The sequence below is a fragment of the Nuphar pumila genome, chromosome 8 (assembly GCF_984573655.1).
Source record: "Nuphar pumila chromosome 8, dmNupPumi1.hap1.1, whole genome shotgun sequence".
Lineage (NCBI taxonomy): Eukaryota > Viridiplantae > Streptophyta > Magnoliopsida > Nymphaeales > Nymphaeaceae > Nuphar > Nuphar pumila.
This window is the reverse complement of record NC_143256.1, coordinates 128014256-128086344: the sequence shown is the minus strand read 5'-3', so window position 1 is coordinate 128086344 and position 72089 is coordinate 128014256. Positions and strand designations below refer to the sequence as shown.

Here is a 72089-nt window from a genome sequence, read left to right as displayed (position 1 = left end):
CGGTGATTAGAGAGATGCTATCGTGCTCTGGGAGTACCTACTCCCACATACTAAAAATCGTGATTGTAGGTTATATAATCTCAATTAAACCTTATGGATGTACTCAACACAGTTTATTTGATAGGAATCATGCTTTAGATCATATTTTTGGACCTAAAAATAGGATTTTTTAAGTAATGAAATTTCGATACATTGTGAGCCACTGATTTTTAAAGGTCTTAAAAAACATACATGTATGCTATAATCATGATCCAAAACTTGTTTTCTATGTATAGATCATATCTATAGGGTCTGATCAACTAAAAGAGTTTAAGAAATTTGACAATCTAAAGCTTCTATTAGGTGGGAGTAGATACTCAGAGAGCACTGTATCATTATATATATATATATATATATATATATATATATATATATATATATATATATATATATATATATATATATATATATATATATAAGCAGTAGAGCATTCACCGGAAATTTTTCATATTTAAAGTGGACGTTATTTCCAAAAGTGCTACCGTTTCTCTTTCACTTGTCCATTTTAAACACATGCTCCATTGGTTCAATCCACTAAATCTGGAAGCTCGAAAATTCGTCCCCATTTTTCCCTTCTTGATTTTTTGATTCAAGAAATGCCTATGAACTTGTAAAGGCAGGTGCAAATCTCTATTTAGATTCGAAATGAGTCGTGTTGGATCAACTAAAGATGCCTTCAAGTCGTAAACATTTTCCACAATTAATATTAAGCTGAGTGATGGATAAGATTATATAAAGATGTGAACTTTTGAAGTGATGCCCACAAAAAGGTCAGTGACTCGAGGTAAAATGTTCAACAGTCTACCGTACAACACCACAAAGGTTTGGGATGCTCTTCATGATCTCAATGCAAATAAACAAGTGTTTTTCATTTCAAAAAAGGACTTATTTGGAAGGTCATAAAACTTATAACCCCTGGACCTTTCAGAATACCCAACAAAATAGTATCTAACTGTTCTGAAATTCAATTTTTTTTCATATGGAATGTAAGGCCTAGCCTCAACTGGACATTCCCAAATATGAAAATGTTTCATACTAGGCTTTCGGCCTGTCCACAATTCATATCGGGTCTTGGTTACTGCTTTAGAGAGTACTCTGTTCAAAACATAAGTTGCAGTCTTTAATGCTTCTCCCCATAGAGACTCTAATAAGATAGAATGAGAAATCATACTCCTTACCATATCCTTAAGAGTTTTGTTACGTCTTTCAACAATATCATTTATCCTAGGGGTGCCTGACATGGTATACTAAAGGATGATCCCACATTCCTTTAGGAATTTAACAAAAGGCCCTGGGTGTTGTTTACCTGATCCATCATATCTGTCATAGTACTCACCACCATGGTCAGATCTGGCGGCCTTAATTTTTTTGCCAAGTTGATTTTCAACTTCAGCCTTAAACGATTTGAACACATCTAGGGATTAAGACTTTTCATGAATTAAATATAGGTACCCATAACGAGAATAGTCGTCTATGAATGTAATAAAATATTTTTGACCATTCAAAGAAGCCATAGGAAAGGATCCAAAAATATCTATATGGATTAGTTCTAAGATGTCTGTTCTTCTTTCGACACCTAATTTCATTATGTTTATTCATTTTCCTTTTATACACTCAACACAAACCTAAAAGTCTGTGAAATCAAGGCAATCAAGAATCTCATTTGACACAAGCATTTTAATTCTTTGATTAAAAATATGACCTAAGCGCATATGATATAACAAAGTAGAATTCTCATTTGTCAATTTTCATTTTGTACCATGAGAACTTAATTGCAAGGTTTTATTAAATGAGGCAATAGTATTAAGCAAATAAAGGTTATCAACCATAGATAAAGAACCGGTCTCAATAAGATTTGAATCAAGAAATAATTTAAATTCATTATTTCTAAATAAACAAGAATAACTGTATTTGTCCAAAATGAAAATAGAAACCAAATTTTGCCTAAAAGATGGCACAATAAATGTTTCTTTCAAATCCAAATAATTTTTAGTGTTTAATAACAACCTAAATGTTCATATTGCCTTAACTTCAACTATTTTGCCATCGCTCACATAGATGAATCTTTCAGCATCAATTGGCGGTCAGCAACTTAGACAACCCTGCATAGACACACTTACGTGAGTGGTAGCACCAAAATCCATCCACCAAGTGTGTTCAGACACATAACTTAAATTAACTTCAGAACAAATCAAAGTAAGGAGTGTACATTTCTTCTCACGTCAGGCATGATACTTGGTACAATCCTTCTTCATGTGACCCTCCTCTTTGCAAAAGAAACAACTAGACTTTGGGTCCTTGTGTCTTTTTTGTTTCTTCTGCGATTGAGAATCAACTGCAGCTTCCTTAGTCCTTTTCTTTTTCTTAAACATGTCCTTAGAGGTTACTGCCAAATGAGCACTCTCAGTCTTCTCTTACTTCATCCTATCTTCTTCTTGCACACAGTATGAAATGATCTCATTAAGAGTGTAAACACCCCAAATTTTCCACCTCCACTCGCAAACCCTTTCCCCTTTGCCACTGGGACCCGCTCTCTAAATCCTTCAAGGAACTAGTTGGTCGACATCTGAGCTAGGGCTATTCAGAGCTCGAATTTCACCCCAAATTCAAATATTTCAAAATTCAATCTCACTTTTGGCTCAATTTCAATAACCAATCTTTGCTCTCGAATAGGAATATTCAATTTTGTGTTCCTGTCAGGGGTTTAGGACTTCAAGTCTCTCATTTTGGGTCTGCATTTTGCATATCATTTCATGTCATCTCATATCATTTCATATCATTTCCTGTCATTTTATCATATTTCATGTCATTGCATATCATTTCGAGATCCAGCACTGTAGTTTTTCAAAATCTTTAAATCCAAATTCGAGTTTGAAAACTTTTCTTTCAAAATTGATTTCAAAAACTTAGGTTTTAGATCGATATTTGCCATTTGACAACCCCTAGGATCTTATATTTATTTATTTCAAAATATTTTTCTTAGAAAAGCAATCTGGATTCATTTTAAACTCAATTTTTAACTGATCTCAACTCTCAGATGAGACTCATCTAGGTGGTGTTGCTTCTGGATCACTTCGTTCATTCAAAATTTTCAAATTTCAAAGTTTTAGTTGAACTAGGACTCTGTCGTTTTACCTTTTAAACCTTTTTCAAAATTTTATTTTGATTTTAAATGAGAAGTATCATTGTCTCTTGTCCATTCTCTTCATTTTAACCAAAATCTTAGAGTTTCAGTCATATTAGGACTCTATCACAGAGTTTCAGTTGGATTAGGACTTTATCTTTTATTCCTACTTTCACATGTTTTCATTAAGATCCTTTAAAATTTTTCAAAAGAAACCAAAATTTTAGAGTTTCAGTCAGACTAAGACTTTGTCAGAGAGTTTCAGTCTAATCAGGACTCTACCTTTCACTTCTGTTTTTACTTGTTTTCAAGAAAATCTTTCAAAATCTTCCAAAAGAAGTCAAAATGCTAGAGTTTTAGTCGAATCAGGACTCTTTTCCAAAGTTTTCGTTAGATCAGGACTCTAACCCTGACTTTATTTTTTGACAAAATCTTTCAAAAACTTATTTATCTATCTTTCAAACAATCAAATTTCAAAAATTCAGGACTTCGTTGTAGAGTTTCAAAATTTTAGGACTCTGTCCTAGAGTTTCAGTCGGTTCAGAACTCTACTCTAATTTTATTTTTACTTTTATTTTACTGGTTTTTTTAAAATAGACCCATATTTCAAGAGTTTCAAAATTTTAGGACTCTGCCCCAGAGTTCCAGTTGGTTCAGGACTCTACTCTGATTTCATTGTTTACTCACATTTACTTGTTTTGCAAAAACAAACCCCATTCTCAGAGTTTTAAAATTTTAGGACTCTATTCTAGAGTTCGAGTTGATTAAGACTCTAACCCCAATTTTATCTTTTTGTTCATTTTCACTAATCTCTGAGAAGATATTTCAAAATCTCTTCATTTGTCCTTCAAAATACTAAAATTTAAGAGTTTCAGAATTTTAGGACTCTAGTCAGAATTCCAGTTAGTTTAGGACTCTGTTTTTAAAACCCATGATTTTCATCTAGTGATTTCAACTCTGTTTCAAAACCCTTTCAGTCTTTATTTTAACTTTTTCAAAATCCTAATATGGGGCCCACACAGTTGGAACCACATCGAGAAGAGGTTTGATCTAGTCAGAACTCTGGTTGATTCAAAACTTTCAATTTTAAATTCATTTTATTCCATCCCCTTTTGAAAAACCTTATTTCCAATCCCTTTATTTTCAAGTTTTAAAATCATTTTCTAAAAATTGAATGGGGCCCACTTAGGTGGCGCCACATAGGAGGAATTTTTAATCCATTTTGATCTTTTAGTTAGTTTAGGACTTCGATTTTGACCTTTGATTTCATCCTTTATTTTTAACATTTTTAACCCTTGTTTTTAAAACCGTTTTTAAAACCAAATGGGGCCCACATAGGTGGAGCCACATTTGGAAGTCTTTCAAATCATTTAGAAGTTTTAATTAGGCTTAATAAACAAAGTTTTAGTTGAATTAAATGTTTGAAAAGTCAACCCAATTAGGAAAAATCCCCCCCCCCCATGTGAGTTATCTTAACCAATTAAGAAGAATTTCGAAAAATTGAAACTCTTTAATTAAGAGTTTCAAAAAATTATAAATAGGGGCACCTAGGGGGTTGACCCTCATTGTTCACTTTCTTCTTCATGCTCCCTCTCTCTCCTCCAACAGCCTCTCCTTCTTTCATTGTTGCATCCCCAAGGTAAGTCATCTTCTTCTTCTTCTTTTTATTTGTTTTATTTATTTTTCTTGCATTTTCACCATGGTCGACCCTCTATGCATGATTTTTTTTTATTTTTTTCGTTCAAGCTCCATGCTCCACGACCCAAGGACATGATTCACTGATCATTCGTGTTTATTTTCATATTTTGATCCATCGAAATTGTTGATGTCAGGCGTATTACATTAAAACGCCCGAAAAAGATCGAGATTCGACATTTTTATAGGTTGAATCCATTTTTTAATGGCTAAATCAAATTTCAACCATGTTTTCCCTGATTTTTTTATTTTATTCATCATATTAATGATTATTTTAATTGCTTAATCATCAAAACTTGATTTGTTGCATTATTTGCATTTTTTAATGGTTTTTACATGCTCAAATTATGGTTTATTCATGTGCTTTATTAATAATATGCAATTTTTATTTTGGGAACGCAAAAATAGTGTTATTTTATGTGTATTTTTTTGTCAATAAATTTTGATTTTTTTCGGGTTAAACCATGCATGTGTCAGTGATTTGCCATAAAAAATTTGGATTATCTTGAGTTTTATAACCCTGCTAAAAAAATCATAAATCGAACTCTGATTCTTGTACCGTGAAAACGCTATGTAGAATCGGGTATGGCTTGTCGAGACAATATCTCTCTCATCAAAGACCCGATCAATAATCCATAAAAAGCAGTGGGTCCGTCAAGATGTCTAGTATATTCGGTGAAATTTTCAAATTTTTCTATGGTCGTTTGATATTTTTTCTTTGTTAGAAATCAGAATCTATTTCTGTCAAACCGTTATGCATTATTCGAACCCTAGGCCAACTTGTCTGAATCGTATTTCCCTAACCAGAGATTTGATTGACAATCTATAAAAAGTCACATATTCAGCAGCATATATAGTTTTATCAGTGTGGTTTTTGTAATTTTTGAACTTTGTTTGTTATTTTTAATTGAATCAAAATCAGAACTATTTTTTCTGGAACCATTATGTGTTTGCCGGAATCAAGCGTATATTGCCGAAATGATATCTCCCTAACCGGAGATGATTTTTTCGATCTGTAAAAATGATTATTTTTGTTATGATGTCTAGTTTCTTTATATAAAATTTTACTATTTTTCATTATTTTTTTGATGCCTATTTTGGGTCTGACATTGTAATAGGTATGTACCCACAGGCAAAATTTGTATATTTTTATATTTTTTATTCAATTTTTATATCAAAATAATGCCAAAAATAAATTTTTTTATTTCATTTTAATTTTAGGGTTATCATAAATATCCATGTCAATTTTTGCAGATTTTGGAATTCATCTAATGCATTTTTTAGTTAAATCATAAAAACATGATGCCCACGGAGTCCTAATTCGACTAAAACACGGACAAAAATTGATATTTTTATTATATTCTGAATTTTTGATGAAACTTTTTATATTTTTAGGGTTTGATCATGTTCATAATCATGCTAGGGTGCTCCACACCCGATTTGGTGTTGATTTGAATCAGTTTGATCTCTAAATTAAAAGTTTTACAAAAAACTTTTCTGAAAATCCTGATTTCAAAGCCATAGTCTTGTTTTCAATTGTATTTTAGTCATTTTCCCTAAAATTCCAAATTTCAAAGTTGTTTGTTTGTGTTATTTATTCAATTTTGCATCATTTTTTATTATGTTTATTTCAGGTGAACATGGAAAAAGGCTTATATGTGGATAAATCCATCAATTTCCAGATATTGTTGGATTAATCCAGAAAAGCTTACATTTATCCACTAATGAGTTTGGTAATTTTGTAGGGTTATTCAAGAGTGTATTTTCTTTTATTTTTTTCCCTTTTGATATAAATTGTAAATATAAACATTGGAATAAGAATTTAATTTTCTGCTTAGAATAGGGTTGCATTGCATATAGTTTATTATTTTAACAATATGGTTTATGTGATGAATGATGATTCATGCATATTCAAATTCATAATGGTCTACATGAATGGCATGTGCACTCGCTTTTAAAGAGTTAATAAACTCGATTGAGTTCATATTTATGGCCATAGTCAGAATATGAACAATATCCAGAATTATCATCTTCTTTTAAGTCACAAACAACCTACACTCTTAGGCATTTTCAGAAATCATAGCATATTTTTCAAACTTTTCTAAGTATTTTTCTTTTTTTTAAATCAAATAAACTATATTCGTTTCATACTAGGCTTTCGGCCTGTCCACAATTCATATCGGGTCTTGGTTACTGCTTTAGAGAGTACTCTGTTCAAAACATAAGTTGCAGTCTTTAATGCTTCTCCCCATAGAGACTCTAATAAGATAGAATGAGAAATCATACTCCTTACCATATCCTTAAGAGTTTTGTTACGTCTTTCAACAATATCATTTATCCTAGGGGTGCCTGACATGGTATACTAAAGGATGATCCCACATTCCTTTAGGAATTTAACAAAAGGCCCTGGGTGTTGTTTACCTGATCCATCATATCTGTCATAGTACTCACCACCATGGTCAGATCTGGCGGCCTTAATTTTTTTGCCAAGTTGGTTTTCAACTTCAGCCTTAAACGATTTGAACACATCTAGGGATTAAGACTTTTCATGAATTAAATATAGGTACCCATAACGAGAATAGTCGTCTATGAATGTAATAAAATATTTTTGACCATTCAAAGAAGCCATAGGAAAGGATCCAAAAATATCTATATGGATTAGTTCTAAGATGTCTGTTCTTCTTTCGACACCTAATTTCATTATGTTTATTCATTTTCCTTTTATACACTCAACACAAACCTAAAAGTCTGTGAAATCAAGGCAATCAAGAATCTCATTTGACACAAGCATTTTAATTCTTTGATTAAAAATATGACCTAAGCGCATATGATATAACAAAGTAGAATTCTCATTTGTCAATTTTCATTTTGTACCATGAGAACTTAATTGCAAGGTTTTATTAAATGAGGCAATAGTATTAAGCAAATAAAGGTTATCAACCATAGATAAAGAACCGGTCTCAATAAGATTTGAATCAAGAAATAATTTAAATTCATTATTTCTAAATAAACAAGAATAACTGTATTTGTCCAAAATGAAAATAGAAACCAAATTTTGCCTAAAAGATGGCACAATAAATGTTTCTTTCAAATCCAAATAATTTTTAGTGTTTAATAACAACCTAAATGTTCATATTGCCTTAACTTCAACTATTTTGCCATCGCTCACATAGATGAATCTTTCAGCATCAATTGGCGGTCAGCAACTTAGACAACCCTGCATAGACACACTTACGTGAGTGGTAGCACCAAAATCCATCCACCAAGTGTGTTCAGACACATAACTTAAATTAACTTCAGAACAAATCAAAGTAAGGAGTGTACATTTCTTCTCACGTCAGGCATGATACTTGGTACAATCCTTCTTCATGTGACCCTCCTCTTTGCAAAAGAAACAACTAGACTTTGGGTCCTTGTGTCTTTTTTGTTTCTTCTGCGATTGAGAATCAACTGCAGCTTCCTTAGTCCTTTTCTTTTTCTTAAACATGTCCTTAGAGGTTACTGCCAAATGAGCACTCTCAGTCTTCTCTTACTTCATCCTATCTTCTTCTTGCACACAGTATGAAATGATCTCATTAAGAGTGTAAACACCCCAAATTTTCCACCTCCACTCGCAAACCCTTTCCCCTTTGCCACTGGGACCCGCTCTCTAAATCCTTCAAGGAACTAGTTGGTCGACATCTGAGCTAGGGCTATTCAGAGCTCGAATTTCACCCCAAATTCAAATATTTCAAAATTCAATCTCACTTTTGGCTCAATTTCAATAACCAATCTTTGCTCTCGAATAGGAATATTCAATTTTGTGTTCCTGTCAGGGGTTTAGGACTTCAAGTCTCTCATTTTGGGTCTGCATTTTGCATATCATTTCATGTCATCTCATATCATTTCATATCATTTCCTGTCATTTTATCATATTTCATGTCATTGCATATCATTTCGAGATCCAGCACTATAGTTTTTCAAAATCTTTAAATCCAAATTCGAGTTTTAAAACTTTTCTTTCAAAATTGATTTCAAAAACTTAGGTTTTAGATCGATATTTGCCATTTGACAACCCCTAGGATCTTATATTTATTTATTTCAAAATATTTTTCTTAGAAAAGCAATCTGGATTCATTTTAAACTCAATTTTTAACTGATCTCAACTCTCAGATGAGACTCATCTAGGTGGTGTTGCTTTTGGATCACTTCGTTCATTCAAAATTTTCAAATTTCAAAGTTTTAGTTGAACTAGGACTCTGTCGTTTTACCTTTTAAACCTTTTTCAAAATTTTATTTTGATTTTAAATGAGAAGTATCATTGTCCCTTGTCCATTCTCTTCATTTTAGCCAAAATCTTAGAGTTTCAGTCATACTAGGACTCTATCACAGAGTTTCAGTTGGATTAGGACTTTATCTTTTATTCCTACTTTCACATGTTTTCATTAAGATCCTTTAAAATTTTTCAAAAGAAACCAAAATTTTAGAGTTTCAGTCAGACTAAGACTTTGTCAGAGAGTTTCAGTCTAATCAGGACTCTACCTTTCACTTCTGTTTTTACTTGTTTTCAAGAAAATCTTTCAAAATCTTCCAAAAGAAGTCAAAATGCTAGAGTTTTAGTCGAATCAGGACTCTTTTCCAAAGTTTTCGTTAGATCAGGACTCTAACCCTGACTTTATTTTTTGACAAAATCTTTCAAAAACTTATTTATCTATCTTTCAAACAATCAAATTTCAAAAATTCAGGACTTCGTTGTAGAGTTTCAAAATTTTAGGACTCTGTCCTAGAGTTTCAGTCGGTTCAGAACTCTACTCTAATTTTATTTTTACTTTTATTTTACTGGTTTTTTGAAAATAGACCCATATTTCAAGAGTTTCAAAATTTTAGGACTCTGCCCCAGAGTTCCAGTTGGTTCAGGACTCTACTCTGATTTCATTGTTTACTCACATTTACTTGTTTTGCAAAAACAAACCCCATTCTCAGAGTTTTAAAATTTTAGGACTCTATTCTAGAGTTCGAGTTGATTAAGACTCTAACCCCAATTTTATCTTTTTGTTCATTTTCACTAATCTCTGAGAAGATATTTCAAAATCTCTTCATTTGTCCTTCAAAATACTAAAATTTAAGAGTTTCAGAATTTTAGGACTCTAGTCAGAATTCCAGTTAGTTTAGGACTCTGTTTTTAAAACCCATGATTTTCATCTAGTGATTTCAACTCTGTTTCAAAACCCTTTCAGTCTTTATTTTAACTTTTTCAAAATCCTAATATGGGGCCCACACAGTTGGAACCACATCGAGAAGAGGTTTGATCTAGTCAGAACTCTGGTTGATTCAAAACTTTCAATTTTAAATTCATTTTATTCCATCCCCTTTTGAAAAACCTTATTTCCAATCCCTTTATTTTCAAGTTTTAAAATCATTTTCTAAAAATTGAATGGGGCCCACTTAGGTGGCGCCACATAGGAGGAATTTTTAATCCATTTTGATCTTTTAGTTAGTTTAGGACTTCGATTTTGACCTTTGATTTCATCCTTTATTTTTAACATTTTTAACCCTTGTTTTTAAAACCGTTTTTAAAACCAAATGGGGCCCACATAGGTGGAGCCACATTTGGAAGTCTTTCAAATCATTTAGAAGTTTTAATTAGGCTTAATAAACAAAGTTTTAGTTGAATTAAATGTTTGAAAAGTCAACCCAATTAGGAAAAATCCCCCCCCCCCCATGTGAGTTATCTTAACCAATTAAGAAGAATTTCGAAAAATTGAAACTCTTTAATTAAGAGTTTCAAAAAATTATAAATAGGGGCACCTAGGGGGTTGACCCTCATTGTTCACTTTCTTCTTCATGCTCCCTCTCTCTCCTCCAACAGCCTCTCCTTCTTTCATTGTTGCATCCCCAAGGTAAGTCATCTTCTTCTTCTTCTTTTTATTTGTTTTATTTATTTTTCTTGCATTTTCACCATGGTCGACCCTCTATGCATGATTTTTTTTTATTTTTTTCGTTCAAGCTCCATGCTCCACGACCCAAGGACATGATTCACTGATCATTCGTGTTTATTTTCATATTTTGATCCATCGAAATTGTTGATGTCAGGCGTATTACATTAAAACGCCCGAAAAAGATCGAGATTCGACATTTTTATAGGTTGAATCCATTTTTTAATGGCTAAATCAAATTTCAACCATGTTTTCCCTGATTTTTTTATTTTATTCATCATATTAATGTTTATTTTAATTGCTTAATCATCAAAACTTGATTTGTTGCATTATTTGCATTTTTTAATGGTTTTTACATGCTCAAATTATGGTTTATTCATGTGCTTTATTAATAATATGCAATTTTTATTTTGGGAACGCAAAAATAGTGTTATTTTATGTGTATTTTTTTGTCAATAAATTTTGATTTTTTTCGGGTTAAACCATGCATGTGTCAGTGATTTGCCATAAAAAATTTGGATTATCTTGAGTTTTATAACCCTGCTAAAAAAATCATAAATCGAACTCTGATTCTTGTACCGTGAAAACGCTATGTAGAATCGGGTATGGCTTGTCGAGACAATATCTCTCTCATCAAAGACCCGATCAATAATCCATAAAAAGCAGTGGGTCCGTCAAGATGTCTAGTATATTCGGTGAAATTTTCAAATTTTTCTATGGTCGTTTGATATTTTTCCTTTGTTAGAAATCAGAATCTATTTCTGTCAAACCGTTATGCATTATTCGAACCCTAGGCCAACTTGTCTGAATCGTATTTCCCTAACCAGAGATTTGATTGACAATCTATAAAAAGTCACATATTCAGCAGCATATATAGTTTTATCAGTGTGGTTTTTGTAATTTTTGAACTTTGTTTGTTATTTTTAATTGAATCAAAATCAGAACTATTTTTTCTGGAACCATTATGTGTTTGCCGGAATCAAGCGTATATTGCCGAAATGATATCTCCCTAACCGGAGATGATTTTTTCGATCTGTAAAAATGATTATTTTTGTTATGATGTCTAGTTTCTTTATATAAAATTTTACTATTTTTCATTATTTTTTTGATGCCTATTTTGGGTCTGACATTGTAATAGGTATGTACCCACAGGCAAAATTTGTATATTTTTATATTTTTTATTCAATTTTTATATCAAAATAATGCCAAAAATAAATTTTTTTATTTCATTTTAATTTTAGGGTTATCATAAATATCCATGTCAATTTTTGCAGATTTTGGAATTCATCTAATGCATTTTTTAGTTAAATCATAAAAACATGATGCCCACGGAGTCCTAATTCGACTAAAACACGGACAAAAATTGATATTTTTATTATATTCTGAATTTTTGATGAAACTTTTTATATTTTTAGGGTTTGATCATGTTCATAATCATGCTAGGGTGCTCCACACCCGATTTGGTGTTGATTTGAATCAGTTTGATCTCTAAATTAAAAGTTTTACAAAAAACTTTTCTGAAAATCCTGATTTCAAAGCCATAGTCTTGTTTTCAATTGTATTTTAGTCATTTTCCCTAAAATTCCAAATTTCAAAGTTGTTTGTTTGTGTTATTTATTCAATTTTGCATCATTTTTTATTATGTTTATTTCAGGTGAACATGGAAAAAGGCTTATATGTGGATAAATCCATCAATTTCCAGATATTGTTGGATTAATCCAGAAAAGCTTACATTTATCCACTAATGAGTTTGGTAATTTTGTAGGGTTATTCAAGAGTGTATTTTCTTTTATTTTTTTCCCTTTTGATATAAATTGTAAATATAAACATTGGAATAAGAATTTAATTTTCTGCTTAGAATAGGGTTGCATTGCATATAGTTTATTATTTTAACAATATGGTTTATGTGATGAATGATGATTCATGCATATTCAAATTCATAATGGTCTACATGAATGGCATGTGCACTCGCTTTTAAAGAGTTAATAAACTCGATTGAGTTCATATTTATGGCCATAGTCAGAATATGAACAATATCCAGAATTATCATCTTCTTTTAAGTCACAAACAACCTACACTCTTAGGCATTTTCAGAAATCATAGCATATTTTTCAAACTTTTCTAAGTATTTTTCTTTTTTTTAAATCAAATAAACTATATTCGTTTCATACTAGGCTTTCGGCCTGTCCACAATTCATATCGGGTCTTGGTTACTGCTTTAGAGAGTACTCTGTTCAAAACATAAGTTGCAGTCTTTAATGCTTCTCCCCATAGAGACTCTAATAAGATAGAATGAGAAATCATACTCCTTACCATATCCTTAAGAGTTTTGTTACGTCTTTCAACAATATCATTTATCCTAGGGGTGCCTGACATGGTATACTAAAGGATGATCCCACATTCCTTTAGGAATTTAACAAAAGGCCCTGGGTGTTGTTTACCTGATCCATCATATCTGTCATAGTACTCACCACCATGGTCAGATCTGGCGGCCTTAATTTTTTTGCCAAGTTGGTTTTCAACTTCAGCCTTAAACGATTTGAACACATCTAGGGATTAAGACTTTTCATGAATTAAATATAGGTACCCATAACGAGAATAGTCGTCTATGAATGTAATAAAATATTTTTGACCATTCAAAGAAGCCATAGGAAAGGATCCAAAAATATCTATATGGATTAGTTCTAAGATGTCTGTTCTTCTTTCGACACCTAATTTCATTATGTTTATTCATTTTCCTTTTATACACTCAACACAAACCTAAAAGTCTGTGAAATCAAGGCAATCAAGAATCTCATTTGACACAAGCATTTTAATTCTTTGATTAAAAATATGACCTAAGCGCATATGATATAACAAAGTAGAATTCTCATTTGTCAATTTTCATTTTGTACCATGAGAACTTAATTGCAAGGTTTTATTAAATGAGGCAATAGTATTAAGCAAATAAAGGTTATCAACCATAGATAAAGAACCGGTCTCAATAAGATTTGAATCAAGAAATAATTTAAATTCATTATTTCTAAATAAACAAGAATAACTGTATTTGTCCAAAATGAAAATAGAAACCAAATTTTGCCTAAAAGATGGCACAATAAATGTTTCTTTCAAATCCAAATAATTTTTAGTGTTTAATAACAACCTAAATGTTCATATTGCCTTAACTTCAACTATTTTGCCATCGCTCACATAGATGAATCTTTCAGCATCAATTGGCGGTCAGCAACTTAGACAACCCTGCATAGACACACTTACGTGAGTGGTAGCACCAAAATCCATCCACCAAGTGTGTTCAGACACATAACTTAAATTAACTTCAGAACAAATCAAAGTAAGGAGTGTACATTTCTTCTCACGTCAGGCATGATACTTGGTACAATCCTTCTTCATGTGACCCTCCTCTTTGCAAAAGAAACAACTAGACTTTGGGTCCTTGTGTCTTTTTTGTTTCTTCTGCGATTGAGAATCAACTGCAGCTTCCTTAGTCCTTTTCTTTTTCTTAAACATGTCCTTAGAGGTTACTGCCAAATGAGCACTCTCAGTCTTCTCTTACTTCATCCTATCTTCTTCTTGCACACAGTATGAAATGATCTCATTAAGAGTGTAAACACCCCAAATTTTCCACCTCCACTCGCAAACCCTTTCCCCTTTGCCACTGGGACCCGCTCTCTAAATCCTTCAAGGAACTAGTTGGTCGACATCTGAGCTAGGGCTATTCAGAGCTCGAATTTCACCCCAAATTCAAATATTTCAAAATTCAATCTCACTTTTGGCTCAATTTCAATAACCAATCTTTGCTCTCGAATAGGAATATTCAATTTTGTGTTCCTGTCAGGGGTTTAGGACTTCAAGTCTCTCATTTTGGGTCTGCATTTTGCATATCATTTCATGTCATCTCATATCATTTCATATCATTTCCTGTCATTTTATCATATTTCATGTCATTGCATATCATTTCGAGATCCAGCACTATAGTTTTTCAAAATCTTTAAATCCAAATTCGAGTTTTAAAACTTTTCTTTCAAAATTGATTTCAAAAACTTAGGTTTTAGATCGATATTTGCCATTTGACAACCCCTAGGATCTTATATTTATTTATTTCAAAATATTTTTCTTAGAAAAGCAATCTGGATTCATTTTAAACTCAATTTTTAACTGATCTCAACTCTCAGATGAGACTCATCTAGGTGGTGTTGCTTTTGGATCACTTCGTTCATTCAAAATTTTCAAATTTCAAAGTTTTAGTTGAACTAGGACTCTGTCGTTTTACCTTTTAAACCTTTTTCAAAATTTTATTTTGATTTTAAATGAGAAGTATCATTGTCCCTTGTCCATTCTCTTCATTTTAGCCAAAATCTTAGAGTTTCAGTCATACTAGGACTCTATCACAGAGTTTCAGTTGGATTAGGACTTTATCTTTTATTCCTACTTTCACATGTTTTCATTAAGATCCTTTAAAATTTTTCAAAAGAAACCAAAATTTTAGAGTTTCAGTCAGACTAAGACTTTGTCAGAGAGTTTCAGTCTAATCAGGACTCTACCTTTCACTTCTGTTTTTACTTGTTTTCAAGAAAATCTTTCAAAATCTTCCAAAAGAAGTCAAAATGCTAGAGTTTTAGTCGAATCAGGACTCTTTTCCAAAGTTTTCGTTAGATCAGGACTCTAACCCTGACTTTATTTTTTGACAAAATCTTTCAAAAACTTATTTATCTATCTTTCAAACAATCAAATTTCAAAAATTCAGGACTTCGTTGTAGAGTTTCAAAATTTTAGGACTCTGTCCTAGAGTTTCAGTCGGTTCAGAACTCTACTCTAATTTTATTTTTACTTTTATTTTACTGGTTTTTTGAAAATAGACCCATATTTCAAGAGTTTCAAAATTTTAGGACTCTGCCCCAGAGTTCCAGTTGGTTCAGGACTCTACTCTGATTTCATTGTTTACTCACATTTACTTGTTTTGCAAAAACAAACCCCATTCTCAGAGTTTTAAAATTTTAGGACTCTATTCTAGAGTTCGAGTTGATTAAGACTCTAACCCCAATTTTATCTTTTTGTTCATTTTCACTAATCTCTGAGAAGATATTTCAAAATCTCTTCATTTGTCCTTCAAAATACTAAAATTTAAGAGTTTCAGAATTTTAGGACTCTAGTCAGAATTCCAGTTAGTTTAGGACTCTGTTTTTAAAACCCATGATTTTCATCTAGTGATTTCAACTCTGTTTCAAAACCCTTTCAGTCTTTATTTTAACTTTTTCAAAATCCTAATATGGGGCCCACACAGTTGGAACCACATCGAGAAGAGGTTTGATCTAGTCAGAACTCTGGTTGATTCAAAACTTTCAATTTTAAATTCATTTTATTCCATCCCCTTTTGAAAAACCTTATTTCCAATCCCTTTATTTTCAAGTTTTAAAATCATTTTCTAAAAATTGAATGGGGCCCACTTAGGTGGCGCCACATAGGAGGAATTTTTAATCCATTTTGATCTTTTAGTTAGTTTAGGACTTCGATTTTGACCTTTGATTTCATCCTTTATTTTTAACATTTTTAACCCTTGTTTTTAAAACCGTTTTTAAAACCAAATGGGGCCCACATAGGTGGAGCCACATTTGGAAGTCTTTCAAATCATTTAGAAGTTTTAATTAGGCTTAATAAACAAAGTTTTAGTTGAATTAAATGTTTGAAAAGTCAACCCAATTAGGAAAAATCCCCCCCCCCCCCATGTGAGTTATCTTAACCAATTAAGAAGAATTTCGAAAAATTGAAACTCTTTAATTAAGAGTTTCAAAAAATTATAAATAGGGGCACCTAGGGGGTTGACCCTCATTGTTCACTTTCTTCTTCATGCTCCCTCTCTCTCCTCCAACAGCCTCTCCTTCTTTCATTGTTGCATCCCCAAGGTAAGTCATCTTCTTCTTCTTCTTTTTATTTGTTTTATTTATTTTTCTTGCATTTTCACCATGGTCGACCCTCTATGCATGATTTTTTTTTATTTTTTTCGTTCAAGCTCCATGCTCCACGACCCAAGGACATGATTCACTGATCATTCGTGTTTATTTTCATATTTTGATCCATCGAAATTGTTGATGTCAGGCGTATTACATTAAAACGCCCGAAAAAGATCGAGATTCGACATTTTTATAGGTTGAATCCATTTTTTAATGGCTAAATCAAATTTCAACCATGTTTTCCCTGATTTTTTTATTTTATTCATCATATTAATGATTATTTTAATTGCTTAATCATCAAAACTTGATTTGTTGCATTATTTGCATTTTTTAATGGTTTTTACATGCTCAAATTATGGTTTATTCATGTGCTTTATTAATAATATGCAATTTTTATTTTGGGAACGCAAAAATAGTGTTATTTTATGTGTATTTTTTTGTCAATAAATTTTGATTTTTTTCGGGTTAAACCATGCATGTGTCAGTGATTTGCCATAAAAAATTTGGATTATCTTGAGTTTTATAACCCTGCTAAAAAAATCATAAATCGAACTCTGATTCTTGTACCGTGAAAACGCTATGTAGAATCGGGTATGGCTTGTCGAGACAATATCTCTCTCATCAAAGACCCGATCAATAATCCATAAAAAGCAGTGGGTCCGTCAAGATGTCTAGTATATTCGGTGAAATTTTCAAATTTTTCTATGGTCGTTTGATATTTTTTCTTTGTTAGAAATCAGAATCTATTTCTGTCAAACCGTTATGCATTATTCGAACCCTAGGCCAACTTGTCTGAATCGTATTTCCCTAACCAGAGATTTGATTGACAATCTATAAAAAGTCACATATTCAGCAGCATATATAGTTTTATCAGTGTGGTTTTTGTAATTTTTGAACTTTGTTTGTTATTTTTAATTGAATCAAAATCAGAACTATTTTTTCTGGAACCATTATGTGTTTGCCGGAATCAAGCGTATATTGCCGAAATGATATCTCCCTAACCGGAGATGATTTTTTCGATCTGTAAAAATGATTATTTTTGTTATGATGTCTAGTTTCTTTATATAAAATTTTACTATTTTTCATTATTTTTTTGATGCCTATTTTGGGTCTGACATTGTAATAGGTATGTACCCACAGGCAAAATTTGTATATTTTTATATTTTTTATTCAATTTTTATATCAAAATAATGCCAAAAATAAATTTTTTTATTTCATTTTAATTTTAGGGTTATCATAAATATCCATGTCAATTTTTGCAGATTTTGGAATTCATCTAATGCATTTTTTAGTTAAATCATAAAAACATGATGCCCACGGAGTCCTAATTCGACTAAAACACGGACAAAAATTGATATTTTTATTATATTCTGAATTTTTGATGAAACTTTTTATATTTTTAGGGTTTGATCATGTTCATAATCATGCTAGGGTGCTCCACACCCGATTTGGTGTTGATTTGAATCAGTTTGATCTCTAAATTAAAAGTTTTACAAAAAACTTTTCTGAAAATCCTGATTTCAAAGCCATAGTCTTGTTTTCAATTGTATTTTAGTCATTTTCCCTAAAATTCCAAATTTCAAAGTTGTTTGTTTGTGTTATTTATTCAATTTTGCATCATTTTTTATTATGTTTATTTCAGGTGAACATGGAAAAAGGCTTATATGTGGATAAATCCATCAATTTCCAGATATTGTTGGATTAATCCAGAAAAGCTTACATTTATCCACTAATGAGTTTGGTAATTTTGTAGGGTTATTCAAGAGTGTATTTTCTTTTATTTTTTTCCCTTTTGATATAAATTGTAAATATAAACATTGGAATAAGAATTTAATTTTCTGCTTAGAATAGGGTTGCATTGCATATAGTTTATTATTTTAACAATATGGTTTATGTGATGAATGATGATTCATGCATATTCAAATTCATAATGGTCTACATGAATGGCATGTGCACTCGCTTTTAAAGAGTTAATAAACTCGATTGAGTTCATATTTATGGCCATAGTCAGAATATGAACAATATCCAGAATTATCATCTTCTTTTAAGTCACAAACAACCTACACTCTTAGGCATTTTCAGAAATCATAGCATATTTTTCAAACTTTTCTAAGTATTTTTCTTTTTTTTAAATCAAATAAACTATATTCGTTTCATACTAGGCTTTCGGCCTGTCCACAATTCATATCGGGTCTTGGTTACTGCTTTAGAGAGTACTCTGTTCAAAACATAAGTTGCAGTCTTTAATGCTTCTCCCCATAGAGACTCTAATAAGATAGAATGAGAAATCATACTCCTTACCATATCCTTAAGAGTTTTGTTACGTCTTTCAACAATATCATTTATCCTAGGGGTGCCTGACATGGTATACTAAAGGATGATCCCACATTCCTTTAGGAATTTAACAAAAGGCCCTGGGTGTTGTTTACCTGATCCATCATATCTGTCATAGTACTCACCACCATGGTCAGATCTGGCGGCCTTAATTTTTTTGCCAAGTTGGTTTTCAACTTCAGCCTTAAACGATTTGAACACATCTAGGGATTAAGACTTTTCATGAATTAAATATAGGTACCCATAACGAGAATAGTCGTCTATGAATGTAATAAAATATTTTTGACCATTCAAAGAAGCCATAGGAAAGGATCCAAAAATATCTATATGGATTAGTTCTAAGATGTCTGTTCTTCTTTCGACACCTAATTTCATTATGTTTATTCATTTTCCTTTTATACACTCAACACAAACCTAAAAGTCTGTGAAATCAAGGCAATCAAGAATCTCATTTGACACAAGCATTTTAATTCTTTGATTAAAAATATGACCTAAGCGCATATGATATAACAAAGTAGAATTCTCATTTGTCAATTTTCATTTTGTACCATGAGAACTTAATTGCAAGGTTTTATTAAATGAGGCAATAGTATTAAGCAAATAAAGGTTATCAACCATAGATAAAGAACCGGTCTCAATAAGATTTGAATCAAGAAATAATTTAAATTCATTATTTCTAAATAAACAAGAATAACTGTATTTGTCCAAAATGAAAATAGAAACCAAATTTTGCCTAAAAGATGGCACAATAAATGTTTCTTTCAAATCCAAATAATTTTTAGTGTTTAATAACAACCTAAATGTTCATATTGCCTTAACTTCAACTATTTTGCCATCGCTCACATAGATGAATCTTTCAGCATCAATTGGCGGTCAGCAACTTAGACAACCCTGCATAGACACACTTACGTGAGTGGTAGCACCAAAATCCATCCACCAAGTGTGTTCAGACACATAACTTAAATTAACTTCAGAACAAATCAAAGTAAGGAGTGTACATTTCTTCTCACGTCAGGCATGATACTTGGTACAATCCTTCTTCATGTGACCCTCCTCTTTGCAAAAGAAACAACTAGACTTTGGGTCCTTGTGTCTTTTTTGTTTCTTCTGCGATTGAGAATCAACTGCAGCTTCCTTAGTCCTTTTCTTTTTCTTAAACATGTCCTTAGAGGTTACTGCCAAATGAGCACTCTCAGTCTTCTCTTACTTCATCCTATCTTCTTCTTGCACACAGTATGAAATGATCTCATTAAGAGTGTAAACACCCCAAATTTTCCACCTCCACTCGCAAACCCTTTCCCCTTTGCCACTGGGACCCGCTCTCTAAATCCTTCAAGGAACTAGTTGGTCGACATCTGAGCTAGGGCTATTCAGAGCTCGAATTTCACCCCAAATTCAAATATTTCAAAATTCAATCTCACTTTTGGCTCAATTTCAATAACCAATCTTTGCTCTCGAATAGGAATATTCAATTTTGTGTTCCTGTCAGGGGTTTAGGACTTCAAGTCTCTCATTTTGGGTCTGCATTTTGCATATCATTTCATGTCATCTCATATCATTTCATATCATTTCCTGTCATTTTATCATATTTCATGTCATTGCATATCATTTCGAGATCCAGCACTATAGTTTTTCAAAATCTTTAAATCCAAATTCGAGTTTTAAAACTTTTCTTTCAAAATTGATTTCAAAAACTTAGGTTTTAGATCGATATTTGCCATTTGACAACCCCTAGGATCTTATATTTATTTATTTCAAAATATTTTTCTTAGAAAAGCAATCTGGATTCATTTTAAACTCAATTTTTAACTGATCTCAACTCTCAGATGAGACTCATCTAGGTGGTGTTGCTTTTGGATCACTTCGTTCATTCAAAATTTTCAAATTTCAAAGTTTTAGTTGAACTAGGACTCTGTCGTTTTACCTTTTAAACCTTTTTCAAAATTTTATTTTGATTTTAAATGAGAAGTATCATTGTCCCTTGTCCATTCTCTTCATTTTAGCCAAAATCTTAGAGTTTCAGTCATACTAGGACTCTATCACAGAGTTTCAGTTGGATTAGGACTTTATCTTTTATTCCTACTTTCACATGTTTTCATTAAGATCCTTTAAAATTTTTCAAAAGAAACCAAAATTTTAGAGTTTCAGTCAGACTAAGACTTTGTCAGAGAGTTTCAGTCTAATCAGGACTCTACCTTTCACTTCTGTTTTTACTTGTTTTCAAGAAAATCTTTCAAAATCTTCCAAAAGAAGTCAAAATGCTAGAGTTTTAGTCGAATCAGGACTCTTTTCCAAAGTTTTCGTTAGATCAGGACTCTAACCCTGACTTTATTTTTTGACAAAATCTTTCAAAAACTTATTTATCTATCTTTCAAACAATCAAATTTCAAAAATTCAGGACTTCGTTGTAGAGTTTCAAAATTTTAGGACTCTGTCCTAGAGTTTCAGTCGGTTCAGAACTCTACTCTAATTTTATTTTTACTTTTATTTTACTGGTTTTTTGAAAATAGACCCATATTTCAAGAGTTTCAAAATTTTAGGACTCTGCCCCAGAGTTCCAGTTGGTTCAGGACTCTACTCTGATTTCATTGTTTACTCACATTTACTTGTTTTGCAAAAACAAACCCCATTCTCAGAGTTTTAAAATTTTAGGACTCTATTCTAGAGTTCGAGTTGATTAAGACTCTAACCCCAATTTTATCTTTTTGTTCATTTTCACTAATCTCTGAGAAGATATTTCAAAATCTCTTCATTTGTCCTTCAAAATACTAAAATTTAAGAGTTTCAGAATTTTAGGACTCTAGTCAGAATTCCAGTTAGTTTAGGACTCTGTTTTTAAAACCCCTGATTTTCATCTAGTGATTTCAACTCTGTTTCAAAACCCTTTCAGTCTTTATTTTAACTTTTTCAAAATCCTAATATGGGGCCCACACAGTTGGAACCACATCGAGAAGAGGTTTGATCTAGTCAGAACTCTGGTTGATTCAAAACTTTCAATTTTAAATTCATTTTATTCCATCCCCTTTTGAAAAACCTTATTTCCAATCCCTTTATTTTCAAGTTTTAAAATCATTTTCTAAAAATTGAATGGGGCCCACTTAGGTGGCACCACATAGGAGGAATTTTTGATCTTTTAGTTAGTTTAGGACTTCGATTTTGACCTTTGATTTCATCCTTTATTTTTAACATTTTTAACCCTTGTTTTTAAAACCGTTTTTAAAACCAAATGGGGCCCACATAGGTGGAGCCACATTTGGAAGTCTTTCAAATCATTTAGAAGTTTTAATTAGGCTTAATAAACAAAGTTTTAGTTGAATTAAATGTTTGAAAAGTCAACCCAATTAGGAAAAATCCCCCCCCCCCCATGTGAGTTATCTTAACCAATTAAGAAGAATTTCGAAAAATTGAAACTCTTTAATTAAGAGTTTCAAAAAATTATAAATAGGGGCACCTAGGGGGTTGACCCTCATTGTTCACTTTCTTCTTCATGCTCCCTCTCTCTCCTCCAACAGCCTCTCCTTCTTTCATTGTTGCAGCCCCAAGGTAAGTCATCTTCTTCTTCTTCTTTTTATTTGTTTTATTTATTTTTCTTGCATTTTCACCATGGTCGACCCTCTATGCATGATTTTTTTTTATTTTTTTCGTTCAAGCTCCATGCTCCACGACCCAAGGACATGATTCACTGATCATTCGTGTTTATTTTCATATTTTGATCCATCGAAATTGTTGATGTCAGGCGTATTACATTAAAACGCCCGAAAAAGATCGAGATTCGACATTTTTATAGGTTGAATCCATTTTTTAATGGCTAAATCAAATTTCAACCATGTTTTCCCTGATTTTTTTATTTTATTCATCATATTAATGTTTATTTTAATTGCTTAATCATCAAAACTTGATTTGTTGCATTATTTGCATTTTTTAATGGTTTTTACATGCTCAAATTATGGTTTATTCATGTGCTTTATTAATAATATGCAATTTTTATTTTGGGAACGCAAAAATAGTGTTATTTTATGTGTATTTTTTTGTCAATAAATTTTGATTTTTTTCGGGTTAAACCATGCATGTGTCAGTGATTTGCCATAAAAAATTTGGATTATCTTGAGTTCTATAACCCTGCTAAAAAAATCATAAATCGAACTCTGATTCTTGTACCGTGAAAACGCTATGTAGAATCGGGTATGACTTGTCGAGACAATATCTCTCTCATCAAAGACCCGATCAATAATCCATAAAAAGCAGTGGGTCTGTCAAGATGTCTAGTATATTCGGTGAAATTTTCAAATTTTTCTATGGTCGTTTGATATTTTTCCTTTGTTAGAAATCAGAATCTATTTCTGTCAAACCGTTATGCATTATTCAAACCCTAGGCCAACTTGTCTGAATCGTATTTCCCTAACTAGAGATTTGATTGACAATCTATAAAACGTCACATATTCAGCAGCATATATAGTTTTATCAGTGTGGTTTTTGTAATTTTTGAACTTTGTTTGTTATTTTTAATTGAATCAAAATCAGAACTATTTTTTCTGGAACCATTATGTGTTTGCCGGAATCAAGCGTATATTGCCGAAATGATATCTCCCTAACCGGAGATGATTTTTTCGATCTGTAAAAATGATTATTTTTGTTATGATGTCTAGTTTCTTTATATAAAATTTTACTATTTTTCATTATTTTTTTGATGCCTATTTTGGGTCTGACATTGTAATAGGTATGTACCCACAGGCAAAATTTGTATATTTTTATATTTTTTATTCAATTTTTATATCAAAATAATGCCAAAAATAAATTTTTTTATTTCATTTTAATTTTAGGGTTATCATAAATATCCATGTCAATTTTTGCAGATTTTGGAATTCATCTAATGCATTTTTTAGTTAAATCATAAAAACATGATGCCCACGGAGTCCTAATTCGACTAAAACACGGACAAAAATTGATATTTTTATTATATTCTGAATTTTTGATGAAACTTTTTATATTTTTAGGGTTTGATCATGTTCATAATCATGCTAGGGTGCTCCACACCCGATTTGGTGTTGATTTGAATCAGTTTGATCTCTAAATTAAAAGTTTTACAAAAAACTTTTCTGAAAATCCTGATTTCAAAGCCATAGTCTTGTTTTCAATTGTATTTTAGTCATTTTCCCTAAAATTCCAAATTTCAAAGTTGTTTGTTTGTGTTATTTATTCAATTTTGCATCATTTTTTATTATGTTTATTTCAGGTGAACATGGAAAAAGGCTTATATGTGGATAAATCCATCAATTTCCAGATATTGTTGGATTAATCCAGAAAAGCTTACATTTATCCACTAATGAGTTTGGTAATTTTGTAGGGTTATTCAAGAGTGTATTTTCTTTTATTTTTTTCCCTTTTGATATAAATTGTAAATATAAACATTGGAATAAGAAGAATTATTGTAGGGTCATTCATTTTTCACCATTGTGAATTTTTGATATAAATTTTGTAGGGTCATTCATTTTTCCCTTTTGATATAAATTTTGTAGGGGCATTCATTTTTCACCATTGTGAATTTTTGAAATAAAAGAAGAATTATATGAAACAGATAATTTATGATATGTACATGCTCATACAGTCTATTCTAAGCTAGAAAGTAAAGATTCTCATTAATATCTAGCTATTACATCATTGAAATTGAAATTAAAATTAAAAAAATCTCTAATTTAGGATGAAAAGTAGCATTTTTTACACATTTCCTGCAAAAATCAAAGTTAGCACAAAGTAGAGATAGTGGAAGATATTGGAAAAATATCATATCAAAAGCCTATATTCACCTATATAAGCAGGATGTATATATGAAGGGTACATGTATATGCAGATGCATGAATGTTGCAGAAGGGCATATGCAATGAATGGGGTTGCATGATGGATATACAGGTGTACAAGTGGATTGTGCAGCAAGGAAGGATTTTAAGGTGTTGTATGGTATTACTGTAGGTATACTAGAAGCATAAAGATTTTAAACAATGGAGCTAATGACTCATTTGTGATTTTCATGTTGATCCAGGTAGAAAACTCATGGATGGAATTTCAGCACCTTAAACAACACATTTTAATATCAGTCAGTGAGATGGTTTTACATTGTGAATCAAAGCCTTTAATCAACCGATGAGTGGACTCTTTGGCAACAATGAATCAATGAACAAAAAAAAGAATCACAGATGAATAAGGAGTGCAAAGATAGCATACAGATGATATGCACACAATGTGGTGTTAATGAGTGTGTGAAGGAATGCCTAACAGATGTTAGGTGGTGAGGAAAGTGCAGAGTGCGTGTTGGACCTCCAATAAGGTGCTATTGTAGTTATTGGTGCTGGAAGTGCAAAATATACAACAGTCGTGAGGTGAAGTGCAAGTAGGTGAACAAGTGCAACTGTGAAGGGGGTAGAGAAAGAAAGTGCAACAGTGTGGGACTTCAAACCAGTAGGTGAGGGCACTTGACCATCTGGGATAGCTTTGTTTTGACAGAAAGATGACCAAGCAACTTTAGGCTGCGCTCATACTAATAAATAGAAGCTTTTGAAGTTGATATCTAGGTTGCTCAGGGCTCAAGAAGATTCCAAAGTATTGATTATTCACTCATATATGTGATAGACTAGATTAGGTTGCTCTCATTTAAGTTGAATCACGAAATTGTCCAACACTTTCCAATGCCCTGTCACCAAGAAAAAAAAAGTTCATATCTGAGCCATAAGAAAAGGAAGAGATCCAGCCACTGGCAGTTGCTACTGCGTTTCAGGTGGCGGACTGATGTGCTTTTCAAGAATAATAGCACTAATCATGTCTATTATAAAAGGGTTGAAATATTCTCTGCAGCCATATAGCATTAGAGAGGAAGGTATTGTCTGTTGCTTTCTAGCATGATTACAATTTAATTTTGTAAATGGATAGACATTAGACTTTGAATGCTCTAGTCCACAAGCTACCAAGACGGTATGAGTAGCAGCTAGATGTTAAAGAAATATACAGATGTGGTGAATGGTGCTACGATATGGTAGGTGGATGTTGGGGGAAGATATAGGTGCACAGGGGACTATAGCAAGTGGTGGCAGGTATGTGGGGCAGGGTTATGCATTGATGATGAAAGTAGCAGCAGGTGAAGGTCTCGCTGCTGTGTGTGTAACACAGTGGGTGCAGCTGTGAAGGGATGCCAAAGGTATAACAGGTATGTGACAAGTATGAGGTACAGGGAGGTAGTTTAGTGAAATGATACATGCTGGGAAAAGTGGAGTTGCAGAGTGGTAAAATGGAGATGGAAGGATATATTTCTGTGTAGCAGTGAGTGTTAGCTATTGTTGTGTGACACTGAGATGGGTAAAGAAGTGTCATGCAAATGATACTTGTGTTGTAATGGTGTAGTAAGAAGGGACAAAGATGTTGCAAGTAGTAGTGTATGCAAATGGTAATCTCAAGAGGTAAGTTGGGTTGTTAGTAGTGCAGGTGAAGCAATGTGGATGAATAGGCGCAACAAGGTGGATGTTGTAAGTAGGGGCTACAGAGGTTTAGCCACCGAAGTGGTAAGTAGCTGGGAATTGAAGTGGATGTTGTGAAAGAGTGCTTATAGGGAATATATACATGAAATGAGATTCTAGTTGCTATAGAGGTGAGATGCGACTGAGAGGTAGTGCAGAAATGAGTGAATGCAACAGTAGTGGAGTGCTTGTGGTGAGTGTACAGCATGCGGGAGGTGCTGAATGTAGATTGTGAAATGAAGAAGGCGATGTGAGTATAACAATGAACATGTACATATACAATGAATGGAGCTGAGTGTGAGTATGCACAGGTATAACACAGGGCTGTAGGAAATGAAAGTGTGGAAGTACGGGTGGGTATTGTGTTTGCAGCAAACATAAGTGGAGTTAGTGTGGTGGGGATATCTGCTAAGGATGTAGGAAATGATACTAACATGGGTGAGTTTAGTGAGTGCATACATAGCGTGTGTGCTTATTGTGAGAAGTAAGGGATGAAAATGAAAACCTCAACATAAGTACCATGAATGCAGGTTGAAATTCTGAAATGCTAATAATGGAAACATGAAATAGAATATGCAACAACAGGGTAAAATGCAAACATAACTGAATATGATATGTTGTCAGGAACTAGGCTTAAGAAATAAGTTGAGAAATACCTCATAAGTGTCGAGATTAAAATTAAAACAATTTTGGCAATGCCCAATTATTTACTTTACCCTCTACAGCAGCTAAGACTTCTGAATCACCAATCATGTTGAGATCATATCTCAAAATATTCACTTTGCTTAAAAAGAGGCAGAACTAGGCATCTTGACAGAACAAAAGTTAGCAGAATTATTCCAAAGATGGGGCAACCAGGGAATCCAACCAATTTGAAAGTGGATTTATCCTGATATTTCCAAAGCTTGAGTTCTACGATGAAGCACCTACATTTTCTCTCACTTTCTCTCATCATTCTTGGTTGGTTGGTTGGATGGGGATGGTAGTTCGATTGGAACACTTTTGTTCTAATTCACGAAATGGTAGCAAGTAAAATCAAAGAGAGTAAAAAAATTGTATGAAACTAGTTGACAAAATCGAGTAATATGGGATGTGCAATCGGGACTGAATTTGAATCCTACTTTGAAGACAGCGTATGCACATAGAAGATGGACCAGATCCAAAATATATATATATATATATAAAACAAAAAAAGAAAAGAAAAAAAGAATGATGTGATACAGGATGATAAATAAAAGGATGACAAAGGGAAAACGTGATATCTAAAAAAAAAAGAATGGAGACAGATCACTGAATCAAAGAATGCAGACGATGTGGTTGTAACTAAAAATTTACTGAATGAGGATGAGATCGGCCTCCTTCAGCCCAACCCTGCTGGTGTGTCGTTGTCCCGGATCAACCTGACCTCCGATCTTAGGAAACCGAGGGCGATAAAATGCATTATGCAAATCTATAACAATCAACTAAAAAAATGCTGATGCAAAACCAAATAGCAAATCACACGGAACAAAAAAAATTCAAAAATGACTTGCAGAGGAAAAGAAAAGAGTAGGAAAAGCAGATGTTGGAATCGAACATTCCATTATTGTAGCAATGGGTGGGTTGATCCTGCTATATGCAGGTCGATCTTACCGATCATGCTTTATAATGAACAAAAGTAAAACTAAAACGAAGAGGAATGTAATCAACAACAAGATGTACTGAAAATAAAGAAAATCTTCACAGAAAAGCAAGAAACGGAAGGAAAATGATTACTTACCGTGGCTTTCTGAACCGTATTCGACCTTCAGTCACTTAAAGGTGAGGCCCCAGGGGAAGAATAGAAGGGAAATTGAAGAGGTAAGAGGAAGGGAGAAATAGGAGGAGATAAAGGGGAAACGAGAGAAAGAGAAGAAGGAGCAGATCGTGAAATGGTGGGGTGAAGAAGCGGTGAGAATTCGACCCCTTGAAGGTTAGTTTTTATAAGCCGAGACCGTTGGAAAAAAATTCCAACGAGTCCCTCTTTTTCTGATATTTTTCAAAGAGGTGACTCTTCTTTTATAAGATTTTTTAAAAAGAGGGCTTAAGGCTATTTTCTAAAGAAATACTTTTCTTTATATATATATATATATATATATATATATATATATATATATATTCTAAAAAAAGAGAAAATTAAGAAAATACGAGGATGATACGAAGATTTAAAATAGGGGATTCAAAATGAGGTTTTTTGAAAGATTTTTATAAAATATTCATTTTGAAATTGTAAGTTTTTCTGAAATAAGGTTTTTTATAAAATATATGATTTATTTTAGAAAATGTGCCCAAAAATGGATTTGGATCCAAGATTTTGAGAAAATATTGACTTTGGATCTCGAATTGAGATTGGATCCAGATAAAAACCTCCGAGAAAATTTCAAGGAATTGATTTTTTTATTTTTTGAAAGATAGAAGATCCGGGATCAGAATTGGATCCGGATATCTGATTTGGATCTGAAATTGGATCAAATGTAAAATTTGAATCCGGACTCCAGTGAATCCGAGAAATAAAGTGAATCCGAGAAATAAATGGAATTTTGATTAGAAATTGACCTGATTTATTTAGAGGATGGGACCAGGGGCAAAAAGGGAATTTTTGATTTTTTTTTGAAAATTTGGGGTGTTCACACATAGAAGTAAATGTATTAACTGAATAAAGAACAAACAAACTCATTATTAACATTCATATTCACATGTAACAACATAAAATAACATATTTAAACAATGGTGAACTCCATTACAAGATACCCAGCATAACATTGACACTTAGTCTTTGGACAGAAGTGTCAACTTGTAAGTGGTACTCTCAATACAGTAATCAAAACATGGGCAGTAAGTCCTGTCAAACAACAAGTCTTTCTTTGCACTGACTCATTATTCACATAAAAAACTGAATAATTATCTCATATTTATTTCTAAAAGTATACATTTGGGCTCGACCAAATAGTAATCTTCCTTTAGGCCGGTCATTATTCGCATGAACCAAAAATATATAAACATTACAATATTTTAAAATGAACTAGCCTACACAACAGAGGTTACTTTGACAATATATTGATTCATTTAATTCAATTTAAAATATTGGACCTAGAATCAGAAATAACACCAACGTTCAAATATGTCAATAGATGCACATGAATAATAGGGCAAGCATAATAACATATATGAGCCAAAAAATAACCGAATATCAACCCACCAAAGTGACCCATAATGCACGCTAAATAACCCTATAAAATCTTCATTTTTTTATAAGGCATAACACACGGGTCCGGCCAATCGGGCCTAACCGGACCCACCTGCAGGGTCCTGAAGTTGATTTGACCCAGATTGGGTTAGATCTAACCCACTGCATACGGGTGGGAAAGGTAAGTCACATGGTCGGGTCTGAATAAGCATGGACCGCATATGACTTGGTTTAGTCTCCGTGCCCAAATGAGGACCGAACTGGGTTAGCTGTGCCCCGATCCAAACAAAAATAACTGGTCCAGGCTCGACTGAATGCCGAACTAGCCCTGAACCGGTCGGCTAAAAGTTGAACTGGCTCTGAGTTGGTCGGCTAAAGATTGAATTGGCCAATCCAAAAAAAATGAGCCGCCCCCGTGCAACCCTGAACCGTCCGGTGATCAAGCCCAATGGTCGTACCGGCCTGGGACGGATAGCTGAAACCGACTAATGGTAAAAGTTGTGCCAGTTTACTGAAAATCCTGAATCGTCCCTACAAGGTCTTCCAACGTTGTCCACCCCTGAGCACAACCTGAATGCCAAGCGCAGCCCGACTCCCCTTGCAAAGGACCTCACACCACCCAGAAGGCCGAAAATCTGGCCTAGCGCCACCCAAAAGCCTGAATTCGGCCTAGCGCCACCCAAAAAAATCGAAGACCGTCTGGCAGCTCTCTGATGACCGAAAATGTCTTGCCGACACCTGATGGCCTGAAAGATGTCATTGAAGGTTGGATATACCAGTGGATGGTCACCTGTCCTGAACCACCCGACGACGGTGGCTGGGTTGAACCAAATGCCCCCCCTCCCCCTGCCGTCGTCGAGCATGGTCGACCCCATGTTACCGATCAGTGAGTGGGGGTGAACCGAATACCCCACTCGCCGGATCCCATAACCTGGTCACCCACTGGGGGTTGGGGCGAACCAAAATCCCCACCCATCATCGTCGGGCGCCATCCGGCGTCCGGCATGGGTGAACAGTCGGGAGCCTGCTGGCAACCCCGTCCTGATCGTCTAAATCCATCACCACTCGAAAGGCTGGGAAAATGCCTTGGCGCTACTGGATGGCCGAATATGTCCTGGCGCCATCCGACGGTGACTTACTCAGGCAGAACCAACTCGAGCCTAGACTACGCATGGCTCAAGGGTGGAGGCTTGAAGTGTTCCCTGATCGACTGACGGTGTCTGGGCTAACTAGATACCCAGACCACTGGCATGGAGCTTCAATCGGTGTCCGGTGTTGATGATCAGAGTAGCCAAACGCCTATTCTGGAGGAACTGAACATGCATCAGGCCTGACTGTCAGACAATCGGACCTGTCTGTTCGGCGATCCAAAAAAAAAGGGAAAGGTCGAAAAGCCCTTCCGTCCGATTGGCAGCCAAACGAAGGGCCTGATAGCCCTTTCTGCGGACAATCCAAATGGGGACAGAACCCATGCCGTCCGGCAGTGATCTGCAATCACAATGGATCATTGCCAGAAAAACAAGAAAAAACAAAATAGATATAAAATCGTAATTTTCCAACGATTCAATAGGAACATGTGCTTTGATACCAATTGTTGGGTTTAGAAATCCACTGAAATAAAAGCAGGATCGAATACAAAACAAAATAAAACTTAATGCGAAAGCGATACTTGAATCCATAATACTCTGGTTGATCGTTGATGGGTATGATTTTCCAGAACATGTATATGTGATTCTTTTTCTTTCTCTAAAGCCTGATAAGAAAGAGTGACTAAAGTCTCTTTCTGATAACGAAAAGTCTAAAGAGGGAGGGTCATTATATAAGGTTTAGAGACTATAACCTAATGTGTATCCAATTAGGAGTCTGTCTCCAATTCAGCTCATTATAGAATTGTAGATAAAACAGGTTTCTCCACGTAGTGTTCCATACCATATGAGACACCGCAGGGCTCAATCGGATTAGATCACATGAACTCAGCCTGAACCTAAGACAGTTTTACGATATGTGATTCAACGTATGTAGGCCCACTCAATTTTCTAACAGTGAGCCCTAAGAAAATTGCCGTACATTCCCTCAAGAGCATTATCCATTCAAAGGTCCATCAATTGGAGTAGGGTATCCATCCTAATCAAATATCTTGGGCTCCCTTTATTCAATGGAATGCTGAAACATTCCACGTTCTGAATAGGATTAGATTGTGACATGGCAGGTTGTTGTTGGTAGCTGGAAGAATCACTTCAGGTTTGTCTGCCCTTCTTTCCCCTTATATTGGATGTTATGTTTCAAACTTCTAATGCAAACAATTATGCATATGTTGTCGCACGACGAGAAGAATCACAAACACTCACATCTCCTTTGTTAGAACCAAGTGTGCACATCCAAGTTGGAAGGTGGTCTCGATCTCTACATATTGGAAGATATGAACAAGGCTGGTCTAGTGAAAACCACTTGGACAATGTTATCAGTACCTTCTAGCCTGTGTGGTATTTTGGTTAATTCAAAATATTTAGTCCAAGATTCTGTATGAATGCTATTGCGACGATTGCATGTCTCTTATGGATGGAAGCGGGCCAGGTAGGGGGCCTCGGTGCTTATTCAGGTGACTCGATGGCAGGTAGGAGAAGGTACAAGGGTGGATCTCTAGTTCGTTCTTTGGATTGAGTAGAGCTGATCATTAACAGGTTCCCAGAGAACACCCAAACTGTCAACAACAATGCAAATTTAAGGAAGAAAGGATTCGTCTTCCTATGGAAGTGGATGAAAAAGGTAATAGGCAGATCAGGCAACGTACTGAACTTTCAACTATTAAGAAATGATAATTTTATGTCAAAAAAATAAAATTCAATGGCTTATCCTTACTATTTTGGCCATGCTGAGCACGTTCATGGGGTCAGATTTGATAAAACCAGCTTCTTCCTATGACGCTGGGGAAAAGTTTAAAACCAAATACGTTCATGATTCTCACAAAATGAGAACTTGTTAAACTGACCGCATTTATATTCTTAAGTCTACCTATTTGATTTTAAAATTCACATTACATAACCACTTAATGGCACTGAGGTATTTCGATTAAATTTATCTCATCATTTTTTAATTTGGATCTATTTTGGGAGGATAGACAAAATTCAAAAACTCATGGCTCATAATTACAAGTGTCATTTTTAAAATCGCGTCAAACATTGTACCTTGTCTGCTATTCTATTCCCTATAATGGATGAGATTAACCATTATGGGAGTGTATTAGAAGACAGCCAAGATGGATTTGTCGGTGGTGAAAACAAGACATAATCCTTAACTAATTATAATTAGGTAACACTTCAGAAGTTAAGAAAAAAAAATCAAAAGAAATAGGTGTGCTATAAAATAATCCCTCTAAACCTAGCCATCAAGGCTCCTTTCCTTTTTTGGACAAAGAAAAAACTAGCCTGAACCTAGAAGTCAACCACCCAACAAATGCCATCGCCTGTGGTTGTGAAGCCGTTCAGATCAAACTCCCTAGTGCATGGGTGTGTTTGTAGCTTTCGCAGGTAGACCATGTAACGTAAAGCTAGGTGGTTGAGGGCCCCACCCAAGGGCCTATGTGATTAGGTTCTCAAATAAGGTTTTTTTTTTAATTGAAGGATTATGTGCCTATGTAATTAGGTTCTCAAATATATTTTTTGAAATGAATGCTTATGTGCCTATATGATTAGGTTCTGAAATATATTTTTTGAAATGAATGCTTATGTGTCTATGTGATTAAGTTCTGAAATATGATTTTTTTTAAATGAATGCTTATGTGCTATGTGATTAGGTTCTGAAATAGGGTTTTTTTTTAAGTGAATGTCTATGTGTCTATATGATTAGGTTTTGAAATAGAATTTTTGAAATAAATGCTTATAGCCTATGTGATAAGGTTTTGAAATATATTTTTTGAAATGAATGATTATATGCTCATGTGGTTAAGTTCTGAAATATATTTTTTGAAATGAATGCTTATGTGCCTATGTGATTAGGTTCTGAAATAAGGTTTTTTTGAAAAAAATATATTTAAGAATCTAATCACATAGGCACATAGGCATTCATTTCAAAAAATATATTTCATAACCTAATGATATAGGTACATAAGCATTGGCCCTCTTGAACTTGTTGTAGATTTGTCCACCACAATAAGGCTAGTCCTCATAGATGAGTCACTACAAGCTCTACCCACTGGTGATCTGGAACACATTGAGCAAAAAAGGACATGTTCGCGACCAACCTCCAGTCAAAGAAAGCATTGGGGTCAAATTGGCCTACGAACTCAGGGAGGTCCAACTTGGTCCCGTAATTGTCTACCCACCCAGTCATATGCTCTTGTTGATGCATAACTAGTCCTGGAGGGGTGATCATACCAAAAATCTTCATTATCATCAAAATCCAAAAACTGATATGGTGGGTCTCCTCGAACTACGTGTCTCAAGGGTGACCTCTTAGGTACAAGGCTATGGGGAATATATGTCTGCCTTTGATCTTGACATGCAACTGCTAGGATGTGAGCATGTTGGTCCAAACAACCCCCTTGTAAAATGGGTCATAGAAAGACACTATGAAACAAACCTTGGTTCTGGTTGGATAAAAAAATGGGGTTTGAGTTGATTTCGGTAGGCCTAGGTGAGAGAATCATGGGACAAATGGGTGGTTGTGGGTAGGCTAAGGGCTATTGTGGGTAAGTTGGGGTACAAGTTTGGTTTGGTTTGTAGGTTGGAATTGGGTTTGGGTGGACAAGATAATAGGCTTGGTAAGGATCTGATTGGATCGCTCTCAGATTAGGGATATATTGATTCATCAAGCCCAAAATTGGTTGGGTCAGATACTAGGTCAGAGCTTGATGGGGGTAGGTTTGGTTTAACTCCAATTCAAATCCAAAATATTTATGGTCCTAGTCCAGGTTAGAACTAGAGCTTCGTCCAGGTCATATTAGGTCCAGTTTGGGTTTAGATATGTGTGTTTAGACCAAATTCAAGGAATTAGGCCCAATTCAGAGGTAGAACACTCTGAACCGAACCCACATTACCTAGAACTGGGGCATTAGGAGTCAGAACTGGTAGAAACCAACCAAAATCTGAACCCAAAATGCCCAAAACCAGGTTTTGTAGGCAAAAATTGGGCTAGATAATGGTTCATTAAGATGTTGAATCATGGGAAGCCCTACCCATTTCAGGAAACCTTTTCACAGTTTCCTTAAGCGAGCCAGGCAGGCGATGGCTCCCATCCACCACTGCCGGCCTAGTCTATTTTTTGAAAAGGGGTGGCCCCCACCGGTCTGCCCCATCAAGCAAAAACCTATCGGGCGATGTCTGGCAACCGATGGGGCCTCCCATAGAAATCCCCTCCATCAGCCCTAGGGCTGGTGGAACGATGAACCAAGGTCTACCATCCACCACCTCAATGGTGGTGCGGATCCTCGCTGGCCTGCACCTGTCAACAACGAGATACCGGGTTGGTCGGAGGAAATAGGGACGTATTAAAGAGATAGCAATGGTGGTAGGTGATAGAACAAGGAGAGGAAGGGTTGAAACCCTCCTCCTCTTGTCTCTCTTGCCACAAGAGACGACAAACCTGATGGTGGCATGTTGTCATTTTTATGGGGCCCTTCTCTCGACAGAATGTCAATTGCAGACCATTGGAAGCTTCTCGAAACATCGCGTGGAAAAGGCATTTTATCGTTCCAATACCTCCAATTGATGATTCGTTGCATTTTGACCCTCGTGTACCACATTTATCTTCCTCTTTAAGGACACCGCACTATTGCTTAGGTACAAGAAGATTTGTGTCAACGATGCGTTCTTGCGTTCAACCTCAAATTTTTTTATTTTTTTTCGCTTTCACTTCCTGATATCATAAGCAAGATCAAGAATTTTGGCTCTGATACCAACTGATGTAAACCGAGAGGGCCCCGCTTCCAAACGTGCTCATGATGCAAAAAAGAAAATTGATAACAAAAATTTCTTCACCCCCTCAAGTGGAGAAATTTTCTCTCATTTGAAATGATTGAAAAAGTTATCATTTTTCTTTCGTACTTAACATTTTTTTACCATTTTCTTGCTTCAAAACGTACCCTGAATTTAAGAAGTTAATAATTTCTATTTTTTTTGTACACCTAGGCACATTGCTAGTAATAATAAAAGAAGTGTTACATGCAGCCACATATGGGTGGGCATCGGACCGGCCTGGCCCAACACGTTTACTAATGGGCCACATTTTGACCTAGTTCTTAACGGGCTCGGGTTTGAAGAGAAGCCCATGGCCCAACCCATTGGCCCAACGAGCCAATGTAAAGCCGGTCTGGTCTGGCCTGACTCGGCCCAAACCCATTTATAGGTTATTTTTTTAATAAAATTAATGCATTAATTCTTAGAATACAAAAAATGAATTAATTAAAAAAAAACATAAAATTCAAAATAACACAAAACATTTAAAAGCCTTTTTGTATCATGCTATGATATTTCCAAAATAAGAGATATACAACTTGAAATAGATTCAACCATGGTTTTATGATATGGATGCAAAATCTACATCCACCCATGTTATTATGATACCCATAAATTCCTGCAAAGGACAGAGCATTAGCACTAAGTTAACATATTATGAGATGTATTATGATATGATGCTACAACATGTAAAAAAGTTAAATAGTAACAATTAACACATAGTAAGTTTCTATGCAACTAATTAGGTAAATAGTAATAATTAACAAATAACAACTTTAGTTTTTCAAGTTAGTATGTAGTAGTTAATTTTTAAATTTTTTATATTATTAAAAAATAAATAAATAACTCAAGCCCATCGGAGGCCTGGGCTCAGCCGGCCCACGTATATAACGGGTTGGGCTTCAGCCCGGTACTTAAAGGGTCGGGGCCTAAAATCATGACCCAAACCCAGACAATGGCGGGCAGAGTCGGCTTGGCCTATCGAACAACCCTGTTGGTTGCCCACCCCTACAACCACAAAATATTATAAGCTAGACAATTATTGATATTAATAAATAACAGTTCTAGGTTGGTATGGCTTGAAAAAGAGGCGACATTTAGGAAGTTTGAATTTCAGTGATATGCCTGAGCATCACAAGGACATCACAAAAAAGACCTGGAACAATCTATTCTTGTGTAATTTTACATCAAGAATAATTTATAAGAGGGCACAAACAAGAGTAAATCGGAATCTCATGTGAGTTATATTTACACTGTGATCCGCCCATGGAATCATAATAAAATGATGATATTTTCAAGAGCCGAGTCGATTGACAAAAGATGCAATAATCGCCTAGTTATAAAACTATGGTCATTTTTGTTTTTATTATAACTCAAAGAAACTGCAGATCTGGTTGCTTTCAATCGGCCTCATACCTACGGTCGTCGTGTCAGCAGCCTAAGGACCCCTCTCCCCGAGGCCTATACAACACATTGGCTTGCAGAGAAGGGCGATGCCCAAGAAAATCGAACCTTGATTGCACCCACGCCAACCCCCTTAGGGAAAACTATGTTCATTTTATCACGACATTATGATTGTCACAGGCTTAGAAGCAAAGACCCCCGCGACGTAGCTTCGAGAATTTGCAAACACCGAAAGCAGGCCTTTTAAGCGTACAAGCAATGCATAGCACACACGCACGAGCGGAAGCAAGAGTACGCACATGCACAAACACAAAGAGAGCAAAGAGACAGGGATGCAAAAAGCTTCTTTATAGATACTTGAAAGCAAAGTACATCAAGAGGGGAAGAGAGGGTCCAAATACATGGGGTACTTCAGCTGTAAGGCCTTGTGGGGGCACTCTAGAGTGCCAAAGAGGTATATACATCAGAGCAAAAAGGTGAAAAATGTGGTGGTCCGGACACGCTCCCCCACCTAAGTTGGCACCGTCCTTGACGCCAATTGTTTATGGTAGCCTTCTACAAGTTGTTTATGCTGAAACATGTTGTTGGCCTTCTCCCAGGTGGCTTCACATTCTGGCAATCCCTTCCACTGCACTAAGTACTTTTTGACTTCCCCTAGATAGGGGTTGGAGTGGTTGAAGATGACCTCCGACTCTCTACCTGGTACATTGATTGTTGAGGGAGCCCACTGCGAGATCGGAGCACGTTGAGGCATGCTCCGTTGAGGATCTTCTTCATCTTCGTGGAACGGCTTCAGGTTACATATGTGGAATACCGGATGCACTTGAAAGTTTGTTGGCAAGTTCAGTCGGTATGCCAAGTTTCTCACACGTTTGATAATGGTGAAGGGACCATCATACTTGTGAATAAGGCCTCGGTGGTGGCTCTGAAAGATAGTTGTGCGGTCAGGAAAGAGTTTGGCCAACACTTTGTCTCCAACATGAAATTCTGCAGGACGGCGCTTCTCATCTGCCCATTTCTTCATGCGCTTGGTCGCCTTGTTTAGGTATGCCTTCGCCAACTCTGTCTGATCTTGACAGTAGCCAGATCTCAAATCCAACTTAGAGAAGACCTTCGCCTTTCCAAGTTGATCAAACAAGTTTGCGATTAAAGGAAGCGGGTACTTGTTCTTCACCATCATTTTGTTCAATGCCCTATAGTCGACGCACAACCGCTTCGACCCATCATGCTTTGCTTGAAACAACACGGGTGCTCCAAAGGGAGTTTTGGATGGTTGGATGATCCCTGCTTCTAGCATATCATCCAATTGTTTGCGTAATTCCTACAGCTCAGGAATTGCCATGCGATAAGGATCCATTGCGGGTGGTCGTGCACCTGGTACTAGTTCAATCTAATGGTCTACCTCACACCTCAAAGGTAGCTTCTTCGGCATCTCAATGGGCATAACATCGCCAAACTCCTTCAATACTGGTGCTAAAGCCTTTGGGATATCCGCGGCTTCTTTTGCCTCGTCCGTAGCACAGATTGTGACAAGAAAAGTCTTGTCACCGCTTTTCATGCCTCTCTTCAACTGAAGCGCAAACACCAAGCACTCACAGGGCTTTTCTGCTATCGTAGTAACCATACAAGGCTGATTCTCACTCTCAAAGCTGACAACATTAAGGTGGAGCATCGGCACTGCCTTGTTGCTTCTCAAGAATTTCATCCCGAGGATGACTTTAAAATCATCCATAGGTGTGACTGATAATGTGATCATTCCCGACCAGTTATGGATCCACACTGATGCATCACGAGTGACATCGTAAATGGCCTTAGCCTCTGAATTAACCCCTTTCATGCGGCTCTCTTTTCGTTCCCACTGTAATCTCAATCGTTCTGCTTCTTCACGCGCGATGAAGTTATGCGTGGCGCCAGTATCTGCCAATGCTTTGGTAAGCCTTCCGTTGAGCAAAAGTTCCAAGTACATCAACTCTTTGCATATTGTTGGTTCCGCAATAGTTGCGACCTTTACTGCATTCATCATATGCATTACACCAACTGTTGGCACCTCTGCAGGTTAATCTTCTTCCTCACCCTGAACAACATTTGCAGCTCGGGGTGCGCGGTTATCTTCATTCCCTTGACCGCGGTTTCTGTTGGGACATTTATCCTGCCAATGATCCTCGTGACAGATACGACAGTCACGACGACGATAATTGTCACCCTAAAAGTTATTCCAATTTTGGTTATTGTTTTGGCCATCTTGTCGACCATGATTCTATTGGTTCCCCCGACCAACATTTTGTCCTTGGTCATTCCTTCGGTTGTCCCTTCAATTGTTGCCATCATTTCCCTGTTGTCTGCCTTGAAATGCAGGGTCATTCCTATTAAGCTTGACAAGTTTTTCTGCAACCACCAGCGCCTCAGCTAGCGTTGCAGGGTCCTACCGAATGAGTTCTTGGCTTGCCCATCCTTGCAGCCCGTTGCCAAAATAGAACAACCGATCCTGATTATCCATTCTCTCAACTTCCAGCAGTATCGAAGAGAATGCCTTGACATAGTCATGCACTGACCCTTTCTGTTTCAACGTCAGCAACCTTTTGCAGGCCATTTTCTCTTGATTTTTAGGTAGAAAGTAGTCGCGTAATTTCTTTTGGAGATCCTCCCATGAGACTATAGCAACCAATCCCCGTCGAACATCACCCAAGCGACGTCTTCACCAGAGAGTCGCTTCATCTGCAAAGTACATTGTTGCGGTCCGCAACCTATCTACGTCCTCCTCTATCCTTGCAGCTTCTAAAAACTGGTCCATATTGTAGATAAAATTCTTGAGATCCTTTGAGTCTCGTGTGCCTTTATACTTTGCGGGCTCAAGTAGCCTGTAACGTGGTCTATCCACGTATGTCGCAACACCGTCAGCCGGGGCAGTCCTCAACTGCCGCTCTAACTGTTCATTCTTTCGTTGAACAACATCCAATTCAGCAACCATGATGTTGAATTGACCCAACAGATCATCAAATCTGGTGAAAAAGTCCACCAAGTAGTTAAGTTTAGTGGCAAGACTTTCCACCGAGTCTTCCACTCCCTCTACTACTATCTTGATCTCTGCATTGAGATTATTAAAAGCGACACAAGTTCCATTAACCAACTTCTCCATGTTGGTCACTGTCTGAGTCAGCTCCGCAATATCGTGCGAGATGACTGACACTTGATCATCGACCATGAAATCTTCTTCAACAGGAACCATACTGCCTAAAGGGGTCATGACATTCTTCTTTGGTGCCATTGTCATTCCCAATGTTAACAAGGCTCTGATACCAACTTGTCACGAGCTTAGAAGCGAAGGCCCCCACGACGTAGCTTCAAGAATTTGTAAATACCAAAAGCAATTCTTTTAAGCGCACAAGCAATGCATAGCACACACGCACGAGTGGAAGCAAGAGTACGCCCATGCACAAACACAAAGAGAGCAAAGGGACAAGGATGCAAAAAGCTTCTTTATAGATACTTGAAAGCAAAGCACATCAAGAGGGGAAGAGAGAGTCCGAATACACGGGGTACTTAAGCCGTAAGGCCTTGTGGGGGCACTATAGAGTGCCAAAGAGGTATATACATCAGAGCAAAAAGGTGAAAAATGTGGCGGTCCAGAACAATGACAAGGCTAACACTTTTCGATTTAGCTTTATGTCATAATGTATTTTTATGCACTTCTTCGTATTTTATATATGCAGATGTTTTCCCAAGAATTAGGGAAAATCCAGTGGAATCAAAATCCAATGCATAAGCCGAAGTTGGTGGCTTTCTGGTTGGAAGGGTGCGCCCGAGTTTCTCACTTCGAGCTGGTTTCTCCGTCCTTAAAAAATTAAAAAACTACTAAGGCATCTAAATAGGGATGTCTGAGGGTCGGGTTTACCCCGACCCGCACCTGGACCAACTCTTATAGGGTCCTGACAAATAAGAAGACTTGATTAAGACCCGGGTCTGGACCTCCTATCAATACATAAACCTAGTATAATTTTTGAAATTTTATGCCAGACCCAGACCCAGACCCGACCTGAGTTTCGATTAAGACCCAACATTTTTCAATGTAAAAAAAATATTTTTATTGGGTATGATTCATGTTTGGTTCATGTAGTTCTTATCAGGTCAGGTATGGTTTCTCTTATAGTAGACCTGATTAGACCTGGGTCTGGATCTGATACCATACCTAAAAATCTGATCCAAGTCTTGTTCCACCTGGGTCTTAACCAAACCCGACCCGTTGACACCCCTCTAAGATCAACGAATGAGCTCAATGTTTACGTGTGACTTGAGTAAGTCAAGAATGGCGGCAGGAGTCAAGAAGCAGTCAAAAAGAAGAAGAAAAAACAGAGGAGATGACACCAGTACCAAGGAGAGGGGATACTCTTGGTGGAGAGTAGAGACCAATAAATAAAGTGATTAAGCGAATCGGTGTAGTGGCAGTCCCTGCACGCGCATCTGTCTCTCTCCCTTCTTTGCAGCCCACCAACATAAAAACCCTTTCAGAGTTATAAAAAGTAAAACAATTTCAATCTTAATACTCTTCATAGTTTCCACTTCCAACCTGCCGGAGAGCGAGGATGTCTCTGTCTGGAATCCTCGCCGTGCTCTTCCTCTTCTTGGCCCTCTACTGTGGCACCGATCCCTTTCACCATAGCTCCATCTGGGGATTCCCTGATTTCAAGGCCTACAAGGTCGACTTCCCTCCGTCGTCGCAGCTCCCCTCCGTCAGCGACCCCGACAACAAGCTCCAGAAATCAGAGATCAGGTTCCTCAACCAAATCCAGGGCCCCGAGAGCATCGCCTTCGACCCACTCGGCCGAGGGCCGTACACCGGCGTCGCCGATGGCCGGGTTCTCTTTTGGAACGGCGACTCCTGGACGGATTTCTCTTATACTTCCCCCAACAGGTGCTTTTTTGTTTTTGTTTTTTCACACCTTCTCGTTCATTTCCCGTTTTTTCATCCCTACCCATTTGCTATTTTGTTTTTCTCTCGTCAAAATTCTCCCTTTTCCTGGCCATCCATTTGTTTTTTTAGCTTTCTTCTTGTGGATTTTCCCTTTCCGCTTATATGGTTTTTGGTTCTTGGTTCTATTTTCGTTCGTTAAGCACTCCCCCCTCCTTTTTTTTGGGTGGTCATTGGATAGGTCTGAGTTATGTGGGCCAAAGCCATCGCCTTTGGCTTATGCCAAGAACGAGCACGTATGTGGGAGGCCATTGGGACTCCGTTTTGATAAGAAAACGGGAGATTTGTACATAGCAGACGCGTATTTTGGGTTGATGAAGGTTGGACCGGAAGGTGGCTTGGCGACGCCACTGGTGACAGAGGCGGAGGGAGTGCCGCTAAGGTTCACTAATGATCTGGATATAGATGATGAAGGCAATATTTACTTCACAGATAGTAGCACTCTCTATCAGAGAAGGTACTATTCTGTTTTTTTTCTCCTTACCTTTTTTTTTTCAATTTTCTACTTTTCATAGAGAACTTCACTGGTTTCTCTTTTGGAAATGCTGGCTTTGTATTTTGGTTTGAAACTGGATTCTTGATACATGGGGATAGTTCGACAATAGTTTGAGAATCTGCTGTTTGCTAGTTGGACGATTGGTGAAACACCGAAACTATGATGGTTATTTAAGAATCTTCAGATTAGTAATTGGATGATCAGTGAGCCACTGAAACCATGATGGTTCTCTTTCTTAATATGAAATTCTATATTATTTTCTTATTAATAAACAGAGATTACAACTGCTAAGAGGTGTATGTCATGTTGGAGAGCAGTTCATTTTCTGCTAAGATTCGCAAACCTTTCTCACTAATCTGTTCACGACTGTTATGCCTTAGTTGGTTGGAAAATCATTTTAGATAGTATTGATTTCACTGTTGCATAGTTTTAGATGGATGTGGCGAGATATATGTCCCAATTGGATGTCATTGGCTTGGATAGAATATGGAAGGATAAACCACCGGATCAAAATCCTTCAAATGATCTTTTGTGATGTAATTGTTGCAATTTATTTTTACGCTTGTGTAGTGGCCAGGATCTGTCTAACCCGAGCTTATTGATCCCAAAAAAGAAAAAATGGTACAGGGCTTTTCTCCTCTTTTAAAACAGCAAAGACATAAGTTTTGAGCACCCACTATAGAAGTGATTGTTATAACTTTATTTGCTTATCAGTTGAGACAGAATTATGACAATAGTCTAATACATGCTAAACATCTTTGAGAACCATTTTGCAACCAACACTGATCTTGATATATATATTATCTATCCCCACAATTCTAAATGCATCATTATTTCTCATTTTTATAACACCAAAGTTCTAGACTTGTATTAAAGAAAGAAATCAACTCGTGAGGTAGCATGGTGAGAAAACATTGATATTAATAACAAAATTTAGATTCCAAGGTGTAGCTATTTTAAACGTATGTAATACTATAATCACAACAATGAAGACTCTGGAAATAACTGGAGCAGTTCTTTTATTTCTTGTTTGTCTTCATTTTTCCTTCTTTTCTTCTTAGGCTCTGACTGGGAGCCTACCGTTGGAGGTTGCCAGATAGGCAGTGTGGAATCCACAGCGCCAAAATTGGTTGGGAGAGGAATTATGGGAAATAAGGGAGCTGAGACGGAAGTTGTTGACTCCAGTTCCATGTTTCAGCTGCCATCCGAATGAGGTGGTAATTGTCAATGGTCATGCCAGCTACCACACCAAATGGAGCTTCTGGGTGTTCTGATGACCTCCCCAGCAACCTTGCAGCATTAAATTTTAGCCTGAAAACTACATCCCAAACATGCATGAGTGGAAGTTATAAAACACTGGCCAAACTCCACCTGTTCTCCCAAACAAACATGCAGGTTTTGTTAAAATAGTATATATATATATATATATATATATATATATATATATATATATATATATATATATATATATATACTATAAATGGCATGTTTGTAATTTACTTTTTGAGTCGGGGGTATTTTGTCTTTTCCCCTTGTAATAAAATAGTCACCAGGGACTGCGTGTAGCCTCTTATTTTTTTATTTTCCTTTTTTTGTCCTTGACCAAAAGACCAAGGGCTCTTTGGTCTTTGACCAAAGAGCTGTTGGGAGGCTGCCCAACGGTCATATTTGTGACCTTTGGGAGCTCCCAACAGCTCTTTGGAGCTCCCAAATGGTCTCCCCTCAAAAGGGGGTTTTGTGTATAAATAGGGGTTGAACCCCTCTTGTTTCTTCAATGCTTGTGTTAAACATTTTGATCAATAAAAGATTATATTTTTTATATTGTTCTTATTGTTGTTGCCAGTGTTATTAAAAGCGCGCCTCAAGGCGCAAAAAGCGCGCCTCACCTCAAGGCGAGGGGCTTTGTGCCTTGAGGCGCAGGCATAAGGCGCAAAAGCCCTGAGGCGCATGCCTCATACGCCTTGAGGTGTACGCCTCAAGGTGAGGCGTACACGCCTCACCTTGTTTTGAAATTTTTATTTGATTTCACTGCAAGCTGCATATGATTTCACCAGTTCTTTATTACAATCGAACTTATGCCATGATATATTGTCATTCATCAGATGGACAATGCCTGCCTTATCATTTAAGTTTAAATACATGTGCTCAAGAACTCTATTTGACAGTAGTTTCCTATATATATGCACAATTATCTTATATTTTATAAAATGCTCTAGATATGAAGTTAGATTATCAATTACAAACTAAAATGTCTATTGCTACTATTGCTTTGAAAGATTATTGATGTTTTCTGATTTTTTTCTTTAAAAGAAAAAACAAATAAATGAGAAAAAATCAAAATCGTGGTGCAATGCTACAAATCGTAATCATACAATAAGGTTTTTGCTTGTAAAATATGTTCCTTGTTTTTCCTGTTTGTTTTTAATAGTTCATGGACAATGGGAGTCTCAGATAGAAATGTGTTAGAAACCTATTCTTCAAGATAAAAGGCTTTCTGATTGGCAGGTTTTCTGATTTTACCTTATTATCTGTAGGCACTGAGGTGTCATATCATTCGGTTGCATTCTTCCCATGCTTATCAAGACAAATGCACAATATTCTTCTTTCAAAACTTCAAGTCTAGGTACAATTATGTGTCTATCCATCTTTCATAGATTGTTACCAATAGATTGTTAATTTTGATATTTGTGCAAAATGAAAAAATAAAATCATTGTTATTGCTGATAGAAATGGCATAAAGGAGACTTATAAGTAACCCCAATTCACATTTAAGAGATTAAAATAATGGAAAACAAGAGAGACCTTGGGTGCTGCTTCAGTAGGCATTCCAGTGGCACGAAATAAGTGACCATTGCAAGAAATACCTGAGTCATTGCAAACTTCACAAATCTCAACTAACGTCGGTAGATTGCTATCCATATTGTAGTAACTCCAATCAACAATCCTGCCATCCTTTGGATTATATGTCGTGCCTTCAATATTTATTTGGGATTTTTTATTTTTTGTTGGTTGTTGCTTCATCAATAAAGCATTTTTTTTTTATTTATAATTTTAGATATTTTTTATAATTTTTTTTAAGTTTAAAAAAAAATTTGAGGCTTATGCTTTATGCCTCGAGGCTTACGCCTCACCTTAGATTTTGGTGGAGCGCCTCGCTATGCCTCAATGCTTTTCACAACACTGGTTGTTGCCTTGTAAGGCTTTTGTATTGTCCCATAGCGAACTTGTGCATAAGCACTTGTATGATTATGATCTTGTGAGCTCTTAGTAGCTTGTGTTTTGTGCTTTCACATATTTCCTTACATGGTACCAAAGCCATATTGTTCTTGGACTTGTGAAAGGTTGCCATCTAGTGATTGTATTCGTGACAAAGTCTCCTAAGGGATCGTGCTCTCCTCTTCTCATTTTTCACTTTCTTCTTCTTCCTCTCTTGCTCACACAATATAGACCAAAATTGATCTCTCTTTCAAGCTCAATGAAAGAAACTACATGATGTGGGCTTCCGTCATGGAAAACAATCTCAAAGGAAAAAAGCTTTGGGGGTATGTGATGGGCATTATCTCCGAACCCCAACTCAAGCTCACAAAACTAGAAGGAGGTCAAGAGAAAGCCTTAGAGGGAGATGTTTGTGTCAAGGCCATTGAAAATCATCATAAACAAGTGGAAGATTGAGAGAGCAACCATGTGAAAATTCTTACATGGTTCATGAACAATGTCAAGCTTAAGGTATGTGCAAACATTGCAAAATTTCGAAAAGCCAATGAAACTTGATTTTTCATGAAGGGTACGTATATCCAAAAGGATCTTGCAAGAGCATATTTTTGCAAGAAAAAGTTAGAACTACTAAGAAAGGAGACTTACGTGTAAGACTTTTATAATGCTTTCAATCCTCAATGGGATGAACTAGGACTTTTGGAGCTTAAGTGGGTTGCCATTGAAGATGTGGAACTTAGGCAAAAACAAATAGAACAAGAAAGATTTTTTCAATTCTTGTATGGGCTCTCTCCTGAATTTGAGCAAGTTAGATCTTTTCTCCTGCATAGATCTATTCATTTTGCTCTTGAAGATGCTATTGCCAAAATTGTTTAAGAAGAAACTCGTCTTGGTATGAGTAAAAGTTGTGATGAAGTGTTGGAAGTATCTAAACTCTGCAATCATGTTAAGACGTACAAGCCTCCACACATTGGCAAGCAAAATACCTATGGTAATAATAATAACTATAGTGGTGGAAGAAAAATGATTATTTGTTATCATTGTAATAAGCCAGGTCACATTAAACCCGCTTGCCCTTAGTTGAATGAAACCTTCAAGTATAAGGTTACTTTCGTTGAAAAATCTACTTTCAAGAAGGAAGAAGGCAAAAGTGGAGAGGATCTTAAAGACACACTTGGCCAAATATCTATGGCACTTAAACAAATTCTTAAAGCAACTTCATCTCTATTGTCTTTTAATCTTCATCTGATATGTATTTTTAGATGAAACTATTTTGAAAATTAAGACTATAGAAACATTAAATTCTTTTTTCCCAAATGTTAGAGTTCTCAAATTAAATTAAATTTTTTTGGTGTCTCAAATTGCCGACCATGGATGTGAAATATTTTTTTCATCTAAGGGTTGCTTTGTGCAGGATCTCCGGTTCGAGAAGTGGATTGAGCAAGGTCATAGGAAGGGAGATCTTTACTTTATGGACTCATTGTCTCTTCCTTTAAAATCCTTTTGTAACCTATGTCCAAGATAAGGGTTTTGAAACTTGGCATAAAAGACTTGGACATCCAAGCTATTCTAAAATGTATTTTTTTTCTTTTGGAGATAAATTTTGTAATGAAAAATATATGACTTGCAAAAATTGTATTCTTGGAAAAATGAAATCTATCTCATTTCTAAGTAGAACCTTTGTTTCCACAAGACCTTTTGAATTGGTACTCTCGGATGTATGGAGTCATTCTCTTGTCATATATAAACGTGGTTACTCGTATTATGTGACTTTTATTGACGACTTTACTAGATATATGTAGGTTTACATTCTTAATTTTAAGTCGAAAGTCTTTTCCTTCTTTAAAGAATTTCACATAAAAGTTAAGAATCAATTTTAAAGAAATGTATCTATTCTTAGATTGAATTCGAGTGAAGAATATCTATCCAATGAATTTCAAAACTATCTAAAACAAAATGAAATTTGTCATCAAAGATCTTGCCCTAACGCATCATAACAAAATGGATTAGCATAAATAAAACATAAGCATATAATAGAAACTGCAAGAATTCTACTTATTTCTAAAAATATTCTCAAAAGTTTTTGGGCCAAAGCCGTTTTAACTTTCACTTATTTGATAAATCGAATGCCATCATCCACTTTAAAAAATGTTTTTCCTTATGAAAAACTTCTCAAAATAACACCCAATTTCAATTGTTTACGATTTTTTTGTTGTAAATGTTTTGTGCTTTTACACAAAAGAGAAATTATCACCAAAAGTAATTGAATGTGTTTTCATTGGATATGGTGAAAATAAAAAAGGATATAGATGCTTTGATTTCAAAAATAATAAACTTTACATCTCCAAAGATGTGACATTCTTAAAAGATGAAAATGGTTTTGAAGAGTATGATAAAAATGAGGAAATAGACTATGTTTTTATATGATCTCTCTCCAAGAGAAGATATTAATACTAATGATGACTCTTCGAATCTATAAAACTTGTAAATTTTTAAAAGAAAATAAATAAAGTAATTGCCTTATTTCGAGTTAAAATTCGTGTTTATTATGTTATTGTAAATTTTGTGGGCCTTACGGGTGTGCTCGACTTGTTAAAGTTCTGTCCGATGCCATTGTTCGGATCTGTGCAATTAGCATATGGTATTACCTTCATTTTTTTTATACTTTGAATTAGGAAGAGAATTGTTGTCGACACTGCTGTTTAGTTTCTTTAACCCTCTTTTGATTTTGTTTTTGTTTTTTTGTTTTTTTGCTTTTGTGTTTCGGTGAATGCCTCGTTTGTGTGTTGATTTCTTGCATTGGGAATCGTGCAGGGTTGTTGTTACGTGACAGAAGGTGTCTCTTGTGCGTGCTAGTATTCTTTCTATGTATATTCCATATTTTGGTTTGATTTTGCAAGAAGATATAATTTTTTTCATCGACATAGAGTACCTTGATGTTTGTGTCATCACTGGGGTGATGCACTAGGCAGTGTGCAGCCCATGGAGCTGCACCACACAACTGTCTAATTTGATTTGGACTTGTCAGGGTATTACTTTTTGTTGTTTGCAATCAGATTACCGATTCACATCTTGATTTTTGGTCCCTGATGTGCTAGAGTGAAGTTCGATAAGTGTTTGTGGTGTGTGTGTGCCGTTGTAGCACTCTCTCATTGCGAAATGGACGAGTAGATCGTGTAGTGTGGCGGTTGCACTGGACCTTCAGGATCTCGAGTTGCATTTTACTTTTTGTCGCATTGAAAATGTAGCATTCCTAAACTAAAATTTTAGAATGTTATTCATGTTGTATGATAGAATCTAAAAGTTCGTTAATATGCATACTGAATTCGTAGCAGAGTCACATTGCTAGAAAATGTTAGAATTGTATTGTATTGTTTATATAAATGTGCATTGCAGGTGCGTAGCTGAGCAAATTGCTCGATGCTTAATGTTAAGCATCACATGCAGCTAAAAATGCCATGTAAGAAAAAGAAAAATGCAAATGCAAAAGCATGCAAATCGGGTAAATACCCATGGTAAGTGGTGCAAATGCATCATATGTTAATTATTTTCTTGAATTCAACGCTCTCCTGCTCACATCCTCACTTAGTTGTGGATATTTAGGACTGCCGACAATTGTAGTTCAGAGATCATACTAAGCATGATTTGAATGTATGGGAAAAGAAGTGATCTTATTTTTGTAGTTGAGAGATCATGTTGGACATTGTTGTAGTTAGCGGGATATTGGAGTGTGTTTGCTGTAGGTACATGTTTGACATTATTGTGAAACAAATAGTTGAATGTATTGCCGTGTTTGAATTGACTGCATCAAATGCTTGCATGACATTATTTTTTTTATTGAGCCTGCCTTTCATGTGAAATTTGTATCATGAAAACATGCCTAAAATGAATGTATCATGCTTATGAATATGATTGTATTTTTTATATATCCTATTAATGTGTGCAACTATGATGTGATGTGTTTTGCGCATGATATAGTGGAATTATCTATGCATTCATAATAACTCATGTAAGAGCATTTTGTGTTAATCATGTTGAAATCAAATCATGCATGAAAGCATGTTAGAATTGAATCATGCATGTGAGCATGTACTGTTAAGTCATGACATGATAGGGTCATGCATGAAAGTGAATACAAATGTGTTATGAATATGCATGAAAGTGAATACAAATGTGTTATGAATATGCATGAGAACATGTAAGTTTGAATTATGCAAGTGGCATAGACTTTGATATTATGCATGAGAGCATGTAAGTTTGAGTTATGCAAGTGGTATAGACTTTGATATCATGCATGAGAGCATGTAAGTTTAAGTTATGCACTTGACATAGACTTTTGAATTCATGCATGAGGGCATGAGAGGGTTATCTGGTGGGAATAAAATGTTTGGCTCTAACCTATGACTTAATAATAAAGATAACCTCGGACCATGGGTCCATTTGAGGCGCCGGCAAGGCCGGGCTCTCTGAGATGGCTGGACCCTTTCCGATGTCTTGTTCTCCCGAGAGAGGGAAGGGCGATACAAGCCTCGTGGGACATGTGTTTTTGAGGGTTGAAGGCACTTCTTGTCCCCGTCCCACGAAGGTTAGGGGACATGTCTATTAGAGATTGCAGGTTCTGAGGTTCAGCCACAAGAATAGAGAGAGAGTGGAGGGGAGAACGTATGCTACTGAAAAACCCTCAATAGGGATCTGCGTATTAGGCTTTTCTTTAAGTATTTGTAATACAAATATTAGGGTACTAAAATACCCTCTACACAATAGACTAAATTACAAGTGAGCCATTAATGAACATGTGACATAATGAACTTGAGTTGGGTCTGGATCTCAGTTCCAAACCCAACCCGGGCCTGGATCTCAGATCCAAACCCAACCCAGATATGATTGACGACTTTTTTTCACCCTCCCTTAAGTTGTACATGGTTTTGAACCATGAACAACTTGCCTTTCAACATCCAAAATCTGACTTTGATGAGTCCTTTTGTAAACAAGACAACAACTTGATCAGTGGTCCGAACAAATTCAGGTTCAATTTCCTTCTCTTTAACTTTCTGTCTTACAAAATGTTGATCTATTTTAATATGCTTGGCACGATTGTGGTAGATGGGATTAAAAGACATGTTAATGGCACTTTGATTGTCACATAAGAGAAGACATCGAAATATCGATTCTCCTACTTCTATCAACAGGTGTCTGATCTAAGTTACTTCGGGCTGTGGCAGCTGCCATTGACCTATATTCGGCTTCTGTACTCGATCTGGCAATGGCCTGTTGTTTCCTACTGCTCCAGGATACTAGATTTAGGCCAATGAAAATACAGTACCCTGAGACCGACCTGCGCTCATTTGGATCTCCGGCCCAATCTTCATTTGTGTAAGCAAGAAGTTCATGCGCGTCATGATCATTCGTACTCTTTCTATACAAAAGATCATCTCCGATAGTGCTCTTCAAGTATCGAAAAATGCGTTTAACTTTTATATGCCCAATATGTGGCTCATGCATGAACTGAGATACCTGATTAACTGAGTAGACAATATCAGGCCCAGTGAAAGTGAGATATTGAAGCATCCCTACTATCCTGTAGGGTCCTCGTACAATTCTCCATCTTGGGAACTGAGTTTCTGATGGAGTACACTGGGTGTGATTAGAGGTTTGCAATCTTTCATACCTGCCTTGCTGAGAACATCAATGATATATTTATGTTGAGTAAGTGTCATGCCTTCAGTGGTCCTGTCAACTTCAACTTCAAGAAAATACTGCAGTTTACCAAGGTCCTTCATCTTAAACCTGTGATTCAAAAGCTTTTTGACTTGCTCAATATGCTCATTAGAATTACATGTAATGATAATGTCATCTACATATATCAATAACAGTGTAACTATATCTTTGCATTTGAATATGAAGAGAGAATGATCAAGAAGAGATCGACTAAAACCATATTTTTCTGCTTCAAGAGAAAAACTGTCAAACCAAGATCGAGATGCCTGCTTCAAACCATATATAGCTCTTTTTAACCTGCACACGTATTCTTTGGAGTTTCCTTCTGCATATCCAGTGGGCTCCTTCATGTATACTTCCTCTTTTAGATTTTCATGTAGAAACACATTTTTGACATCCAGTTGACTAAGAGCCCATTATTGCTCAACAACTAATGATAATATAATTCTAATGGTGCCCATTTTTACAACCGACCTTAAGGTCTCATCATAGTCTTGTCCTTGCTCCTGGGTGAAGCCTTTTGCAACGAGTCTAGCTCTATACGCTCAATAGTACCATCTGGCTTGTACTTTATCTTATACACCCACTTTGATCCAACAACATTTTTATCTTGTGGTCTTGGAACAATATTCCAAGTACCACATTCATGAAGAGCCTTCATTTTTTCATTCATAGCTTTGATCCATCTTTTAGAATTTGTTGCTTGATAAAATGTTGTGGGTTGATCTTCCTTACCTAAAGAGGTTAAAAAGTGCTGGAAGTCTATCGTGAAATTCTCATAACTAATCCACCTTTCAATCGAATGTCGAGGCCGAGCAGATTTTCTGGGAACAGAGGATGAAACAAAAACAGAAGAAGAGTTCATCTCCTAATTAGCGATAGAAGAAGTCGCATTCTCTCGTTGAGAGTAAACAATGCCTTTATACCCTTCGGGAGGCAAGAGTGGTTTTGATTCCACGCTATCCTGAGTCCTTTGTGTGACATTAGGCATGATATTTTCCTCGTTCTTTTGATCACATTCTGAAAGACAAATATCATCTATACTAGAAAATAGATCAGAGTTCAACCAGGGATGATAAACCTCAATTTCAGGAGTGTTAACAATATGATCAAAGTTTAATTCATCAAAGACAACATTCCTGGATATTTTGATACGCTTATTCACGGGATCATAACATCTGTACCCTTTATAATCATCAGCATATCCCACAAATCTGTACTTCAAGGCCTTATCTTGAAACTTGTGCCGTATTGAACTGTCAACATGAACATAACATACACAACTGAATATACGCAAATCGTGATAATTTGGATGAACGCCATACAAAGAAAAGTAGGGTGATTTATCTTCCAAGATATTCATGGGCAATCAGTTTATGACATGTACTGCTGAATGAAAGGCTTCTGCCCATAAGGTAACTGGCAGATTACTATCATGCATCATATTCATAGCACTCTCGACAATATGACGATGCTTCCGTTCAGCAATCCCATTCTGTTGGGGTGTATGAGGGCAAGACACCCGCCTACTTATTCCATTAGTTTGGAGGAAATTAATAAAATCATTTGAGGAGAATTCACCCCCTCCGTCACATTGTAAACAGAGAATATTTTCAGAGAATTGATTCTTAACAAAGGAATGAAAATTCTGAAATAACTTGAAAGTTTCAGATTTGCATTTCATAAAGAAGATCCATGTGAAGCGAGAATAACTATCAACGAATATGAGATAATATCTAATTCTAAACATAGAGGAAATTAGGGCAAGACCCCAAACATCAGAACATATAATTTCAAACGGTCTTGAAGCTCTTTTATTAATAGAATGAAATAGAAGAATATGACTCTTACACTGAAGACAGCTAGAACATTTTTTATCATCAACACTTAAACTTGACTTCGGAATAAGACTGTTTGAAACAAGTTTTTTAATAAAATGACCACTACAATGACCTAGACGACCATGCCAAAGATTCGGTTCAATACATTCAGAAAGACTAAAGACACTCTTAGGAAGTACTGAAGAGGACGGTGAGGTGAGATTCAAGGTGGAACCAATAGGCCGAACACGAGTAGAAGGATTCTCTTGGAAGACGTACATATTGCCTTGTCGTTTTCTTCAGTGAATGTTTCCCTCTTGTGAAGGTCCTTGACACGAACAGAAAAAGGAGTAAATTCAACTGAAACATTAATATCATCAACAAGCTTAGAAACAGAAACAATATTTTTCTTGATGTTAGGGGCATGAATGACTTTCAAAAGAGTGAGCGAGGATTTTGACATAGGAATAACAAAGTTTTCAATGTGAGAAATGAGGTGGTGAGATCCATCCCCAGTGACTATACTATTTCTACCAACATAAGGAACAAAAGTTAGGCGCTTATCAACATCACCAGTAACATGAGTAGCTGCACCTAAATCAACATACAAAGTGCCCTGATCATTCTGTTTTAAGTTTAATTCAGCTAAGGCGGATAATAACAACTCCTTGACTTCTCCACTGTTCCTCAAACTATATGTCCCATTTCTTGTCTTTGATTGCTTTCCTCTGTTTTGGGGGTTGAACCAGCAATTAGCTTTGATGTGCCCTCTTTTGTTGCATAAAAAACAAGTGGGTATCGTCCTTTGTCTCTGCGGATTAGGAGGAATGTTGGGTGTAGGTAATATGCCACGACTTCCTTGTTCATTCCTTCCTTAACCACCCTTCTCTATAAAATCATACCTACCACGTCCTCGCCCATAAGCAACCCCTGTGGCAAGCACATTTTGTGCTCCAATGAGAATATGAGTCTCTTCAGAAAATCTCTTCAAAGTCATCTCATACTGAAAAAGTTTGGCACGAAGATCTTCAAATGTAGGTAAATCTGGTAAACATAACAAGAAAGTAACTATTATATGGTAATCGAGTCCCAACCCGCTCAAAGTTTGCTGCACCATATTCTTGTCACTAACTGCACACCCTACGATGGCTAACTGATCTGTAATAGTCTTCATTTTATTCAAGTATTCCATGATAGTCATAGAATCCTTTTTCAACATTTGAAACTCCTTTAAAAACAATACTCTGGCCTGAAAAACTTGAGAATATGTCTGAACCAGTCAGTGCCATAACTGCATAGCGGAGCAGTCATCTGGAATTGCCAAAAGCACTTTTTGCGACAGAGTAAAAGTGATATAGGCCACCAACGCTTGATCTCGCTTCATCCAGGATACATATTCTGGATTTCTGATATATGTAATAGAAGAGTCTCCCTTACCATTCTTGTCTTCTTGTGGTATGAACTCTGGAGGAACTGGTACAGAGCCATCCAGATGTCCGGAAGGATCCTGACTTCTTATGAACGGAATAATTTGTCTCTTCCAGGTTAGGAAATTGGAATTGTTCAGTTTCTCAGGCACGAGTTGACTGAGGAAGCTTGAAGAAAGACCAGATTGAGGAGGAAATGAATCCATACTCAAGAGATGAAAAATATCGAAATAAAAAATGAAGACTATTAGATTCAAAAGAAATTCAGAAAAGAAATGAGAAACAAAGGAGAAAGATGATTTTAGAACAAGGTGGAAAGTAAAAGTCTGACTCAAAAGGAATTCAGAACAGAAATTAGATTCCAAATAAATTCTGCTTCACCTTTTTTTTTAATATTAATCCAGACGATTTGCAAACTAGGAGCAGTAAAACAAATTTCGCTGTAAAATCTGTTTCGAATAAGACTCAATCAGTATTGAGCACGTCAATTTGAAGATTACGTGTTTTCTGAATTTAGAGGAAAGACAAAAGAGATTCAAGAGATTGATCAACAAAGAGAATTACAATTAATTAAAAGGAAGAGGAGATTATGCCCATATCAAAGTTTGGCTTTGCATCTATTTTGGAAATCAGAAAAAGAAAACTTTGACATGATCCTTTCAATTTTGAAATCACGCCTAGTTTAAAACTAATCTTATGCGGTTATCCAGAATCTTGTTTGTGAAAGATCACATTCAGATTAGAAAGGCAGTGAAGAGGAAAACAGATAATCGAAGAAAAGAAAAGAAAACACGTCTAACCTATCCAAGATTGAATTTGAAAAACCAAGAAATGAAAAAGGAGTTGATAAAATCGGTAAGAAGAAAGAATACAGGAAGGGGATTTGAGGTGGAATAGAAAGATACCTTAGAAGAGGACGAGATGTTGGATATGATGCTCTGATACCATGTTAGAGATTGTAGGTTCTGAGGTTCGGTCACAAGAATAGAGAGAGAATGGAGGGGAGAACGTATGCTGCTGAAAAACCCTCAATAGGGATCTGCGTATTAGGCTTTTCTTCAAGTATTTGTAATATAAATATTAGGGTACTAAAATACCCTCTACACAATAGACTAAATTACAAGTGAGTTATTAATGAACATGTGATATATAATGAACTTGAGTTGGGTCTGGATCTCAGATCCAAACCCAACCCGGGTTTGATTGACGATTTTTTTTTAATGTCTACCAATGAGTCTTAGGTGGTAGTACCACAACTGTGTAGAGTTAGGGATGCATGCCCGATTTTTCACCGGCGATTTTGGTTTGGCGCATGCCAAGACCTGGGATCATGGGTCCGTTCTCTCAACCGCTGCATTGTAGGGTTGAATCGCTCGGGAAAGAACCAGTTAAGCCATAGGAGGGCAATAAAAAATACATAGAATAATAAATACTCCTATGGTTGTTTGTAGATGTCTATACCTTCTATTGTACCAGATGGGTTTGAATAAGCAAGAGAAACAATTAATTAGATTTTTAGGTTAACTACTTTTATATGCATAATCATATATTGTGAACATGTAGAGACTTCTAAGATTTTGCATGATTATTGTATATGAATTGTTACGTGTGAATAAAAAAGACATGTTTATGTTTGGTCATGAGATTTGACCTGTTGATACAAGCCAAGGGCTTGGTTGATGCACGCGAGGTGCTTGTATGTGTGACACACATGAAGGGTCGAGATAGGACCTGTTCCATTATTACATTTGAATGCAAAGTGCATAAATGTTTTGAGATAAGGAAATGTGAAATTTATAATTGAAACCATGGTTTTAAAACTCGCCGAGTCAACTCGTTGACTCGGCTCGGCTCGGCTCGGCCCTCCAACGAGTCAACCCGGCAAGGCAAACTCGGCCTGACATGACTCGGCCTTGACTTGGGCCTGACTCGGGCGAGTTCTGGGATGTTTGAAATTTGATTTTTTATTTGAGTTAAACAAACATGGGACGAAGTACGGTTGTTACAGACAGAACATATGTTTTGTCTGTTATGTTCTAAGGGTCTGTCCAATCTTGGACAAGCAATCAGACAGACCCTTAGGGTCTCTTGTGAGTGTGTCCTTAGTGGTCCTTGTGTTGGCTGATTTGGTGGACTGATGTGCTCTTGGATCTTCCCTGTGTGTGTGTGTTAACTTCGTAACAGGTACTAAGTATCACTATCATAGCATAATCAACTATAATATTCATCATGTATTATCAGAAGCATAAAATTAAGGAACTAAGTATATGTTGGAAACTGGTAATTGGCCTTGTGGTAGTCAGTAGCTAGAAATCACTCAAGAGAGGATTCGTAACGTTTTCATAAATTTCTACCAATAAGACAAATGTCAACCAAGCTTCACATAAGTTCTTGATTGCTTGACAATGCACAGAACCATCAAAATACAAAAATCCCGCTAATTCATAAGAAACAACATTAGGAGCCAGTGTTCATAGGGAAAAGAGTTTTAGCTCTGTTTGGGAGTGAACAACCAGGATTTTATATGCTGCATCTCTTTTGAGAATTTTTGTCATGCCACTTAATTTCATATTTTTCAACTGACACCATAGTTATTCTTCAACTTACTCCGTAGTCCTTTGTCTAAAAAAGAAATTTGAAGGCTATTTAGTAGGATATCCTAGAGTTTTTTGCTACAGCATTAGTTGCTTTTAATGACCTTTGTTCATTTGTCAAGGATGTACATTTATATATGGTCACATGGACAACAAAAAGGACACATGGCATGCCATTGTTGTTTAATTTTTCATTAAGAATACTGTATAAGGGGACATGACACAAGGGTAACTGGTAAGTTGGGAATATTCCTGTGAGATAGTCTGGGAGAGATCAGCCTATGCATTTTTCAATGCTTCTGCTCTCTATGAATGGTTTAACTAGAAAATGACAAACCCAGGAAGTAATACAAGCAAAAACCAAGCTAATTTAGTTGATGCCAATTGTTATCAGTTCAAAAGCTACCTAAGAAAGAGTCGCATCTCTCTCTCAGTTTCAGTGATTACATGCCTTTACACAACCCAAGGATCTCTTGTTTACTGAAAAACATGGTTTGAGACAAATTATAAATTGTTTTTCTTTTAAAATCAAAAGTTAACAAAACCCGGTCCGAGTCACCGAGTTGACCCGCCAAGTCACGAGTCAATAAAGAACGAGTCAAGTCCCGAGTCACGGGTTTTAAAACCTTGATTGAAACAATGCATGCCTTAGTCATAAGTTGGACATGGGCATGTTTCTTTTGAGCATAAAGAAAGTGAATGATAGCATTGCATGATATATTGCATTTTTACTTCACTTTGGAGTATGCTATGAATTGTTAGTTTCGTACATTTATGCAAATGATTATCATGTATATAAATGATTATAAAATTGAATGCTATGGATTAAAATGAGAATGATTTTAAGTTTTCATACATACAAGTGATGTAATTATGAATGCCATGAAATGAATGATGGTTTATGTGATTGAATATGTGGATTCTCTTAACTCTCATTTCTAAAATGATGGGAATTACACTTTATTGCATCATTTCAACTTGAATTGCATTCTTCAAGTTTAGTTTTGGTTTTCTACAGGCATGTGGTTGATGCCCTACAATATTATAGATGACCTCGTAGAGGATTGAAGCGAAGCGCGGGTTGTTGCACGTCTGAAAGCTCCACTCTTACCTACTACGATTCCTGGAGGGATCAAGCAAAAGTTTGAGAGGGTTAAAAACTTGTGTAAATTTTACTTTTTGTCTGAATCCTTACATTTAAAGAATTATAATATTTTGGAACGAGAACATTTTTAAATTCTGTCATTTCATTCATATTATGTTCTTGCATATGGTTTAGAACTTTAAATCTTTACGTAACTCTTCAATTATCTTAAACGTTGACACATTTTGTCTTCCATATTTTTCTTTTTCACATGTGAGAAACCCTTAAAGTAATAGTCTCAATCAAGTTGTGTCTATGGATGATTCTATACCGGATCTGATACTGGAAGGTTAATATACACTCGCGCTTGCGCTCAGGTGGGCCGTCTAGTATTTGGAATGGTTGAAATGTGGCTATAGATGAGCTATATGGCATATTACTTTCGGAAACCATGTGAATTGTTTATATAAATAAAAAGTTTTAAATTTTTCTCAAAATTTGGGGTTTGGGAAAGTTTTAAAAGGTTGGATTTTTGAAGGATGTTAAAGAATCATATTGAAATTATAGATGATATCAATCATGAATACCCTAATATTGAGACATCACCGAGTAGTAATGATGTCATTAATAGATCTAAAAATATTCAAGTTTCTACCCGGCGTGAGCAAAATAATCCTACTAGGGCCTTAAAAAAAATTTCTCAATATAATGAGTCTGTAAAAGAAACTTCTTTTGAATGATCTAGTAGAGAATTTATTCCACTAAATGGGTTTGTCTTTTATGAGTCATTATCTCCTAGTCACAGGACTTACTTAATAGCATTATATTCATACCATGAGCCTTCACGTTATAATGAAGTTAAATGTTCTTAATTGGATTGAAGCTATGAACATAGAACTAGATGCCCTTAGGAAAGCAAAAACTTGAGAAGTTGTAGAGTTATCTTCAAACAAGAAACCCATTGAGTGTAGATGGGTCTTTAACGTTAAAACCAAGAGTAATGAAACTCTAGAAAGATATAAAGCTAGGTTAGTAGCTAAAGGATACTCCCAAGAATATGGAATTGACTATAAGGAAACCTTTGCACCTGTAGTTAGAATGACTAGTGTTGGGACTCTAATAGTTGTTACATCAACTAAAAAATGACCTATATATCAATTAGATATTAAAAATGTCTTTCTTAATGGAGAACTAAGTGAAGAAGTTTTATATGGATCTTCTGTCGAGATTTGATATTAAAAAAAAAAATCTCTTAAACTTTTAAAATTTTAAACAGGCCCTTAAGGCCTGGTATGATAGATTCAGTAATGTTGTGATTATTTTGGGTTTTCATCATGTTATACTGACATTGTTCTCTTTGTAAAAAGTACAGGTACTGGCATAATTATCTTTTTACTTTACGTAGATGATATGATAATAATAGAGAATGACAAATAGGAAGTTAGTAATGTTAAAAATGTTTTAAAAGATAATTTTGATATGTCTGACCTAGGATTCTTAAGATATTTTTTAGGAATTGAAGTTGCATATTCTCTCAGAAAGTACATACTTTCTCAAATAACACTTATTGCAGATATATATGCTAAATCTGGTATTTCAGATGATAAGAAAGTGAAAACTCCTGAAGTGGTGAATGCTAAATTAAGACTTGAAGATGCGACTCCTTTTGAAGACCCCACACCTTATAGACAACTAATTGAGTCTCTCACTTGTCTATCTATCACCAGACTAGATATAGCATCCTTATCCTTATCTTTAGATTTACTTGCTTATACTGATGTTGATTGGAGAGGAAATCCCAATGATAGAATCTCAACTATTGGTTTTTATGTTTTTCTAGGAAATTCTCTAATTGCTTGGAGAAGCAACAAAAGGTCTCATTATCTTCTTCTGAAACAAAATATAGAGTTATGACAACTACAATGAAACTTGTATGGTTAAAAAATCTTCTTAGAGAAATGGGTATTGACACAACAACAACAACAACAACGCCTTCATCCCAAACAATTGGGGTCGGCGATATGAACCAAAAAGGAAATCATTTTGGGTCCTCCACATGAATCCTTCTCCTCCACTCATTTCTATCCAATGTCATGTCCTCGGTGAGGTTCAAAGCATTCATATCCTTTCTTATCGTCTCCATCCAAGTCTTCTTAGGCCTACCACGACCTCTTTTAGCTAATATATTTTCCCATTTCATCCTTCTAACCGGAGCATCATTAGGCCTTCGCCGAATATGCCCAAACCATCGTAAACGATTCTCACTTATCTTATTTTCAATGGATGCAATGCCTACCTTCTTACGTATTTCCTCGTTCCGAATCTTATCTTTTAGTGTCTTTCCACACATCCATTGAAGCATACACATCTCAGTTACACTCATTTTTTGAAAATGATGTCTCTTGGCAGCCCAACATTCCGTACCATATAGTAAAGCGGGTCTAATTGTCATCCTATAAAACTTTCCCTTCAATCGCAATGGCATTCTACGATCGCACAACACGCCAGTTGCACTTTTCCATTTCATCCACCCAACCTTAATCCTATGATTTACATCTCCATCAATTTCTCCATTCTTTTGAATGATAGAGAAATGGGTATTGACATCTCTAAATATTCGAAGATGTGTTGTGATAATAAAAGTTCAATTTATATTGCCAACAACCACACATTCCATGAGCACACCAAGCACATCGAGATGGACTATTTTTATGTTTGTGACGAATTTTTGAGAGTAACTATTGAGTTGCCTTTTATCACTTGTTGACTTCTTTACTAAAGCTCTCGCTTCTCCACGTTTTTTATTCCTTCTCAGCAAACTTCCGATGTTTACACCGTAAGTTTGAGGGGGGGTGTTAAAATAGTATATATATATATTATAAATGACATGTTTGTAATTTACTTTTTGAGTCAGGGGTATTTTGGTCTTTTTTCTTTATAATAAAATAGTCACTATGGACTGCATGTAGCCTCTTTTATTTTTTTTATTTTTATTTTTTTTATCCTTGACCAAAAGGCCAAGGGCTCCTTGGTATTTGACCAAAGAGCTGTTGGGAGGCTGCCCAACGATCATATTTATGACTGTTGGGACCTCCCAAATGGTCTCCCCTCAAAAGGGGGTTTTGTGTATAAATAGGGGTTGAACCCCTTTTGTTTCTTCAATGCTTGTGTTAAATATTTTGATCAATAAAAGATTATATTTTTTATATTGTTCTTATTGTTATTGCCTTGTCCCATAGTGGACTTGTGCATATGCACTTGTATGATTGTGATCTTGTGAGCTCTTAATAGCTTGTGTTTTGTACTTCTGCATATTTCCTTACCGATTTTGATAAATCCACCATCATCTTGAATTCCATGCTTGCATCCAAAGCTGCAAACGAGCAGTTTCCAAACAAAACCTTAAAGGAACCATAATTCCAAAGGTGTACTAGTATCTATTTTGGCTTTGATAGAAACCGACCCCTAGGGAGGGACAATTTTTACAAATCCGGCTTCGGAAAGGCTCTGGCGCAGGAAAAAACCTAGAAAGAGAGAAATTTGTTCTTGATCTGTCTAGGCTCTACGTCAGATAGGGACAACATCAGGGCAGAGGGATAATATTGATCCCTCTGGGTAGGTTGTTGTTGAGGAAAACATGAAAGAGGAGAGGGAGAAAAGGTGTTCCCTCTAGGGTTAGGGCTCAAGAATAGGGGGAACAAAAAAAATCAATATACTATTTTCATTTATACTTAATCAAGAATAATAATACTTATTTGTAGAGTCTACCAAAAAGTTCTAAAAGAAATAAAAGACAAAAAAATAAGAATCCAAATAGAAAAGGGCATCTTTGAGTCCCTGTCAGATTGGGTCTCATAGGTGAATCTAGATCCAGAACGACTTCTTGGAGTCGGATCTGAGACGGTTCGTAACAATCCACACCTCTCAAACTCGCCTTGTCTTCATGGTGGGAGCTCTCTGAAAACTGTTGCCGAACCGTTCCTTGTCACATCTGGGGTCAAACACTAGGCACGAGGTTTTTTCACGTGCCCTGATGGGACTGGTTCTCAAGACATGCAAAGTCTAGGTCTGATCTTGGTTTGTATGGACTAAGTGGGGTTAAGGTTTGAGTTAATTTTGGACCATAGATTGAGTTGGAGCCTGGATAGGTAAGGGTATGGTTTTGGATAGGATCTGACTGGACTGGGTAAGGATTCATTTGACTTAAATAAAGTTTTGGGTTAGTTGGATCATTGTGGGTTGGATTTGATGGGTTTGGGGCTGAAAACGAATCAATCTGACTGGGTTACGACCATGGTCCGGGTTGGTTTGGGGTCAAGCAGACCTCGTCTGGCAGGCGAAGAGAGGGAGAAAGGGAGAGACGAGTGAGAACGACGGGGTCAGACACTAACAACACTGCCTCACCAGAATAACGAAAAAGAGAGGAAGCGAGAGATGGGTAGCGGCCAAGAGGGCGAGGGAAAGAAAGTGGGGCGATACGCAGATAGTGGGAGGCACGTGTTCGAGCAGGGGGACATGCTGCAAGCAGGAGCGACAAGAGGAAGAGAAAGAGAAAGAGAGGAATCTCTCTAGGGGATGGCTTGCACGAATGTGAAGGCAGGTGAGGGTCACGCCGGGCGGCCATGGCCAGCGAGGGTCGCTCCCTGGTGCCCTGAGTATTGGGTATCATGATACTCCTTGATCACCAATCTCCGCAATGATCCCCATCGCAGTACAAAAATGCGCTTGCCTTTAGTCACAAAGAGATCGTCTTGCATCCAGAATCTCCTGGTTTTCCCTTGTTGAATTAGGGTCACTAGGTGTTGAGTTGATGGATCAGACTAGATGCCTTTTTGAATGCGGTCGAGTAGGTTGCTTTGAGGCTGAGCAGCCGAAGCTTCTTCCTCTTGTAAGGTCTCCAACTCAACCTTTCTACGTAGTGTGTCGGCTACGACATTGGTCTTTTTAGTCTTATACTCCAAAACCATGTCAAACTCTACTAGGAATTTTTGTCAACTAGCCTCTGCTTAGGACTAAGCTTTTTCTGAGTCTGGAAGTAGCTACTGGCTATGTTGTCTGTCTGGACGATGACCTGAGATCCCAAGAGGTAGTGATGTCAAACCCGCAAGCAATGCACGACTACAGTCATTTTTTAGATTGCTCGATGTTTCAATCAACGTGATGATAGGAACCTGAATGGATTCAAGAAGGGCGTGGTCCCTTGCTGCACAAACCAGGGCAGTCTTGGCTGGTCGACACGGTTTTCTAGAAGTGATGCTCTGATACCACTGATAGAAACCCAATCTCTAGGGAGGGACGGTTTCTACAAATCTAGCCTTGAGAAGGTTCTGACGCAGGGAAAAAAACGGGAAAGAGAGAAATTTGTTCTCGATCTAACTAGGCTCTGCCTCAGATAGGGCCAGCAATAGGGTAAAGGGAGAATGTTGATCCCTCTGGGTGGGTTGCTGCGGAGGAAAACGTGAAAGAGGAGAAGGAGAAAAGGCGTTCCCTCTAGGGCCAGAGCTCAAGAACAGAAAAAAAAATCAATATACTATTTTCATTCATACTTAATTAAGAATAATAACACTTATTTATAGAGTTTGCCAAAGAGTTCTAAAAGAAATAAAAGACCAAAAATAAGAATCCAAATAGGAAAGGGCATCTTCCAGTCCCTATCAAACTGGGTATCTTGGGTGGATCTGAGTTCAGAACGGCTTCTCGAGATCGGATCTGGGACGGTTCATAACAGGCTTGAACTTGCCTCTTAATTTTTTATGCTTTGAGATTTTCCATTTATGAAGAATTCAACAAATTTTGTTCAGTTTATTCACTCAACAAACTAATTGTAATCTGATCATGGTTGCAAGGCCATCCAATGCTTAGTTTATAAAAGATGTTAACTAGAATCTCCCAGCTATTAAGTAAATAATTAGTAATAATGTCTGTAACTCATAAGATTCACAAAAGACACCAACGGGGGCTTTGCTTGTCTGGTAGGGGCAGCTAGTGCACGTCACCTTGTGTTGGGACGTTGCAGGTTCAAAATGCAATGGTATAGTTGTATAACTGGTAGGAGTCAGCCTAACCCCAGCTTGCCTTAAAAAAAAAAGATTCACAAAAGACTTCTTATTCACAATACTTTGTCTCATTGAAGTGCTCAGTAATATGTCCATCTTCTTTGAATTTTAAACTTATGAGCTTTCTAATTAAGAAAACCTGATTATTTGCAGTCTTTCTTTTATATAAAACTAGCTTCTTCCAATTTCTGGGAAGTGCTCAGTGGATTATATATTAGATGATTTTATGAACAAAATTGGTTTATTCTGCATGCTTATCATTTTTGTGATCTCAGTATTCCATATATCGGCCTTAAGTGTTAACTATTTGCAGACCTAGTTGAAGATTTCTGGTTTAGAATCACTCATTCAGGGAAACGTGATACTTCTTACACAAAGTCTAAAGTGATATTTGGATGTTTTATGCATGTTCTTTGGTCAATTCATAAATAGAGTAAAATTTTAGAGTTCCCTATTAGGATTCACCCTGAATTTTCACTCATATTTCAGAAGAGCTAAAATTTCCGTACACAAGCATGGACACGTATGTTTTCTAGTGCATGTGCACTTATTTTCTGTTGAGTTCCAATTTGCATCAATGTGGAAATTATGGGTTACTGCTGTCAGGTTTGTTTGAAAACTCAAGATGGTCTTCCTTATATAAAAAATGATAATAAGTAAACAAAGGTGGCTACAATGTTTCTTGACCACATAATTTATTTTATTACTACACATCTGGACACTATTCTTCCTGAACCTTCTGATTCTTACACGTAAATTTGATTTCCTTTCCCTTTTTCCTTTTCCCTCTTTAACAGAAAGAGGCTCTTTTATGTTCTGTGATCCACTACAAGCCACCCATGAGTTTGTTCCCGCTCTGAAATCCAATGTTTTGTTTGCAATACTGTATGCTTTCAAGTCGTTAATTATATCCAAGACATTTTGTTTGGATGGTGTATTTAACTGTCACGTACTTCATATTTGATGTAGGAACTTTTTGCAACTGATCTTTTCTGCTGAGGATTCTGGAAGGCTCTTGAAATATGACCCTGTTAGAAAGGAAGCGACGGTTTTGGTTCGCAACCTTGTATTCCCCAATGGGGTATCCATGAGCAAGGACAAGTCCTTTCTTGTCTTCAGTGAGTGTGTCTTTGGCAGGTAGGGGTGTTTAACATCTTATGCATAATTTTTTACTTTCCACATTTTCTTGTTTCTTAAGCTGGCTTTAAAATACTCTTTTTATCTCTCTGATATCTTTTGATATGCATCGTGATATATCAAGCTTTTATAATGAAGAAAAGACGACAAATACCAAAATGCATTTTATGTTCATGTATTTGAATTTATGATGTGATTATCAAAAGGGTGAGATTGTTTATATATTTTTCCAAAAACTTTATTCCACTTTTATTATTTTTCTTTTGATGTAAAAAGATTGGTGTCATTATTGCTTGTTATTCCATAAGCAAATGTGTATCTGATTCTGGAAATAGGAATTATTATTCTTGCATGTTTGTCTAAGACGACTCATCTTTCCTACTCAATTTCTGGTCTTCAGATTGAAGAGATACTGGCTAAAGGGTGAAAAAGCCGGAACTACAGATGTCTTCACCATAGTCCCAGGAGTTAGCGACAATGTAAGAACTAATGCAAAGGGAGAATTCTGGGTAGGAATTCACTGCCGTCGCAGCCTCTATGGGCACGTTCTTGGCCTTTATCCTCGGCTGCGGACATTCATTCTCAGGCTTCCGATCTCGGCAAAGTTTCAATATTTGTTGTTTGTGGGTGGTCGGCCTCATGGCATTGTGGTGAAGTACAATGTGGATGGTGAGGTGGTGGAAGTTCTGGAGGACAAACAGGGAAAGGTTGTGAGAGCCGTAAGCGAAGTGGAGGAAAAGGATGGAAAGCTTTGGATAGGGTCTGTTTTGATGCCGTTTATTGCAGTTTACTGATTCATTGCGCATCGATTCAGTTTTAATGTTATTGTTGTCGTCCTTGTTTCCCAAACCGAGGTGTGAGAGCTTGCTTGTCTAATTATGAGAGAGAGAGAGAGAGAGAGAGAGAGAGAGTCACCTGGCGCCCCTTTGGGACCGTATTGTCAGATATAAGCATTGTGAATTTGTGAGATGACTAAACCTTCTTATGCTTTGAGCCTCGTCAATAAAAACGCAACTTTGGTTAAGATGTAGAATGCGTACGGATGTGCAAAATCCAATATGGTCCATGTCGGAGAGGGGGTTAACTTGAAACTATGTACTTAAAAAAGGGTAGGTGATATGGTGACCCCGATAAAACCAAATGTCAAGTCTCCATGTTTCTATGCTGCCTATCATATACGGTTTAGCCAACTTTGTTAAGTAACAACAAAAAATGGAGGTGGTTTTGGGGGAAAGACTTCTCTTACATTGCCAGTGGCGATAGTCAGCTTTCAAGACTAGACTAGGCTGTTCACACCTAAAGCTTGGTAGGGAAATCCATTCCCCCTCACCGCCCCACCCCCGCACACCCTTTTTTTTTGAAAGGTAACTTCTTGAGAGTATGTACAATGGCTCTCATTAGGTTGGTGGTGCTCAACGAGGGGTTGGTTGATCACGGCGGTGCTCAACATTGACCTCTTGAACGTGATTGGAAGTTTCATTTAATCTATCACCTTGTATTAAAAGACCTCTTAGAAGGAGAGCAGGCACAAGCAAGTTGTGTAGGCCAATCCCCCCTTTTATTTGACGTCTGAATCTGAAAGCAATTCTTATCTACACTTGGTACAAAGTCTGGTATGGTATCCTCTTCTGTACTTGGGCAAGTGCTCTGTGGAGATCTTGGTAAGCTTGCAGCAGTAAAACCTCCCCTTTCCCCCACTCCCACCACCAAAGCGATCTGTTTCTTTCTTTCTCGAGTCTCACGCATCGGCATGGCTCAATCCTCAAAAGAGAGGAAGGCGTTTGGTTTTAGGAGAAATGATGACAATAACGTGGTGGGTGGAAGGGAAGGGGTTTTCCGATCGTGTGGATATATTATTGGTGACTGCATGCCGTTTGGAATGTGAGGATGAGTAGCAATTGCATGGCACCCCTCGCGCCACGCTACATCTATTCTCACGCACGCATCACCAACCTCCCCACCACATATTCTTCTGATCACGCTTCCAGAAGACGACCACCCCCATCCAGTGCAATGCGCCTGACCTTATGGGATCTAGCATTGTATACATGGTCACACTGAGACGGATCAACCAAAACGTACGTTCACACCCACCCGGGTCGCCTCCTGAGTGGCAGCAGGCTTGTGGTGAAGGTGCTGACCCCCTTCATCCCACGTTCTACTACGACGGGTGGGTTCCGTAGGAGCTTGGTGGTCCGGTGCGTTTCCCATTTACCAGTTGGGTTGGTCGAGTCCGATTTGGTGATTCTTGTCGGCGCTTGAGTGCAAACTTGGCCTGTTGGCACTTGCGTTGATGTTTTACAGTGACATTTCGAAATGCTGTTTTAGGGTTGGGCCACAGATCCATCCGAATACTCAGAGCCTAAGATATCTCAGGTCATTTTGGTTCGGATTTGAGGCAATCAAACATACATTTCAAGTGATTCAATGATTTCACAAGCAGGTTGAACGAGATGAGCGCCAGTCGTTCAGCTTGTTTATGACCCAGACAGTCTACAAGAACGTGTTTTAAATGTTATTCATGTTCTACATTGAGAATGAAACTCTTAATCTATTGATTACAAGCAAAATACTTTACCAAACAAGTTGACAAGTCGTTTTTGTCATAAATGCTATATATACAAAATATATACTGATCTGGACAAGTCTATACAGGCTGAACCAAGCCGAGTAGCTCGCTTTTACTGCACGAGATGCTTGCGGTTATCTGATCGGCTTAAGTTTTGAGCCACCAGCTGGCGGTTTTTGTGAAAACAGGCACCTGAACAACCCTTCATCATTGATTGGGCCGCACAGCTGACAGACTGTATCACTGTATGTATCCCAAACATGAAAGGTATAGCAGCTGCACTCATATTGCAGTGATCCTCTCTCTCTCTCTCTCTCTCTCTCTCTCTCTCTCTCTCTCTCTATATATATATATATATATATATATATATATATATATATAGAGAGAGAGAGAGAGAGAGAGAGACCGCTGACAGCGTGCTCGTTTCTCCTGATCTTTTGGGTATTCTTTCAGACATCAACTGTTGTTTGCTTCCTCCTTCCGTTTCTGATCATAGCCAAGTCGTTATTTGTTGGGGGACTGGTTTTTCCATTTTTTGAACCTTCTGTTTTGAGCAATGGTGGCTCAAGAAGCCAAATTTCGATTCGATCGTCCTTTGCTCCTGAAGTCAGCCGTGCTTTGCGGTTAGGGCTACTTCTCATTGCCTGGTCAAGCTTTTTTGCCTCTCCCACGACATTCACTCTTGGCTTTCTTCCAACAAGATCATCAAATTCTGTTAACTAGGTGACTGAGAATCTGAGTTGTCTATAATCCATCACTCTCTGTCATTTTTCGAGGATCTCTCTGTCTCCTGTCTTGAAGACCTAAAAGCTAGATCGGTTGAGTTGCCTCTTCTCTTGCATTCCTGTCGGCTAAAAGATGAGATTAATTGAAAGCAAAGGTTGAGGGTGCTCTGGCTCAAAGAGGGTGACAAAAATACCCATTTTTTTCATTTTTTCGCCTCACATCATCATAGGAGGTATGTCATCCCATCCATCTCCATTGACGGAGTCACCTACTCGGCTGACCATGTCATTCATGCTGTTACTCGCTATTTCAAGGACCTTTACGCTCCAAACTCATTCGCTGGTGGCTCTATCGGTCAGTCTTTGGTTCGCTCAATGAGTATCGCTCTTTCCAGCTCCATGCAGACTACGTCCGCAGATGTTGAAATCTGTTCTACAGTTTGGGATCTGTCTGGGTGGAAAGCTTCTGGTTTTGACGGTTTTTCGATTGACTTCTTTCGTATCTTTTGGTCCTGCGTAAAGAATAACATTCTTCAGCTCTTCGCCGAATTTCATCACAATTGTCGGTTGTCGGTCTACACTCATTTGGCAATTGTCTCTCTCATCCTTAAGGATGCGGCATCCTCGAACATCTCGAGATTCCTCCCAATCTCGGTGTTAGGGGAGATCTACCGTATTATCGCTAAGGTTTTGGCTAATCGGCTTCATATCGTCGCCCCTCGAATTTTCTCGGACTCCCAGTTCACCTTCATCCCTCACAGGCGGATTAATCATTCTTTCATTTTAGCCTCTAAACTTCTGCATTCACTGAATATCAGCGGCCAACCATTTTTCTTTCTTAAGCTAGACTTTCATAAAGCTTTCGACTCGGTACATTGGTATTTTCTTTTCCACACGCTTGACAACCTTGGTTTTGGTCGTCGCTTCTCTAGTTGAGTGCGCGAATTGGTTATTAATGCTCATTCTCAAATTAAGATTAATGGAGTAAGAGGCCAACAGTTCAAGCTCGGGCGCGGTATTCAGCAAGGTTGCCCTCTTTCTCCTCTGCTTTTTAACATCGTCGTTGAAGGTCTTGTGGTCTTGCTGATGAGGGCCGTGGAGTATCGGCTTATTGATTCCCTCAGAATCGCAGATTTTCCTTACCATATTCTTACTTACTCTGACAACATGATTCTTTTCGGCCACACCACCATTCAACAAATGTTCTGATTCAAGCTAATCCTCCAATTTTTTCTTTCGCTGTCCGGGTTATCCCTGAACAACGGTAAATGTTGTCTGCCCATGTTTAATGTCCCCCCTTCTTTGCTTGCTATTGGGCAGCAGATTTTCGGTTGCACCTCTTCGGAGCTTCCTATTTTCTACCTGGGTCTCCCCCTTCAGCTATCGTGTATTTCCTCTGCCGCTTGGAATGCCACTCTTCAAAAAGTCCAATCTAAAATCTCCTCCTGGCAGGCTTCCTATGTTTCCATCATTGGGTGCTTAACTCTCATCAGACATGTTCTTACGTTTATCCCAGAATTTCTTATGTCCATGTTCGTGATGCCTATTGGTATGCACAAAAAACTCTCTAGTTTACTGACATATTTTCTTTGGTCAGGGCGCAATCTCCATAATAAGCGTCAACTGGTGGGTTGGAACTCTTTGCCGTTTCCTAAGAGTCGGGCGGGTTTGGGGATATTTGACTCCCGAAGGAGAAGTATCATCCTTGTCGTTAAACAAAGCTGGCTCGTGCATCAACCTGGCTCTCTGTGCGCTAGCTTCCTCCTCGCTAAGTATGGCTCCTTTGAGTCGCTCTACTTGGATCGTCACCCCCACAGCAGACGCTACGCTTTTCCGCTGCGTCGATCTTGGATCAAAGCATGGTCGGTCGTTATTTCCAAAGAGGGTGACCCTGATCCTCTAGCCCAGTTTCTTCGTCGGGCTATTGCGCCCAGCAGAGCTTTATGCACCAAATCTTGTTACCTTTCCCTCATTCCTCCTGGTGCCGATTGGATCCCTGAGAGCCTTATTTACTGATATCCCGATCATCATCATCTGCCATACGCAAGTAACAAACTAGTTGAACTTCAAAAGGAGGGATGTGATTAGGGGTGACAATCGGGTCGGGTTGGCGGGTCAGCATACCTCAACCCGAACCCGTTTATTAAACGGATCGGCTGTGGCAAACACGAACCCGACCCGTTTAATAAACGAGTAACTCAACACGACCCGCCAACCCATTTAATAAATGGGTTGGGTTGGGTAAACGGGTTTTCAGGTTGGCGGGTTGACGGATCGGGTTGGCAGGTAGGCAGGTTGGCGGGTCGGGTTGGCGGGTTGACGGGTCGGGCAGACGGGTTGGCGGGTTGGCAGGTCGGGCAGACGGGTTGGCAGGTCGGGCAGACGGGTTGGCGGGTTGGCATACCCCCAACCCGAACCCGACCTGTTTAATAAATGGGTTACGCGGGTCGACCCGTTTATCAAACGGGTTGGCTTAAGCCCAACCCGAACCCGCCTAAGAGGCGGGTTGGCGGGTAGTGTCATAAATTGCCACCCCTAACTTCCACACATGGAAGAACCCCAAACCATATAATTTACGTGTGGGACGCTCAAAGAACCAACCCAAAACCTCTTTTTTTTGCTTACAGGACGACACCGTCTCTCAAGGAAGAGCAAGGCCCCTCCCCCAGTACGTTAAACTTAAAGAAAGGGAGGGATAAAGCCCTTCCACTTGAGAACATACAAGCCTTCGACAGTCCGGATCAGGTCAAGTCAGACCTAAACAACTTGTACAAGACGGCAGCGATTTGGTAATTGGACCTGAGTGGATCCAACGTTGAGGTGACAGTATCACCTCCGGATCTGTGCCGGACTGACCTAGCTTACCCCACAACCAGACTCGTGTAGATACCACAAACCAGACCTCATCAAGTCTTTAATATTTTATCATTTTTATATCAAACAAAAAAAAACAAAGGATCCTAATCAAGACCGGGTTGGACTCGGGTCTGATATGATTTTGGATTTTGGATTTTGATCCTCAACTTTAAACTTTGAATTTTGGACTTTAAACTTTAGACCTTGAACCTTAGACTTTGGACAATCTTGTCCAAGATAATTTTGAGCCCCGTTTTATTCTTTTTCATCTTTTTTTGGCGCTCCTCTTTTGAACAGCCATGAACACTTAT

The 72089-nt window shown here is 36.8% G+C and overlaps 1 protein-coding gene across 1 annotated transcript; it reads left to right on the top strand.

Annotated features, from left to right (window-relative positions):
• The first annotated feature begins 41466 nt into the window (after positions 1 to 41466).
• LOC149830738 (protein STRICTOSIDINE SYNTHASE-LIKE 3-like) lies at positions 41467 to 66652 on the top strand. Its single transcript, XM_090016760.1, has 4 exons — positions 41467 to 42026; positions 42265 to 42540; positions 65461 to 65628; positions 66029 to 66652. Exons 1-4 carry the CDS (start codon positions 41698 to 41700, stop codon positions 66420 to 66422), a joined length of 1167 nt encoding a protein of 388 aa, XP_089872886.1. The 5' UTR covers positions 41467 to 41697; the 3' UTR covers positions 66423 to 66652.
• Positions 66653 to 72089: the final 5437 nt, after the last annotated feature.

Excerpts from the sequence above, each read along its gene's own strand:
- LOC149830738 (XM_090016760.1), top strand. The coding sequence starts at position 41,698 with ATGTCTCTGTCTGGAATCCTCGCCGTGCTCTTCCTCTTCTTGGCCCTC. Across the intron at positions 42,027-42,264 it reads TCTTATACTTCCCCCAACAG|GTCTGAGTTATGTGGGCCAA; the intron begins GTGCTTTTTTGT and ends GTCATTGGATAG. Across the intron at positions 65,629-66,028 it reads AGTGAGTGTGTCTTTGGCAG|ATTGAAGAGATACTGGCTAA; the intron begins GTAGGGGTGTTT and ends TCTGGTCTTCAG.